The 72,089-nt window shown below is 38.8% G+C and overlaps 2 protein-coding genes across 9 annotated transcripts in view; both read left to right on the top strand.

Moving 5' to 3' along the window:
• Window positions 1-40,516: 40,516 nt before the first annotated feature.
• On the top strand, window positions 40,517-63,226 carry STEAP2 (STEAP2 metalloreductase). Of its 2 annotated transcripts, XM_059396896.1 has the most exons (6): window positions 40,517-41,107; window positions 47,221-47,745; window positions 50,522-51,049; window positions 53,622-53,786; window positions 55,956-56,103; window positions 62,291-63,226. In XM_059396896.1, the coding sequence occupies exons 2-6, from the start codon at window positions 47,254-47,256 to the stop codon at window positions 62,341-62,343; spliced, it is 1,386 nt and encodes a 461-aa protein (XP_059252879.1). In that variant the 5' UTR covers window positions 40,517-41,107; window positions 47,221-47,253; the 3' UTR covers window positions 62,344-63,226. The 2 variants fall into 2 exon arrangements, with proteins under 2 accessions (XP_059252879.1, XP_059252878.1); XM_059396895.1 differs by lacking the exon at window positions 62,291-63,226 and having other exon boundaries at window positions 55,956-61,154.
• Window positions 63,227-67,820: 4,594 nt separating this feature from the next.
• The window catches only part of CFAP69 (cilia and flagella associated protein 69), a 52,100-nt gene continuing 47,831 nt past the window's right edge, over window positions 67,821-72,089 (top strand). For 2 of the 7 annotated variants that reach the window (XM_059396890.1, XM_059396888.1), the window contains exon 1: window positions 67,821-68,472. In XM_059396890.1, the coding sequence (XP_059252873.1) occupies window positions 68,353-68,472 (120 nt within the window). In that variant the 5' untranslated portion in view covers window positions 67,821-68,352. The other 5 variants (XM_059396892.1, XM_059396893.1, XM_059396891.1 and 2 more) reach the window with 5 other exon arrangements.

The following is a 72,089-nucleotide window of genomic DNA, read 5'->3' as shown; positions in this document are numbered from 1 at the left end:
CAATTTTTCCAGGTGTTTTCAAGAGGCCCTCGGAAGAGGTAATAAATTATTTGATCCATTTGTAGAAAATAATCCTATACTGGAAGAAATTAATGAATCACTGACTTGTGACCATGACACATGACCCAAGGCTAAAGTTCAGTCCTTTCTTCTCAGCTAATTCTACTTCTTCAGCTGGTCAGGGGGTCCTCACATTTCTCAGTAGTGAGATTCCCAGAATTATTAATGGATGCCCATTTTAACTGTGCCAAGAACAAGTTGCCAGTTCATGTAGCTGTAAAATTATTGACCTGAAAGAGACCAGTGAGATCACCTGAGCTGCTAATCCCCTGCCCAGAGGCATGACCCCCACTGAAATGAGGCTCCCTTAGCAAAATGTTAGTTATTTCTGGATAATACTAAAGAGAGAGGAGGGAAAGCAAACACGGGTACCGGTATTGTAATGTGAAGAAGCTGTTGATCTTCCCAGAACCAGCGCTCCCCTGCACCTCAGCCAGATCAAGGAGTGGCTGGTTGGGCAAGATCTGAGAGTCAGAGAACCAGGAAGCTAAACTCAGGGATTACTGATGCCTTGGCCCATAACATGGGAAATGACTTCAGACCTTCCCTGTTTTGTAACCTGAAGTTGTGACCACGAAAGATAAATAAAGGGTTTTCACAGTGTAAGAGTCGGAAGAGTAGGTTCTATTTTCATTTTTTGTAATATAACTTTTTTTTTTTAGAGAGAGAGAGAGAGAGCAAAAGAGGAGCAGAGGGAGAGGGAGAGAGAGAATCCCAAGCCAACTCCCTGCCCAGCCCAGAGACCCATGTGGGGCTCAATCTCATGACCCTGATATCACGACCCAAACCAAAATCAAGAGTCGGATGCTTAACACTACTGAGCCCCCAGATGCTTCTTTAATACAACATTTTTAAAGCAAAATCCCTCACAAAAGTCCAGCCTGTAATGGGGTCAGATTTGAAGGCGGAGAGTAGGACCAGAAACTGCTTTTTTGTTTCTTCTTCCATTAGGTTCACGAGCCTCTGTGACAAATTGGGTTCCAAGAGCACAGTTTGAAAACCACTCCCCATTTATACACATAGGGGAAGTTATCTTTTTGTGGAAGATCACTTATCTGCAAAGCACAGAAACCTACTCAAAGTCGCTCAGGTAAAGGAAGAAAATAATGCTAACATAAAGGGGACGCTGATCTATCCCACAGGTAGAGGGGACAACTGCCCTTCCGAACCCTAGAGCTGGTCCCACAAGACAAGATCTAAGTGCCTCTGCTCGCTCCATCTCTGAAGACAGATGTCTCAATATTGTGAAGTTAAAAGCAGGTTCTTTCCTTTTGTCTCAAATTCGGCAACGAGGCCCACAACTAAGAACCAAAAGGGCTAAGTGGTCCTCCTTCTCCTTTCAGTGGACAAGCAGCTGGTCAGATAGGGTTTGCCGAGACGGTTTTGCTTTTCAGCAGAACCAGCCCTTCGACCCCTCAGTAGCGTGCCACCAATAACTCTCAGGACAGAGGGAGGGGTGAGAGTCTCCTTAGGTCTGGGAAATGTGGGTTTCTAAAGGGAAACTATGCACACGTCTCACCTCACTTCACCAGAGCACAGATTAAGCTCCTCACCTACTCAGCATCCTCAACGCACTTGGACTTGGCTGGAAGAGACACACAACGGTCACACTGACTAACCCTGCTTGATGTGGATCATGATAAATATTATGTGAACTCTCAACCCTGCTCTGAGCCTATCACCTTTGTATATTTCCATAGGAAGGCTGTTTTTCCTCTTGTGAAAACTGTATCACACCATCCCTCTGCTGCAACCAATAATAACCTCTCCTCCTACATTCCACTGGTACCTTTTATTTTGGAAATAGATGTACTCAGAGAAGACAGCTGTCTCATCTTCTAAGAAATCTGTCTGCCAACGTACACACACGTGGTGCCTTTATCCTCTGCTTGTTAAAGCCTTGTTCCTGTCCCTAAGGCCAACTCCTCTGTTGTGGCGTCAAATCTCATCCGTTTTTCTACTCAAAGAGCTTATACACATCTTTCCTGTGTCATCAGTTTACCTGTCTCTGCTGTAGTACTCCTGTCAGGACACAGTATTAAAAAACAAATAAATAAAGTGGTTTGAACCAATGTCCTCCTCTAGCTCTTGACCCATCCCTCAGCAAACTTAAAACTCCTCAAAAGACTTGCCTGCTTGATAGCAGGTTATCTCTTCTTTTGATTACTATTTGTATGACATATATTTTCTCAACCTATGATTTGCACCTTTTCTGTTTTCCCATATTTTTAGTTGTGTCTTTTGAGGGCAACACATAATTGCTGTTTTTTAATCCAGTCTGGTAACCTATGGCATTCAGGCTGTATACATGTAATGTATTTATTAAAACATTTGAAGTTCTCCCATTTTACTCCCATTTCCATACCAGTTCTATGTTCTAAATTTCTTTATTATATTACTTTCCTTCAGACTGAGATTATTCATTAGTCCAGTTTTCCCCTCTATAGCAGTTGTGCCTTTTTTTTACTGCAAAATCTAACATTACTTGGCACTTTTACCTCTTCTTGTACAATGTATGAAACTTAACCCTTTTTTTTTTTTTTAAGATTTTATTTATTTATTCGACAGAGAGAGATCAGAGTAGGCAAAGAGGCAGGCGGGGAGAGAGAGGAGGAAGCAGGCTCCCTGCTGAGCAGACAGCCTGATACGGGGCTCGATTCCAGGACCCTGGGATCATGACCTGAGCCGAAGGCAGAGGATTTAACCCACTGAGCCACCCAGGCACCCGAAACTTAGAACTTTTTATCTTCATTTAACCCTCTCTTGACATTGCTGTTGTATATTTTAATTCTATATATATTTAGGCCCACCAAGAATTATAACTATTGTTTTATACAGTAATTTAGATGTATAAGCATTTACCTTTTTTAGTTGCTCTTTATTCTTTCCCGCATCTCCAGGGTTCCATTTGATTTCATTTTCCCATCACCGGAAAAAAAAAAATCTTCAGTGTTACTTCTAGTAATGCGTGCCTACAGGAAGAAAAAAAATTTTTTTATAAGTTTTGGTCTGAAAATATCTTGATTACCATCTTCATTATTGAAGGCTCTATTGTTAATGTTTAGAAATCTAGGTTGGGAATTTATTTTCTTTCAGAACTTCGTAGAATGTTCCATTGTTCTCATGACAGAAGGGAAATCTCATTCTAACTGTTGCTTTATGAGGTTCCTGTGGCTACTTTATGATTTTTTCTTTTGGTCTCAGTTTTCAGTACTTGTACTAAAATTAAGCTAAGTGTGGTATTCCTTATAGTTCTCTTTGTTGAGGTTGGTAGTGCTTCTTCAAACTGTGGTTTGATATTCGTCAGTAGATTGGAAAATTCTTAGTCATCATCTTTTCAAATATTTCTTATATCCCATTTTCTCTCTCCTCCACTTCTTCCTGGGCTCCAGTGACTCAGCCAATGTTTTCACTGTATCTCCGATTTCATAACCTTCTTGCATTCCTTTTTTTCTCTGTACTTTATTCTGGTAATCACTTTTACCTATCTCCTCGCTTACTAGTTCTCTCTTCAACTCTAACTAGTTATTAGGTCCTTCCATTGAGTTTTGGGGTTTTTAAAAATTAATTAATTAGTTATTTTGTTTGTTTGTTTGTTTGTTTGTTTAAATCACCTCTACACCCAACATGGAGCTTGAACTCCCAGCCCTGAGATCAAGAATCACATGCTTTTCTGACTGAGGCAGCAAGGCACCCCCTATCCACTGAGTTTTTCATTTCTGTCACCATGTACATTCAGTTTTAGAATTTCAATTTGGTTTGTTCTCATGGCTTACAATTTTCTGTCAAATTTCCTAATCTGTCCCAAATCCCCTTGAGGGAAGTAAGAATCCTAAAGACAAATTCATGAGGCTCCTATGAGTATGTTTTTATTTTTAGAAGTTTTTCCCCCTTGGTTTTCACTCATGTCATTTTATCTCCTCATGTGACTGGTTATTTTATTGAGTGCCAGGCACGGTATGTTAAGACATTATGGAAATAATTTGAGGCCTTAACTGATGTTATCTTATTCCAGAACAAATTTGTGTTTCCTCTTGCAACTAGTCAGAGACACAAACAATGCAAGGTTTCCTTAATTTTATTTTAATAATTGTGTTTATTTGAAGCTGGACTTTCACTCTCTGCCAGACTTGGATTATTTCTGATTCACATTTCTTCCACAGAGTCAGTTCTTTGGGATTTCAACACAAAGCCTGGTGGAGGGTGACTACCTAGCTCTCTCCCTTAGCATACTCTGGATTACCTATTTTGTTCAAATAATCTCTTGAGGCTGTTAATAATCCTGTTGAGTTTCTCAACCTCTCAGCTACCTATTCTCAAAAACAAACAAACAAGCAATAACAACTTTGGTGCTGAGATTGACTTGTTGGGCTTCTTTCTACTTCCAAAACTTATTATTCTTCAACACCTTGTTAGATACCCAATACCTTCAGGCAAAGAGTTTTTATAATGAGACTTGTTTTTCTACTGGTTCTCATGATTGGCACATATAACTTAGGCTAGCACTACGGGAAGCAGAAATTCCTAGAGAGAGTTGATTGTTTACTGTTTCTGTATCCTCTTCTTTCATTTTCTTTTATTCTGAATGGCTTTATCCCTCACTGTTCCACTGCATCCTCTCTTGTCAAGATCACCACATGACCAAGTTTCAGTCTTCATCTCATTTACTCGCCCAGTAACATTTGACAAGTTTGATGTTGGTGACTCTCTTTCTTTCTTTCTTTTTTTTTTTTTTTTAAGATTTATTTATTTATTTGACAGAGAGAGAGATCACAAGGCAGGCAGAGAGAGAGGAGGAAGCAGGCTCCCTGCTGAGCAGAGAGCCCGATGTGGGACTCGATCCCAGGACTCTGAGATCATGACCTGAGCCGAAGGCAGTGGCTTAACCCACTGAGCCACCCAGGCGCCCCTGGTGACTCTCTTTCTTGAAACATTTTCTTTACTTGGCTTCTGAGCAACCATATTCTCTCTCTTACATGCTTTCTCTGTTAATTTGGCTGGTTCCTCTTCTTTTCCCCATCATCTCAGTTAGCAAGGTTAACTCCTTGGCCCGCCTCTCTATCTACACCCACAATGTGGGCCTTCAGACTTGTGGCCTTACAATAAGACATTGAATGTATGTTGCTATGTCCCAAACTTATATTTTATTTCCAGCCTTCACCTTTTCCCTGATCCCCAACTTATTACATCTAACTACTTACTTGACAACTTTATTCATACCTCAAAAAAGCATCTCAAACATAAAATCCTAAAAGTAAAATCTTAAGTTCTTCCCCATCTCCACCCACTTACTCAAGATAGACACTCAGGAGTTATCTTTAAGACTGCTCTTTACCGGGGCGCCTGGGTGGCTCAGTGGGTTGAGGCCTCTGCCTTCAGCTCAGGTCATGGTCCCAGAGTCCTGGGATCAAGCCCCGCATTGGGCTCTCTGCTTGGCGGGGAGCCTGCTTCCTCCTCTCTCTCTCTGCCTGCTTCTCCACCTACTTGTGATTTCCATCTGTCAAATGAATAAATAAAATCTTAAAAAATAAAAAAAATAAATAAACAAAAAAAGACTGCTCTTTACCTCACATTCCACATGCAATTTTTCAGCAAATTCTACTGGCTCAACCATCAAGATATGTTCTGCATCCAGCTGTGTCTCATTACCAAATCATATCGGTCCAAGCCACTATAGTCACACTTGCTCTTTCCTCTTCCTGGAATTCTCTCCCTTTCCCGTAATTAGTTCTTTTATATCATTGCATCTATGTTGCTATGTCATCTCTTTAGAGTGACCTTCCCTGACTATCCTGCCGAATGTACTTCTCTCCCCATGCCACTCTCTCCTTTTGTTTGGCTTTATTTGTGTAGTTCTTCTCACTATCCAACATTATATCTTTTATAGAAATACTTGTGTTTGTCTGGTCATCTGGTTCCCCCACTCATGAGCACAGAGATTGTGTCTTGTTCATAACAATATTCTCATGACCTAGAACAGACCTTGGCACATACTTGCTAAACGAACTAACAAATGAATGCATGGCTAAGGAACACAGTTGTATTATCAATAAATGGTTGAGATGGTGGTGCTTAGGAAATAAAAATTATTTAGAAGAGTGGTTCTCAAAGTATGGCCCATAGGCCAATATTATCACCATCACTGGGGAGTTTATTAAGACTGCAAATTTTGGGACACCCCCTCCAACCCATAGCCCATTGAGAGAGAAACTGGAGGTGAGGAGAGCAATCCCTTCCAGGGATTCTATTGCGTGATCAGTGTGAGAACCACTAATTTCAGGGGTAGGCCAAGCCTGGCCCACTCCCTGTTCTTAAGAGTAAAGTTGTATTGAAACATAGTCTCTCCTATATGTTTACATATTGTCTAGGCTGATTTTGAACAAAAAGAGCAGTAATAAATAGTGGCAAAAGAGACCTTATTGCCCAAAATACCTATAATATTTACTATCTGGCCCTTTCCAGAAAAAGTTTGATGACCTCCAGTTTAAATCAGCACCTTAAATGTGTAATGATAGCCATGTAAACTCATTTACCTATATACCTAGCTCCTTTCCACCTAAATGTCACTGAAATTAAAGAAAAGCTACGATTAAAGGAGGATCCATAACAAAAAAAAAACAAGAAAAAGGTGGTATCAGTGAAGCAGAAATTTAAGGAATTTGCAAAATACAAGCAACATTTTGGGGAGATTATGGGGAAGCAGATAAAATCAGATTAACAGAGAAACAAGTGGGAAAAACTGTAATACAAGATTCAAATAAAAGCTATTCCAAAAGGAAGCAAAAGTTCTTAAGAGAACCCTAGATGAGTTTTATGTTCAAAGCTAACCAAACCAAATCAGTCCTGGAGAAATCACTGGATGAGTCATTGAAAGACCAATCAGAGAATCTGGCCAGTGACCCTTTCACCCAAAGATCTAAACAGCTGGCTGTAGTCCTCATTTATAAACAAAACTAAAAGACTCCTAGCTTCAGGAGACTTCCTGGGAAAGGCTCCTGGCTTCAGTGCTGGGGCCTGACAAGCAGAGTCCAGCAAGACATCCACAATCCCAGCAGAGGACAGAAAGAAAAAGACATCTTAACTTGAGCCTTTGTATCGGGATTGTCAGGCATAGAACTTCAAATTGGGATTTCTGGAATCAGAGACTCCCAGAGTAGTTTCTGGCACTGAAGAAGTAGGACTATATTCAAGGTAAAGAGGGGAAGTCCACTTTTACTAAGTGGACAAGACACATACTTATTGTTGTAGGTTAAATTGTGTGTCTCAAAAAGATACGTTGAGGTCCTAGACCCTACTAGTTCAGAATGTGACCTTACTTAGAAATAGATCATGGCAGATATAATTAGTTAAGATTCAATTGTAATGGACTATGGTGGGGCCTTTAATCCAATATGATTAGTGTCCTTAAAGAAGAGAAGAGAGACAAAGACGAGAAGGCCATGTGAAGACATAAAGATACTTGGACGTAGAGGGGAAGACCATCATGTGAAGACAGGGACAGAGACTAGAGTTATACAACTATAAGCCAAAACACTCCTGGGGTCACCAGAGACAGAAGACATAAAGACAGATTCTCCCGGAGGGGCTTTGGAAATTGCATGGCCTTGCCAACACCTTAATTTTGGATGTTTAGTCTCCAGAACTGTGGAGAAAAAAAAATCCATTTTTAAAAACCACTCAATTTGTGGTACTTTGTTAGGGGAGCCTCAGGAAACTAAATTTCCAGCCCTCTGGGCCACACATTCCACCGTGCTTCCCATTTGTCACCAAAAATGGAACCTGCATTCACAGACAAGTAAGCAGGGCGTCTCAGGCCAAGGATACAGACCCTCACCAACAATAAAAACAGACAATCATCACCAAATATTTGAGGAAAATTAATACCAGTAGAAATGATCATCTGATTTAAATAACAGAACAAATCAAACCTACAGAAAATTAATAGAGACAACAGAATATGGCTTTAAAATAAGTATAAGTAATATTTTTGGTGAGATCTAAGAAGATACTACATTTATTAGCAAAAACATGACTGCTAAACAAACAACTGATGCTCTTGGGAATCAGATCTTCATTGCAAAATTTTTTAAAAATTATATGCTGCATAGCACAATACTGTATATTTATCAGGTAAGGAAAGGAAAGCATGCAGAGAAGACAATAAAATACATTTTGGCATGCAAAAATATATGCACAGTTAAGAACATATATCAAACATCTTAAATGGAAACAGTGGTGGGGAGAGGGAAATGCAAATCAGAGAGGAATTTTGAAAAAGAAATGAAATAAGACTTCCATGAAAAAACGATAATGTTTTGCTGTGAACTAAGGTGTTATAATTAAGCCAACTCTTTACACTAGGGATTCAAAAAGGAAAAGAATTAGATGTTAATGGAAAAACGGGATTCCAAAATAGGTATGGTTGAAGATTAATTTATAGGACTAAACGACTAAACTGAAGAAATTTCTCCAGAATGCAGCTCAGAAGAAAAACTTCATGGAATGGAGAATGTTTAAGAAAAGTTAAGGGACTTGGAAAAGGGATCTAGGTGATTTCAAATACTTCTTGTGTAAGTGTCAGAAGGATGGCATGGAAACAATTCAAAAGAAAATAAATAATAAAAGAAAGTTTTCTGGAGCTACAGAAAGGCACTAGACTTCAGATCAAAGGGCTCCCTAAGTTAAGGAGAATTAGGAGGTGGGAGAGTATGGGAATGCACACCTATATGATCTTGGTGAAATTTCAAGCTACCAAGGATAAGGGGGAAAAAAATCCAAATAAATTCCATGGGGGGGGGGGGGGAAACCACACACACAGATTATTCACTTTAGAAAAAAAACATGTCTAAGTTCCAAGTAATTGAGCAGAGAGTAGGTGGTTATGTGCATTCCTAAAATTTGGCTCTAGACAAAAGCTGGATAGTAGATGGTATTACTAGAAGGGGTATCATTAATAATGAGCTAAGAATACTAAAATTATTACTTTCCTCATAAAGTCTCATGTTTTGACAGGAAAAAGACAATTATAATTCTGGTTCCTTCTATAAATGAACTGGTGCCAAAATATCAATGCACCGTCACCCCACTTTTTATATAAATTTGGCCCAACATCCATCTCACATAAGAAGTGTGTAGTTTATAAGATCACATTCTAATTTCTACATATCCACAATCCAAAATAATTTCCATAAATTCTAATAAGCAGCGTTATTTCATGTATAAATCCTCCATGAAGTTCCCCATTTTGCAGATGACATTGAGGACAGAGAGAAGAGACCCTCCCAGAGTCACATGCTTGTATAAGGCCTGCCACCCAGAGTTCCTGACGTTGTAACTGCTGGGTCATGTGAAGAGCTTAGCACTGATCCTTCTACACTCTTGTGTTTGGTCTCCTTTGGGATAAAGGATGGGCATTTGTGTCACTGGGTTGCCAAAGAGTCCAGAAACTCAAAACAAAGCAAATTTCTCCGTCTTTTGCAAAGCTTAGCAAAGCTCAGCAAAGCTCACCACTCAGAGGCAGGAAATCTGTGTTTCCCTCAGGTTACCAGATGAGCAAGTTGCATTAATAGTGCTGGGAAAATACCCACCTGAAAACCCATGTTCAGGCATTGTTCAAGGACTACTAATAAATACTTTGCAGCAAAATTCTTCTTTCTATTGAGACAGAAGGCTAGAAACAGTCTGACACCCCCATTAATCACCACCATAACTTCCTGACTCATCATGGTTTTTCAGATCCCTGGGCCTTGTAGGTAAAATTTAAACAATAACTTTGGCAATCATTCCTCCTCAAAAGTAACTAGAATAATCAATAGTAAAATTCCATGGACTAGTCACAATAGGGAGATATGCGTTTAAATTAAGAGGCACCATTTCTTCCTTTTAAAAAAGCGTTTTTGGGGTGCCTGGGTGGCTCAGTCATTAAGCGTCTGCCTTCAGCTCAAGTCATGATCCCAGGGTCCTGGGATAGAGGCCCGCATGGGACTCAGTGCTGTGCGAGCCTCCTTCTCCCTCTCCCTCTGCCTGCTGCTCCCCCTGCTGTGCTCGCTCTCTCTCCCTCTGTCAAATAAAGAAGTAAAATCTTCAATAAATAAATAAATAAATAAATAAGATCTGTTTTTTCTAATCTTCCAAAAAGCAAATCTAATATGAAATTTAGTAAATACTATTTCAAAAACCTAAAATTCAAATATAAAATAGCCTATTTATGTCTAACTTTTCAATACCTACTAGCGTTTCCTAAATCTATATTACACAGGCTATAAAATGACATCTTGTCTTTATCTAAACAAGTCTTTTGAATTTTCTTTGAGGCCAATTGTTTTAATATAGACCAGTATTTTACCTGCTCTTCCCATCTCTGTTAGTCAATCCCAAGCCATGTTCCCTTCTTCATAACAGTCCTTTGAGGGGAAAAGGCAAAACAAAACAAAAAAACAACCAACCTATCATTTTGTTCTTTTTGGAGAATAAGACAAAAACTGTGACTAATTTATAAGGAGATGTCGCTGAAAACCAAAGTTATTTCAAGTTTACACTACATTTGTGCAATATCACCAGTAGAAGAGGAATGGCTTTCCAGACAATTTTCTGGAAGGAAAATATGAGTCGGAAATACACCAACCCTGTAGAGTTAAACAATTCCAAGATAGAAATCACTTTCCTCCTTGGCAACCAAATGCCTGATTTTCATAATTCAACAAATAATTTTAAACTAGGACAACCAGATTTGCAACAGGAAAACTGGAATTTTATTATTAAATGACACCAGGAAACTGCAAATCCTACCAAAAGAAACAGCAAAATATTTTTAAAAGTCTTACAATGAATGCTCAGGAATCTTCTCCTTGAGGTAACTATAGAAAAAAAGAACATTTTGTCTGTGGAGGGCCAAGCTAAATTTGTTCCATAAAAGCTGGTGGGATCTATTTCTCACTTCTGAGGGGATAGAGAAGGAAAAATGCATCTCGTCTTTAAGAACATCCAGAACACAGCCAAAATTCTGCCTCCCAGTTTGGCATTCTGCCTTTATCCTGAAAGATAATATCTTTGTGTTATAATAGCTGATGGTAAGACAAACTGTCAACAAAAAGGAGGGAGGCTGGAGAGACAGAGGGAAGGGAAAATTATGAACCCACCTGAGTCACAATACTCTCTCGGCTGGCATTTATTAATACAAATAGAATTAAAAAGTCAAATAGCCCTGTTAGCCAGGTATGGTGTAGTTCAAAATGGCTGACTAGGAATTCCGCCCCCACTCCCTGCGCCCCCGCTTTCATTAAACAATTGATGAATGAATATTGCATTAGCTTGGTCTTTTTAATATTCCTAGATGGCATTAAAAAAAAACTTAAAATGTTAAGTGTGTTTCTAGTGACGAACAATTCTCCTGTGTGGTTTTAGAAAAATCATTGAAATTATCAATGCTTTTGCTAATCCTTCTATGCTTGCCAGAACAAATATTTTTAAAGAAAGGCTCTCTTTTTCATTCAAACATTCAACTAGATGTAGGGAAAGTACATAATAAATCTCTAGGGCCGGCCATCTACCAAATCATTCAAGCAGAAGAGATTTTTCCAGAACTGGAAGAAAAAAGGCACTCAGCGACTCCAAGGTGTGGGTGAAGGGAGACGGAAGAAGCAGGCAAGAATCTGATGGACCTGCTTTCTTTGCATTGTCCCACTTCCTTGTTTTCTGTGCTGCACAAACATTATTAAATATCAAGATTTGGCTTCTCCTGAATAAGACACTTAATAAAGAACCACATTAGCCCTTTCAAGCCCATAAATGGTTTATAAATGTTCACAGAATTTTACAACAATTTGATGAAAAAGCATGAAAAAAATGAGGCTTGCCTAAATCGTATCACTACAAATACTTCTATACTAAAGTTGCTCAGCGATCCTGCATACAAAGCCCATAGGATTTACTATTTAAATTTATAAGCTAAGAGGAATCTTAGCAATTGTCTAGTTCTAACTTCCTTGTTCTACATTCCTGTTTCATTTCCCCCAAGCCACGTATTGTATTTGCTTCAGGATTATGTTAGAGAAAAGGAGAAATGCTTTTGGAAACAAGGACTAGATGATAAATCTTTTTCAAGGGAAAAGAAAATTAAGGGAGAAGGGAATTTAAGCATATTGCATGCTACAGGAAAGATACTTACAGGGCATAAAATCATTTCTGATGGAAAGAATACATATGAGGTTGTCAGTTTGCTGGAGTACATTTTGGTTTCCTCTTTTATTATTATTATTATTATTTTGTAAGAAGGCCAATTTTATACAGCATAGAATCAAGAATAGAGCTAAATAATGTATTTTGCAAAGTTAAGAGGTGTGACCATGAGCCCCCTGATCCTGGTTCTAGCCTGTCTACTAAACTGGGTAGGTTCTCCAACAGAGATTGTAATTCACCTGAAGCAACAGTGGAAAACAAGGAGAAAATTGTTAAGCGCTCTATGGTAGAAGCTCAGTTAAGCATCATCTCTTGATTTGGGCTCAGGTTATGATCTTAGGACCGTGAGATCAAGCCCCGCCTCCAGGGAGTCTGCTGGAGAGTCTCTCCCTCTCCCTCCCTGCCTGCCTCTCCCCACTAACTCAAGTGCACGTTTGCACTCACTTGCGCTCTCTCGCTCTCTCTCTCAAAAAAAGAAAAAAAAAAAAAAAGAAGTGATTGTAGATGTTGTATTATTATAATAAGTCCAGTCTCCAACATTCTTAATAAGGAATCAAACAGTGACAGAGAACTCACTATTTTGTGAGACAGTCTACTTTGTTTTTCTAAATACCAGTGATTGTGCCTAAAACTGCTATTTGGATTTTCAACCTGACATAAGTTCCATATCTCCTCCTCTTTGTCTTGCAAAATAACAAATCCTCCTTTCAGACACTGTTACATCTGTTAATGATATAACCATTTTGTCCCACTTAAAAACTTTGTGTTCTCTTACAACTAAAAATCCAATCAATTACCAAGTCTTGTTGATTCCATTTTGGAATTGGTAGCTTTCAGCTTCAGGTATCAAATACCACCACAAAACAAACAAACAAACAAACACCATCACAGCTGCTGTATACTCACGTATCACAAAGACCAACCCCAATACAATATGGAGGAGACTGCACAAGGATATGAATATCAAGAGGGAACATTGAGAACCATCTTGGAATCCAGCTAACATATAATATGACAGGAAAAATGACCACTGACAAAAATAGGATCTCTGGGGAAGAAGGTAACTTTCCTGGAAAGTCTAGCAGAAAAAACTCCAGCAATAACACTAATTGGTTCAATTTAGATCATGTGCCCTTCCATGAACCAATAATTATGACCTGGAATAGACTCCTACTTGAGTAGATCAGGGTCATGTCCCTATCTATGGCTCTTGAGGGAAAATGGTGCCATCTCCACCTGATCCACTGAATCAGAAAGGAAGGAATGCCAAACAGAAAAACATCATTATGTCCTCTGTTCTACTTCACACCTGATGCTTCACTAAGTCTTCTAAATATTCTCATACCACCTTGCCTCTTTGCCCTCCTTTTCAAATGGCACAAGACTGACAAAACACTCTTTCTAAAACTCAACTTGGATCAAGCTTTTTCTTTTACCAAAATCTTCCCCAATAGCTCTTCACTGCTTATAAAACCAATCCTTATCCTTGATCTGGCATTCACAGTCTTCCACCATCTTATCCCAAACTCCTTTTTAGTCTAATCTATAATTTTTCACCTCTTGGTAAAACCAATGTACTCACTCTCCTCCAAAAATGGCTTTGTCTCCATGGTCTTGCTCACAGTGTTCACATCTTTTATTATCCAAGAAAGCCTTTTTCTCCCTTCTTCCATTATTCAAAGACCATTCATTCTAAAGTACAACTCAAAGCTTACTTCCATATAGTTTTCCATAGTCATCCTAGTACAGAGTAACTCCTCTATCCTTTCTCATGATAATATTTTTGTTGTATTATTGTATGACAAATGTGATGTACTGCTTTATTCTATCATGAATTCATATTTCAATAAATAACACATACTACCTACCTATATCTACCTATCTAGATCGCAAACTTCTTTAAGGCAATGATTATGATTTGTATTTCTTTTCAGTGAATGTAAGGCTTAGCTTACAATTAATAAGCTTGTATTTATTTGATTTTGATCTTATAACACTGCCTATTTGTAGATATTAAGGTCTCTAACCCAGTTTAGGAATTTGACTCTCTGATCAATGTACACATTAAGGAAAAGTGCCAAGAATCTTCAGTTACCATACACTGACACTCATTTGTATTTTTTTATATATATTCCATTCAACACATTAGCTTCAAAGTCCACACCCAGGAAAGCTGTTCAGTAATTAGGAAGGTACTGCATTCTTAAAAGATGTGTACTTTCTGCTAGATATCTACAGAAAATGAATCCCAACTTCCCCAAACAAATTGAATTACTGATGCAATAATCTAGATGATTTTAACGAACAGTCACATACTGCTATGCCAATCTAGCTATCTTCAATGATAAGATTTACTACATACTGCTACATCACTTTTCAAGGAGCCTCTTTGGACGAGAGCACAGTCAATGCATATTGCTTCCAGGAAACCATTTCTGGAGGAATTTGTCTGTTTATGTCTTGGGCCAGAATTATTTGAGTTTTGGCTTGCAGTCTCTATTTTGCTTTTCCCATAGAAACATGTACTTACAGCATCCTGGATCCAAGGATGCCTCACCAAAAGAAAACGGGCACTCCTTCATGAAAGGACAAGAGCTCTCCCAGGTAGACTTTTGGCACAAACTCTAAATGCCGTGGACCTACTCTTCATTTCATCCTTCCCAAGTAAGTGTCTAACAAGAAGACAAGACACTCTTGGGGTACCTGGGTGGTTCAGCTGGTTAAGCATCCGCCTTTGGCTCAGGTCATGATCCCAGGGTGCTGGGATTGAGCCCCGTATCGGGCTCTCTATTCCGCAGGAAGCCTGCTTCTTCCTCTCCCGCTGAGCAGAGAACCCGATGTGGGACTCTCCCACTACCCCAGCTTGTGTTCCCTCACTTGCTGTCTCTCTCTCTCTCTGTCAAATAAATAAATAAATCTTAAAGAAAAAAAAAAAAAGACAAACACTCTTCTAGGTATTACACCAAACACTGTGCTAGGTGTTTGCAGATCTACAAAGTCATCCAAAGCTCACTCCAGAAAGAGAAGCAATACCAAATAACGAGCATGGTCTACATCAGTGATAGGATAAGTGCCATACATAATTAGAGGAGAAGAGAATTTTGTGTGGGCTGGGAGAACTCAAGAGAGATTTCATAAAGGAAAGGGATCAATCTAGTGAATCATTAGTAGAGGTAGGTCATTTAGTAGAGTCTCACCAGTGGATAGAACTGCAAATGAGGCCAAGAAGATGTAAAACGAGAGCTTACACAAGGGCATAATAAGTAAAAGAAGCTAGGGAATTTGGAAGGATGCCAGAGAAGTTCTGATGGTCTATGTTTATCCTATATGGAAATTTCCTATATGGAAATTATTGAAAGTTTTGGAGCACCTGCAAAATAGTGTTTCAATATCAAAGTGAGGGGGCGCCTGGGTGGCTCAGTGGGTTAAAGCCTCTGCCTTCAGCTCAGGTCATGGTCCCAGGGTCCTGGGATAGAGCCCCGCATCGGGCTCTCTGCTTGGCGAGGAGCCTGCTTCCTCCTCTCTCTGCCTGCCTCTCTGCCTACTTGGGATCTCTGTCTGTCAAATAAATAAATAAAATCTTTAAAAATATATATATATATATATATCAAAGTGAGAAATAATTAAATCACTGAAATAATTTTAGAAGAAAAAGAAATAACTAAAAACAGAATCTTTTTAAATAAAAATCACAGAGAGGTTAGAAAAAAATAATAAATGTCAGAGTCTGCATGATAAGTAGGAAGCATAGATTCTAACATTATAGGGTTTGGACCATAAAAGTAATAATTTTATGTAACTTAAATAATTTAGCACTTTCATTCACATTTAGTGCTTTTTCCTGGTTATAAAACAATCCATATTCATGCCCTAGAAAAATTTCTTGGACATTTAAACTCTGTAATATATACCTGGAAACTTGGTAAGAATGAAAATTTAAAGGAAAAATTTAAAAGCTCTGTGATATAAAAGGGATGTATCAAAAATCTTTGCTCTAAAACGCAAATACATTGTTTTTTGGGAGAACTTCATTCAAAACCTATTTACAGATACTTTTGACATGGTTATATCAAAGTCTTATCTGTTTATAGCACTTTGGATACAGCTTAAAGGAAGTGTGCCTGGGTGGCTCAATCAGCTAAGCATCTGCCTTTAGCTCAAGTAATGATCCCAGGGTCCTAGGATCGAGACCTGTATTGGACTCTTGCCCAGATCAGAGTCTGTTTCTCCCTCTCCCTCTGCATGCCACTCCCACTGCTTGTGCTCTCTCCCTCTCTCTCTCTCCATCAAATAAATAAATTAATTAAATATTTAAAACAACAACAACAACAACAACTTAGAGGAGTTTTACTGCTGGGTGCATTAATGTATTAATAACATCAGAAAATTAAAACTCATGTTGAGAATAGAGATTAAAAAAACATGAAAAATTTACACTAACTTGATAGCATGGTCCCCTTAAGTATAAAACAAACAGCTACTTGCGTCTAAAATTATTGTAATTATAACAAAGTAATTTACATTCCTAATGACCTTGCATCATGAAGAAAATGTAAAATTACATAGCACTTAATATGTTTACTACAGTTCAAGAGATGACTATCAAGCATAATTTTTTTAAGAACTTTTGGACTTAAAAGAGAAATTTCCAATTACTGAAATAATTTCATAATTCCTTAAAATGATAAGCTGTGATGATAATAATAGCTTGGGAAAGTTGTCTATTACAACATTTTAACAATTAGAAAAAGATAAAATATTAAAGTAAATGATAAGATAACATGGAAAGTGCAATTACATTAAGAGTCACTATGATTCTAAGAATGACCTGTGGAAACGTTGGAATACAAGGACACAGGTACAGAAGTCACTATTGCAAGAAGTTTTTAACAGTACTTCTCAGTCAGAATGCCATCCCACTTAAGAGGAATGCTTCCTACTGAATCCTAATCTCTTTTCAGCCAAAAGTTAAAGCATAGGTTAGAATGTTATGGATACAAAATAATTGAGGGATTTAATAAAATCATTATGCTTCTTAATAGGTTCGTTACAGCTAGAAATTCAGGTTAGCAAAAGTCAAACAGGAAAAACAAGGATTTTAAAAGTTGGTGTAAGACGAGAAATACTAACTAAAATATTTATCACACCTATTTTATATTTTGTGGCTCTACACATTCTAATTTTTCCTGCTTAAATTTCTTTTCCAGTAATTCTTTTTGGCATTCAAACCTTTGGCATTCAACCTTTTGGCATTCAACCTTTCCCAATGGAGTCTATGTGCTCTGAAGGAAAGTGACCTCTTCCCTGGGTGGCTCAGTTGGTTAAGCGTCTGCCTTCAGCTCTATGGGTCATGATCTAGTCTTGAGATTGAGCCCTGAATCAGGGGTCCCTATTCATTGGGAAGTCTGCTTCTCCCTTTCCCCCGCCCTTCCCACCCCACCCCCACCACCAGTTGCTCATGCTCTCTCTCTCTCTCTCAAATAAATAAAAATCTTAAAAAATAATAATAATAATGATTATGAACACTCATGTGGCAGACATCCCACTTAAGAAATAAAATATTAGTGTCTCAGAAGCTCCCCGAGTGCCCTTCCTTATTATAGCTGGCTCCCCACTCCCACCCTCAGAGATAGACACTAACCTGCATTTTTTGGTTAATCATTCCCTTGTTTTCCTTTATCATTTTAGCTCCAATGTATATACCCCTATCAAAACCACTTTCAAAATAATACTAAGATATTGTTTCTTTTTTACTTTCATTCTCTCACAAGTGAACAGTGGAGTTCTCCAGAGGCTACATGATCTTTGATACTGCAACAGACTGAACACAGAAACAAGTAACAATCCAGTTGCCTATTAAGCCAGGCATCAAAGAAATTTTCAAAATATATAAAACCATGCCGCTTTTCTCATGCTTTGTTTTGGAAAATATGGTTATTTTTCAAGATCTGTTATTTATGTTAACATGTAATTTGTCTAGTATTGTTATTTTGCAACAACATGGATGGAACGAGAGCGTATTACACTAAGTGAAAGAAGTCAGTCAGAGAAAGAAAAATAACCATATGATTTCATGCCTGTGGAACTTAACAAACAAAACAGATGAACACACATGGGGAAAAAAAGAGAGGCAAACCAGAAAAGACTTTTTTTTTTCATTTCTTTTCAGCGTATCAGTATTCATTGTTTTTGCACCACACCCAGTGCTCCATGCAATACATGCCCTCCCTAATACCCACCACCTGATTCCCCCATCCTCCCACCCCCCCCGCCCCTTCAAAACCCTCAGGTGGTTTTTCAGAGTCCATAGTCTCTCATGGTTCACCTCCCCTTCCAATTGCCCTCAACTCTGTTCTCCTCTCCATTTCCCCATGTCCTCCATGTTATTTGTTATGCTCCACAAATAAGTGAAACCATATGATAATTGACTCTCTCTGCTTGACTTATTTCACACAGCATAATCTCTTCCAGTCCCGTCCATGTTGCTACAAAAGTTGGGTATTCATCCTTTCTGATGGAGGCATAATACTCCATAGTGTATATGGACCACATCTTCCTTATCCATTCATCCGTTGAAGGGCATCTTGGTTCTTTCCACAGAAAACAGACTCTTAACTATATATACAAGAGAACAAACTGAGGGTTGACAGAGGGAGGTGGGCTGGGGGTGGGTAGGGCTAAATGGGGGATAGAGATTAAGGGAGGCACTTGCTGTGATGCGCCCTGGGTGTTGTATGTAGGTGAGGAATCACTAAATTCTACCCCTGAAACCAATATTGCATTATGTGTTAACTAACTAGAATTTAAATAAAAAATTGGGGGGGGGGGAAGACATGACTTTTTGTAGCTTACTTATATTTAAAAATACATTATTTAATTTCTCAATTTTAATTTGATAAATATTGACATACATGACCCACAGAAACAAAACTTTTAGAGGTTCTTCAATAATTTTTAAGAGTACAAATAGGTTCTGAGACAAAAGTATTTGAGGGAGGTAACAGGAATAATGCTGCTAGGTTGAGTACTATGCATACATTTTTGACCATTTTTCTTTTGGATTGCTGTTGCTCTTAAAAATTTGTACAGTCTTCATTTTTGGACGCTAGTGATTTGCTTATATGTGTAGCATGTGTGTTTTTACAACGTGACTAGTAATTTTCAGTCCTTTAATGGTTCTTTTGATCAATTTTTGCATCAAAAGGATGGATCTTTTCCTCTTTTGGTTCACATTCTTGTATGTGCATTTTATTTAATTGATCTAGCCTACTGAAAGGTCACATTTTCCTGTGTTTTCTTATGTAAAGATATTTTCCTAGGTTTTCAAGTTTTCATTTTGTAGTAAGTTCTGTTTTCCTAGAACTGATTTTTTTTTTAAGATTTTATTTATTTATTTGAAAGATGGAGGTCACAGAGCAGCAGGAAGAGAGAGGGGAGGAAGCAGGCTCCCTGCTGAGCAGAGAGCCCTACCCTGGGATCATGACCTGAGCCAAAGGGAGAGGCTTTAACCCACTGAGCCACCCAGGCGTCCCCTCTAGAACTGATTTTTGTGGGCTAAAGTACAACTTCTTTTTTTTTTTCCCACAAAATGGTTTTTTATAAGTTAATAGAAACAAGAGCCCTTCCTTCCCACTGACATACAAGACCTGCTCTGTCATAAATCATGTTTTGTTTTGTTTTTTCCTCTGTGCCTGGGTCAGTTTTAATGTTGTCTTTTCTATTCCCTTGACCTGTTTATTTAACCCTGCATTAAACAATTTTCACAGCTTTATATTAGCCTTGTATCTGGAAGCGCAAACCATCTTATATTCCTCTTTTCTGGGAATTACATGACTATTCTTGATCTCTTGCTCTTCTGTAACAATTTTAAAATTAATGTGTCTAGTTCCATGAAAAACCCTGACAGGACACCCACTGGAATCACAATGACTCTATAGATAGATTTGGGCACAATTGCATTTTCACAATACTGAGTCAGTCTTTCTACCCAAGATTATGGAAGACCTTTACACTCACTTAGATATTCTTTAATATTTTCTCAATATGCCTTGTGATTTTCTCTAAAAAGAGTCTCCATATCTTTTGTTAGCTCTATCAGTAGGTCCTGCGTGGTAAGATTTCTGTGACAGAGGTATCTGCCCTAATCGCATTATTTTACCTGCTCGTTGCTGCTGTAGACATACGCACTTGCCTTTTGTATAGCAATGTTTTTATTTAACAACCTTGCTAAACTCTCGTATTAAATCTTGTAATTTATCTTTGAACTCAGGATTTCTATATAAAGTCAGTTCTTCTGTGAATAATGACAATTCTGTTTCCTCCTTTTTAATCATTATATCTTTTATTTTTTTCTTCCTTCCTTCCTACAGGATCTAGGACTATAGGTTCAACAGGATTGAACAGTGATGGTAACAGAAGACATCTATGTCTTGTTCTTCATTGAAGGACATGCTTTCCCCATTACATTCGGAAGTGCTGTAGGGTTTTTGTGCAGACTTGATGGCAGGTTAAGAAAATTCCCTTGTATTATATGTTTGCTAAGAGTTTTTTCATGAATAGAGACATGCAGGGTGTTTTCTCTGTATCCCTTGAGATATAGATTATCTCCCTTAAATTGTTACTATCATGAATTACAGAATATATTTGCTAATATTAAATCACCTAACATTCTTATAATGAACTTAACCATAATGTATTACATTTTTTAATCTGTTAGATTCAGTTTGTTAAATTTTTATTTTTGCTTTTATGTTCAAAAACAAAATTGTACTATTGTTGTCTAATTTTGCCTCCCAGGTTGTGTGTACCTCATAAAATGAATTGAGGAACACTCTTTCTCATTCTGTTTTCTGCAAGATTTAGTGTTATACTGGTTTGGTCTGTTCTTTGAATGTTTGACTAATTCATCACTAAAGCCTCCGAGGTCTGATTTTGTTTGTTTGTAGCTTATGTTTTTACTTTATTGAAAGATTTCTATTAAAGACTCAATTTCTAACTTTAAAAAAATGTGTTAAAATCTCTTACTGTGGTGGTAGTTTTTAAAAGTATACTTGTAGTTCTGTGATATTATGCTTTGAAACTATGTATTGGAGGCATGCAAATTTAGAGTTATATTCTTGGTGAACTGAATGCTTATCATGTGTAATAACCCTCTTTAAAGTCATTTTGTCTGGTAGTAATATACTTAGATTATGTCTTCCTTATTTGATATTTGCCTAGTACCTGTTTTGGATCCTTGATTTTTAATTTTTCTATGTCCTTGTGTTTTACACCTGACTCTTGCATAAATATTTGTTTCAATACAGTCTGAAAGTTCTGCTCTTTGACTGCAAAGTTTCTCCCATTCAAAGCTGTGGTGATAACTGGTAGATTCAAATTTCATTGTGCTTCTTATCCTGTATTTTCTATTTGTCCATTTTTCATGGCTTTTCCTTTTTCCTCAAATTTCTCTTCTCCCTCATTCTCATTCTCAGCAGACAATCTTGCTTCCTACTGTACTGAGAAAAATAAGCAGAGAACCTCTACAAGCCTTCCGTGGCTTCTAGTCACTTCCATGCATCTGAACCCATCTATGGGCCTTTTCTTCTACCTGGTATAAACTGTTCATTCTCTGAGCAAAGACCAGCCCCATCATGTACAGACTGAATCCCCTCCCTTCTTGCCTTCTCAGTGACTTTGCTCTGGCAATTCTCCACTCTGTCCTATATCATCCATCTTCTGCTCTTTCTAGGATCTTTCCCATAATCGTATGCACGATTTCTTTTCCCATCTTAAAATATTCCTATTTCTGGACGTTAGGTCCTCCTCCAGCTCCTACTCCACTTCTCTTCTTCATTTCACAGCAAAACTCTTAAGAGTTGTGTATCCTGGGGCACCTGGGTGGCTCAGTGGGTTAAGCCGCTGCCTTCAGTTCAGGTCATGATCTTGAGGTTCTGGGATCAAGCCCCGCATCGGGCTCTTTGCTCAGCAGGGAGCCTGCTTCTTTCTCTCTCTGCCTGCATCTCTGCCTACCTGTGATCTTTCTCTGTCAAAAAAATAAATAAAATCTTTAAAAAAAAAAAAGTTGTGCATACTTGTTGCCTCTAGATCCTGTTCTCCCATTCTCTGAACCAATTAACATGAGCTAAGTTACCTTTGACATCATGTTTTAAATCTTGTTCTCATTTCTCATCCTACTTGATTATACAAATGCATTTGACACAGCAGAGTATTCCCCCTTCCTTGAACTATTCTGTCCACTTGGCTTCCAAGACTTTCAGCTGTCCCCCTTGTTCTCTGACCTCATTAGGCATCTTAATTCCTTTGTCCTTTACTCCTTATCTTTCTCACCACCAAACATTGGAATGTGCTAAAGCTCAATCCTTGGAAGTCTTTCCCTTTTTAACAACACTTACTCCATCAGTGACTTCGTGGTTTAAATATTTTGTCTGCCAATAACTACCAAGTTAATATCTCTAGGCCAGACCTCCCTCCTGTAACACTCCCAGACTGAACTCCTGATCTTGTACCCTTCCTAATCTGATCTAGACACAGTCCCCCCACCCTTGTCACTGAATGGTGACTCTGTTGATCCTGTTGATTAGGCCTAGATCCTTGGCATTATCCTAGACATCTTTCTTCTTTCAGACCCCACATCCAATCTGCAGTCAAATTCTTTTGCTTTACCAAGAATCCTACAATTCTCCCAGCTCCTCTCCTATCACTGTCTGTACCAACAACACCTCTCACCTGGATTATGACAGTAACCCCCATCTGGTTTCCCAACTTCCATCCTTGTCTCCCTTTAGTCAATTTTCAACATGGTAGCCACAGTTAGTACGTTAAAATAGTCCAAGCTTTCTCACCTCACTCCTCATAAAAACCAAGTTTCTTTCATTAGCCTTTAAAGACCTACATGGTCTAGGTCCACCCACATCCCCACATCCCACTCTCTGTTGGAGATCTCTGACCTCACCTCCCACTGCTGATTTCATTCAGTATGCTCTAGCCTAGCAGGCCCACTCTCAGGACATGGCTCCTGTGTCAGTCCTCAGGGTCTTTCTACTTGATTTCTCCTTGTTGGGACACTTTTCCCTTGCTGGCTGGATGGCTTTCTTACTCATCTCTTTCACTATTATAATGTTGCCTTGGAGACCTTCTTGACCACAATCCATATTTCCCTTTCTTATTTTGTTTTTCCTTTGGCTCTTACTATCAGCAGACATGACTTTTTGTATCTTATTTTCCATTTTTCTCCCAGTATAATTAGGGTCTCGCTTTTAACACATTGGTGCAAATGAGAATTTTACTTACTCCCCTCCTCTGCCTTTTGTCCATTCAAGAGCTCAGCCAGGTATCCTCTTTTTTTTTTTTTTCCTAAGATTTTATTTATTTATTTGAGAGAAACAGAGAGCACAAGCAAGGGAAAGGGACAGAGGGAAAGTCACATCCCCTACTGAGCAGGGAGCCCAACTCAGTGCTCATCCCAAGACGCTGGGATCATGCCCTTTGCCAAAGGCAGTGGCTTAACCAACTGAGCCGACCAGGCATCCCTTAGCCAGGTGTCTTTGAACAGTGCATTATCACACACTGGATTGACAGCCCCAAGTACCAATGTGTTTCAGGAAAACAGAAATCTGTTTTTCTTGTCATGTCCCAGCCCCTTAGAGCGGCACACACAGAACACTCAATAAATATTTGTAGAATAAATTAACAGTTTGGAAAAAAAACACGCAAAGTAAAAGTTATTAGTTACTGTTTTAAAATAAAACACGAGCCCTCTTAACTAAGTGAATACACCTGGAATAGGATTAATTTATATAATTTATGTCTTAACTAAATGACATAATCCTGAAAAATATAGCCTCAAAACAGTAATAATACCCGAAAATGGGTATATTTCCAGCAGCAAATTTACTACACTGTATTTACTACAGTAAAACAACTTAGGAAAATAAAAAGGCCCAGTATATACATAGAAGACTAGAAAGCCTGGGAACTCCTCTATGATATAATTTCATGATAAAGATTAGAACAAAAGAAATGTTGTCCCCAGCATTTTTAAACCAATGGCCTAATTCTTACTTTTTGCCTTCACAAAGATTCCCTGCAAATTTTAAAGAGCTCTTTTAAGTGGTAAAACCTTTGGTGATTTGCTTAATACTCATCCTGCTCAAAATTAACCCACAGGAAAAGAATAAGGAGATTACAGAGAACCTGTAGATGGAATCTTTCCCACTGTCTCTGTTTATTAACAATTTTATATCTTCTTTATTAAAATGTCCATTTAATTCTTTTGCACACTTCTTGGAGCCTGAGTTTTGCTTCTCTTCCGAATTTATGTGAGCTATTTAAATATTTGATGTTAATTTTTTGTTAAGTTTACAGGAAATACTTCCCCTCAGTTTATGCTTTTAAAACACATAGACCTTTAACTTTTATTTGGTTAAAACTTTAATTCCTTACCTTTATCCTTATTTTTGTCCTTATTTTGGGATTGCTTCCATTTATTCAAACTTTAAAAGTCCTTTCCCCACTAGAAATATGACTAGAAATATTCCCCTTGGTTTTATTTGATTTTTTTTATCTTAGTCTTTATCATATGACTTAAATTTTAACCTTTTGACCTAAACAGAACTTATTTTGGAGTAGGTAAGAAATTAAGTATAAAATAATCTTTACTTATAAATGTTTTGATCAGTTTTGATAACATTTGTATAAAATTGAGTGGTAATATCTTTTTTAGAGATAGTTGGATTTAGAGTCATAAAATTTTACCATTTTGTAGAACATTTCAATTTTACTTAAATGTGTTTTAAAATAAATCAAATAGGTTAAATATAACTTTAGAAATAATAAAATTGATTAAAATAGACTCCTATTTTATATCTCTTCCTTTTCTAATTTTCTCTAATCCCTTTACAGTCATAGTGTCAAACATTATGTTTATAGAACTAGCACTCGGTGTGTTTGTTTTTTTAAATCTTATTTATTTATTTGAGAGAGAGAGTGAGAGAGAGCGTGCACAAGCGAGCAGAGGGGAGAGGCAGAAGGAGAGGAAGGAGCAGACTTCCCACTGAGCAGGGAGTTCTATTGCAGGACCCTGAGATCATGACCTGAGCCAAAGGCAGCTTAGCCACTTAACCGCTTAAGGGACTGAGCCACCCAGGCGCCCCTTGGGTTTTGTGTCTTAAAGCTGATTTCTTTCATGGGTATTAGCAACAGGATTTGTAATGTTGATGATTCATTTATTCCTGGAAACTACATCTTAAACCAGGCATTTAAAAAATGATGAAATGACATGAAATAATGTCTTTGTGACTTTTTTTTTTTAAGATATTTATTTATTTATTTATTTGACTCAGAGACAGCAAGAAAGGGAACACAAGCAGGGGGAGTGGCAGAGGGAGAAGGAGAAGCAGGGTCCCTGCTGAGCAGGGAGCCCAATTTGGAGCTCCATCCCAGGACCCTGGGATCATGACCTGAGCCACCCAGATGTCCCTCTGTGACTTTTTTTTTTTTTTTTTAATAATAAAACAAAAAAGGAAATGGTCTCCTGGAAAGAAAAATGTTAATGGCTGTATTTTTTTTTTTTAAGATTTTATTCATTTATTTGACAGACTGATCACAAGTAGGCAGAGTGGGGGGGAGGTGGGGGGGAGGGTGGTGGGGAGGAAGCAGGCTCCCTGCTGAGCAGAGAGCCCGATGCGGGGCTTGATGTGAGGCTCGGTGTTGGGCTCGATGCCAGGACCTGATGCCAGGACCTGAGATCATGACCTGAGCCGAAGGCAGAGGCTTAACCCACTGTGCCACTGAGGTGCCCCTGTTAATGGCTGTATTTTTAAAGCTCTTAGGAGAGATTCAGGAAATAGGTGTTATTAATTGAAAAAGAAAGTAAACATATTTTGGTCTATAAACAAGTTTATCCACCCCTGCATAACACATTGCCCCAATATTGATGGTTTAAAACAACAACTGACTACCTTTCACAGTTCTGTGAGTTCACTGACCTCATCTTGGTGATTGTCATTTGGAGTCTTTCAGGCTTTTGTCATCACATGGTAGCCGGGGCTGATGTCATCGGAAGGTTTATGTTGGAAATCCAAGATAGTTTCTTCACTCATATGATTTATACCTCGGGGCACCTGGGTGCCTCAGTTGGTAAAGCGTCTGCCTTCAGCTCAGGTCATGAACCCAAAGTCCTGGGATTAAGCCCAGTGTCAGGCTCTCTGCTTAGCGGGGAGCCCACTTCTCCCTCTCCTGCCGCTACTGCTCCCCCTGCTTGTGCTTTCTCTCTCTGTGTCAAATAAATTTTAAAAATCTTTAAGAAAAAATCATGATTTACATTTCAAATGGGTGGTCTGGTCAGGCATGAATCTCTGCACATGGGCTCTCTTTGAGTCTGGGTTGGGTTTCCTCATAGCATGGTGGTCTCAAGGTAAATTTCAAATGGCTACTTGATTCCCCCAGAACAAGAGTTCTAAGAGACCAGGGTGGAAGCTACAAGGCTTCTTGTGTTCTATGCTTAGAAATCACAAAGCATCACCGCTTCTGAGGTCTATTTGTTATGTGGAGCCAGCCCAGATTCAGTGTGGGGAAAGACTACGCCAAGGCATGAATACTGGAAGGTGTAATTCACTGGGAGGCCATCTTTGGAGACGAGCTACCACAAAGGCTTTCTATAACATTTTACACAGCGGCTTGTAAAGATGGTACCCAAAATGACATCAAAAGAATATGATGGGTTAAACAAGATAGAAAAATATCAGAAATGATTCTTTAATTACTGTGCAGCTAAATGTGAATTTTCCAGTTAATTTTTCAATCTTTAGATAATCCATATAGTCCCTACTTGTCACCATTTTCCCTTCTGCTACTTTGGAGAATTTACCTGTGTATTCAAACTGATACCAAAGAATGAGAATAGGGCCGAGCACCCATCAGCTCCCAACAGGGTGATACCACAAGAAAGTCAGGCACTTTGAAAGGCACATCCCTGTATTAAGTTCTAGGTGTGCATGATAATTTATCACAAAACAGTAGCTAGTACTGAAAAATGTCATAGAATTTGAGACCTTGAGGAGATTTGAGGATCAGTCTTTATTTTCAAGACACTCTACCTAACACCTAGAGTGGTTAAGCAACTTACCAAAAGTTCACATAAATCACTGAAGACATTCTAACTTCTGGTCCACAAATTTGAACTGCAACATGCTGACATTTTCACTTATCCGGTAGTATTACAATCAAAACACTAGGTTATGAACAAGGCAACTGGACGTGGGTATGGTTGATCCTTTACAAATTTTAAGACTTAAAAAGCTGTGGGGAACCTGGGTGGCTCAGTCAGTTAAGGAATGACTCTTGATTTTGGTTGAGGTCAAGATCTCAGGGTTGTGAGATTGAGCCCAATGTTGGGTTTTGTGCTCAACACAGAATCTCTGCTTGAGATTCTCTCTCTCCCTCTGTTCCTTCTCCCGCTTGTGTGCTTTAAATGAATGAAAGAATAAATAAATAAATAAAATCTTTGTTTAAAAATAAAAATAAATAAAAAGCAATAACCAAGATAGGGAAGACTAGCGGATAAAGTATGGAGAGAAAAAAATGCTAAAGTTTATCCTAGACCAGTCAGTGTTCTCCAAATTTGAAGTATGAAATCTTTTTAAAGAAAAAAGAAGGGGGAAAAGCCCTCAATAACCTTATTGTTGACTTAAGCTTTTTATTAAAAGTATAAGAATATATTCAAACATAAAACTTGGTATAAATTTCTTATGCTTAGAGGATGTACACAACGATAAAATAAAACAAATTGCAAATTGTTCAGTAATACCCAGCATTTATCCTAGTTAATAAATACTAGGCTCTTTACATATACTGACTCTTCTAATATTCACAACAACCAATATTAAGTGCACACTATTAATATACACATTACTAGATGAGCAAACTGAGGTAACAGTCAGCCGCAGACTGAGCAATGTGTCCCATGTTTCACAGCTGGTAAGTGGGAAAAGTGGGTTTCACTGAAAGCTCAAAGATAATTAAGTGAATATGAAGAACAATATTATTTGATGGGAATTAAATTACTCTTTGTAATGTGGGCATGGTACTGACAGTAACATTATAGAATTTTAGGTTTTAACATACCTGCATGAAAATAAGCTGAAAAGTGACTAATTTTTCCCATTACTTTTTTTTCTTCTGACAACTGAGAAATACACCACGGCAGTGCACAGATTAACATTATTTGGGCTTCACTTGAAGGGGGTGCTTGTTAGAAATTGTCTACATTTACTCATTCATTGAGGTTTGGGTTTTGGGGTGGTTTTTTTTGAGACAATCCCTGATTACTCTGTTTTCTTTATTATTGACATATAATTCACATACCATAAAGTCCTCTCTTTTAAAGTGTACAATCTGGGGCACCTGGGTGGCTCAGTGGCTTAAAGCCTCTGCCTTCAGCTCAGGTCATGATCTCAGGGTCCTGGGTATCGAGCCCCACATCGGGCTCTCTGCTCAGCGGGGAGCCTGCTTCCTTCTCTCTCTCTGCCTACTGCGATCTCTGTCTGTCAAATAAATAAATAAAATCTTTAAAAATAAATAAATAAAATAAAGTGTACAATCCAATGTGCCTCCTTAGTGCAGTAGGCAGCGGATCAGTCTCATAAAGTGTACAATCCAGTAGTTTTTAGTATATTCTCACAGCTGTACAACCATCACTACTATCTAATTGCAGTGTATTTTCATCACTTCAAAAAGAAGTGATGAATTACTCACTAAGCAGTAATTCCCCATCCCCACTCTGACCAAGCAGAAGTTTAGAAACTGCTAATTTACTTTCAGTTTGTATGGATTTGCCTATTCTGGACATCTTATATAATAGAATCATAAAACATTTGGGCTTCTATGTCTGGCAGCTTTCATTTAGCATACTTTTTCCAAGATTCATCCATGTTGTCTGTATCAGTACTTCATTCCTTTTTATAATAACAGTTGAATCACATTCCTTATATGGATATACTACCTTTCATTTATACATTCCTTAATTTATAGAACTAATAGACATTGTGTTGTTCCTACTTTTGAGCATTATAAATAATGCTGAAATAAATATTTGTGTGCAAGTGTTTTTTTTTTTTTTAAGATTTCATTTATTTATTTGACAGAAAGAGAGCACAAGCAGGTGGAGTGGCAGGCAGTGGAAGTGGGAGAAGCAGGCTCTCCACCGAGCGGGGAGCCCAATGCAGGACTTGATCCCAGGACTGTGGGATCATGACCTGAGCCAAAGCAGATGTTTAATGGACTGAGGGACTCAGGTACCCCTCATGCAAGTGTTTCTATAGACATGTTTTCTATACCAAAAAGTGGAGTTGTCAAACTGTTTTCCAAAATAACTGTACCATTTTACATTTCCCCCAGCAATGTAAGAGGGTTCAAAATTCTCCACTTCCTCACCAACACTTGATATTGTGATACTGACTTTTTTTATGATACCCATCCTAGTGGATGTGAAATGATATCTCTTTTGATTTGTATTTCTCTAAGGACTAGTGATGTGGAGCATCTTTCTATGGTCTTATTTGGTCATTTGCATATCTTCTTTGGAGAAATATATATTGAAATCCTTCATCCATTTTATAATTGGGGTTTTTGTCCTTTTTTCATCAGCTGTGAGAGCTCTCCCACTAAGGTTTGACAGGGTGATATTGCTAGATGCTAATGCTAATGCAATAATAAATGCAGAAAACATGGACTTGGAAATTGCATGACTATACTCAGTTATAAGGTGGTCATCCATGAGATCCAGAATCAAATCTGCTTACACTTAACTTTTTATCATTTTCTAAAAAAATACACATTTTTAGAGGAGCCTGGCTGGATCTGTCAGTAGAACATGCAACTCTTGATCTTATAAGTTCAAGCCCTATGTTGGGGGCAGAGATTACTTAAAAATAAAATCTTTGGAGCCAAGGAAGCAAGATGGGAGTAGTAGGAAACTAAAATAGCACTAGGTCGCAAGAGTTCAGCTAGATAGTTATCAAAACATTCCGAATACCTATAAACTCAACAGAGATAGAAGAGCAGCAGTTCTAGGAACAGAAAATTGACCACTTTTGGGAAGGTAGGACATTCAGAAAAGTGAATCCAAAGCCATGGGAAGATAAACTGTGCGGGGAGGGATTGGCTCCTGGCAAGCAGTGGAGCAGCAGAGCACAAAAACTGAACTTTTAGAAGTCTGCTTCACTGAGGGATGTCATTTGAGTGGGTAAGCAGGTGTGGAGCCGTCACAGGGACAGTGTCATCTCAGGACATGGGGTCACAGAAAGATCAGGGGTGCCTGAGTGCAGTAGAGCTCCCAGAGCTCTTCTTCCCAGGGGGAAAGCTGGCTACAGAGACAGAACCGAGGTGGGGGCTCTCAGCTTGGGCTTACCTTAAGCTGTGATCCAAGCCACTGCTCTTCATGCAGGGACCCCACAAGTGGCAGATCCGTAGAGACCCCCTCCTTCCTTCTCTGGAAGGAGTGGCGCAGGAGCTTGTGGCAGAAATCTCCTGGGTTTGGAGACTCCAAATGCGTCTGTGCACCAGAGATAGAAATGCTTGGTCACAGGCTGAGTGAGCTCCAAGTGCAGCTGGAGACCCGGGAGACAGGAGGGATTAACTGCTTTTCTCTGAGGGTGCACTGAGGAGTGTGGCCCCAAGTTCTTGCCTCCTCTAGGCCGGAGACTGGGAGGCCACCATTTTCATTCTAGTCCTCCAAAGATCTACAGAAAGCATTCAGGGAACAAAAGTTCTCGAGAACAAACCCAAGCAGATTACTTAGCCGGCCCCCTGTTAAGGGGGGCAATTTCACCTAGGGCAAAGACATTTGAGAATCATGGCAACAAGCCCCTCCCCCAGAAGATCAGCAAAAACATCCAGCCAAGACCAAGTTCACTGATCAACCAGAACTGTGGAACTCCAGAGCTGGGGAAAGCAACACATAGAACTCATGGCTTTCTCTCCATGACCCTTTAGTCTTGCAAAGTTAAATTTTTTTAATTTTATTTTTTTCTTATTCTATTTTTTTAACTTTTCCTCTTTCCTCTTAACATTTTTAAACTATTTTATCTTATCAATACCCTTTTCAGAATACTTTTAAATTTTCATTGTTATAGTTATATTTTATCCTTTCATTGTATTTAATCTTATTTTTTGTATACATATAGTTTTGTTTTCTTTAAAATTTTGGGATATATTTTCTTCAAATAGATCAAAATATACCCTAAATCTAGCTCCAGCCTGATCACATTCTCTCCTCTTTTTCTTCTTTTTCCAATCAACTTCTCTTATCAATTCCTTTTTTAGAATCTTTTTTAATTTCCATATTTACAGTCATATTCCAATCCTTCATCATGTTTACCCTTATTTTTTTATATATTTAAGTTTTTATTTCTTTAAAATTTTGGGAGGTAGTTTCTTCTAAGAAACCAGAATACACCCATAAGTGGGTGGCCCTGTTCTATTCACTAATCTAATATATATATATATATTTTTTTTCCCCTTTCTTCTCCCCCTGGTTTCGGGTCTCTTCTGATTTGGTTAGAGTGTATTTTTCTCAGGTCTTTGCTACCCTTTTAGTATTTTACTCTATCATTTATATATTCTTATCTGGATAAAATGACAAGGTAGAAAAACTCCTCATTAAAAAATAAAAGAACTAGAGGCAGTAGTGATGGTTAGGTACCTAATCAATATGGTCATTTGTTAAATGTCAGAACTAGAGTTCATAATGATGAGTATCGGGGTGCCTGGGTGGCTCAGTAGGTTACAGCCTCTGCCTTTGGCTCAGGTCAAGATCTCAGGGTCCTGGGATCAAGGCCCATGTCAGGCTCTCTGCTCGGCAGGGAGCCTGCTTCCCTTCCTCTCTCTCTGCCTGCCTGTCTGCCTACTTGTGATCTCTGTCTGTAAAGTGAATAAATAAAATCTTAAAAAAAAAAAAAAAAAGAATGACAATTACCAAGGTGCTAGCTGGGCTCAAAAAAGGCACGGAAGATAGTAAAGAATTCCTTTCTGGAGAAATAAAAGAACTAAACTCTAACCAAGTTGAAATCAAAAAAGCTAGTAATGAGGTGCAATAAATAATGGAGGCTCTTATTGCTAGGATAAATGAGGCAGAAGAGAGAATTAGTGATATAGAAGACCAAATAATGGAGAATGAAGAAGCTGAGCAAAAGAGAGATAAACAACTACTGGACAATGAGGGGAGAATTCAAGAGATAAGTGATACCATAAGATAAAACAATATTAGAATAATTGGGATCCCAGAACAAGAGGAAAGAGAGAGGGGGGCAGAAGGTATATTGGAGCAAATTATAATAGAGAATTTCCCAATATGGGAAAAGGAACAAGCATCAAAATCCAGGAGACACAGAGAACCACCACAAAATCAATAAAAATATGTCCACACCTGTCATATAATAGTAAAACTTACAAGTCTTGGTAACAAAGAGAAAATCCTGAAAGCAGCTCAGGACAAGAGGTCTATAACATGCAATGGTAGAAGTATTAGATTGGCATCAGTCTTATCCACAGAGACCTGGCAGTCCAGAATGGACTGACATGATATATTCAGAGCACTAAACAAGAAAAAAATGAATATTATATATGAATATGAAATGAATAAAATGAATACTATATAAAAAGAATACTATATCTAGCTAGGCTGTCATTGAAAATAGGAGAGATAAAAAGCTTCCAGGACAAACAAAAATTAAAAGAATTTGCAAATATGAAACCATCCCTACAGGAAATATTGAAAGGGGTCCTCTAAGCAAAGAGAGAGACTAAAAGTAATAGACCAGAAAGGAACAGAGACAATATACAGTAACAGTCACCTTACAGGCAATACAATGGCACTAAATTCATATCTTTCAATAGTTACCCTGAATATAAATGGGCTAAATGCCCCAATCAAAAAACACAGGGTATCAGAATGGGCAAAAAACCCAAAACCCATCAATATGCTGTCAATAAGAAAATCATTTTAGACCCAAAGACACCTCCAGATTTAAAGTGAGGAGTTGGAAAACAATTTTTCCTTGCTAATGGACATCAAAAGAAAGATGGGGTGGCAATCCTTACATCAGATTAATAAGATTTTAAGCCAAAGACCATAATAAGAGATAAGGAAGGACACTATATCATACTTAAAGGGTCTGTCCAACAGGAAGATCTAATAATTTTAAATACCTATACCCCTAACATGGGAGCAGCCAATTATATAAACCAATTAATAAAAAAATCAAAGAAACACATCAACAATAATACAATAATAGCAGGGGACTTTAACACCCCCCTCACTGAAATGGACAGATTACCTAAGCAAAAGATTAACAAGGAAATAAAGGCTTTAAATGACTCACTGGACCAGATGGACATCACAGATATATATATTCAGAACATTCCATCCCAAAGCAACAGAATACAAATTCTTCTCTAGCGCACATGGAACATTTTCCAGAATAGATCACATCCTGGGTCACAAACCAGGTCTCAACCAGTACCAAAATATTGGGTTCATTCCCTGCATATTTCCAGACCACAATGCTCTGAAACTAGAACTCGACCACAAGAGGAATGTTGAAAAGAACTCAAATATATGGAGGCTAAAGAGCATCCTACTAAAGAATGAATGGGTCAACCAGGAAATTTGAAAAATTCATGGAAGTGGATGAAAAAGAAAACATAACTATTTAGAATCTTTGGGACACAGAAAAGGTGGTCCTGAAAGGAAAGTACATAGCGATATAAGCCTTTCTCAAGGAATAAGAAAGGTCTCAAGTACACAATAACCTAACCCTACACCTAAAGGAGCTAGAGAAAGAACAGCAAAGAAAGCCTAAACCTAGCAGGAGAAGAGAAATCATAAAGATCAGAGCAGAAATCAATGAAATAGAAACAAAAAGAACAGTAGAACAAATCAATGAAACTAGGAGCTGGTTCTTTGAAAGAATTAATAAGATTGATAAACCCCTGGTCAGATTTATCAAATTTTTTGAAAGAATTAATCAAATTGATAAACCCCTGGCCCGACTTATCAAAAAGAAAAGAGAAAGGACCCAAATAAATAAAATCATGAATGAAAGAGGAGAGATCACAACCAACACCAAAGAAATACAAACAATTATAAGAACATACAATGAGCAACATTGCCAACAAATTAGGCGATCTGCCAGAAATAGATGCATTTCTAGAGATACACAAACTAACACAATTGAACCAGGAAGAAATAGAAAACCTGAACAGACCCATAACCAGTAAGGAGATTGAAGCAGTCATCAAAAATCTCCCAACAAACAAGAGCCCTGGGCCAGACAGCTTCCCAGGAAAATTCTACCAAACAGTTAAAGAAGAATTAATACCTATTCTCCTAAAACTGTTCCAAAAAATAGAAATGGAAGGAAAATTCCAAACTCATTCAATGAGGCCAGCATTACCTTGATCCCCAAACCAGACAAAGACCCCACCAAAAAGGAGAATTACAGACCAATACCCTTGATGAACATGGATGTGAAAATTCTCACCAAAATACTAGCCAATAGGATACAACAGTACCTTAAAAGGATTATTCATCACAACCAATCTGTGGGATTTATTCCCGGGCTGCAAGGTTGGTTCAACATCTGCAGATCAATCAATGTGATACAATATATTAATAAAAGAAAGTACAAGAACCATATGATACTCTCAATAGATGCTGAAAAAGCATAGCATCCTTTCATGATCAAAACTCTTCAAAGTGCAGGGACAGAGGGTACATACATCAATATCATCACGCCATCTATAAAAAAACACACAGCGAATACCATTCTCAATAGAGAAAAACTGAGAGCTTTCCCCTAAGGTCAGGAACAGAGCAGGGATGTCCACTATCACCACTGCTATTCAACATACTACTAGAAGTTCTGGCCTCAGCAATCAGAAAACAAAAAGACAAAAAAGGCATCTGAATCAGCAAAGAAGTCAAACTCTCACTCTTTGCAGATGATATGATACTTAATGTGGAAATTCCAAAAGATTCTACTCCAAAACTGTTAGAACTCATACAGAAATTCAATAAAGTGTCAGGATATAAAACCAATGCTCAGAAAGCAGTTGCACTTCTATACACAAACAGCAAGACAGAAGAAAGAGAAATTAAGGAGTTGATCCCATTTATAATTGCACCCCAAACCATAAGATACCCTAGGAATAAACCTAACCAAAGAGGCAAAGAAACTGTACTCATGAAAGAAATTGAGGAAGACACAAAGAAATGGAAAAACGTTCCATACTCATGGATTGGAAGAATAAATACTGTGAAAATTTCTATGCTACCTAAAGCAATCTACACATTTAATGCAATCCCTATCAAAATGCCATCAATGTTTTTCAAAGAAATAATACAAATAATCCTAAAATTTATATGGAACCAGAAAAGACCCAAAATAGCCAGAGGAATGTTGAAAAAGAAAGCCAAAGTTGGTGGCATCAGAATTCCAGACTTTAAGCTACATTACAAAGCTGTCATCATCAAGACAGTATGGTTCCAGCACAAAAACAGGTACATAGATCAATGGAACAGAATAGAGAGCCCAGAAATAGACCCTCAACTCTATGGTCACCTAGTCTTCGACAAAGCAAGAAAGAATATCCAATGGGAAAAAGACAGCCTCTTCAACAAATCGTGTTGGGAAAATAGACATCCACATACAGAAGAATGAAACTGGACCATTTCCTTCCACCACACACAAAAATAGACTCAAAATGTATGAAAGACCTCAATGTGAGACAGGAATCCATCAAAATCCTTGGGGAGAACACAGGCAGTGACCTCTTTGACTTCAACCACAGCAACTTCTTCCTAGAAACATCACCAAAGGCAAGGGAAGCAAGGGCAAAAATGAACTATTGGGACTGCAACAAGATCAAAAGCTTTTGCACAGCAAAGGAAACTGTCAACAAAACCAAAAGACAGGGGCGCCTGGGTGGCTCAGAGGGTTAAACCTCTGCCTTCGGCTTGGGTCATGATCCCAGGGTCCTGGGATCGAGTCCCACATCGGGTTCTCTGCTCAGCATGGAAACTGCTTCCCCCCTCCTCTCTCTGCCTGTCTCTCTGCCTACTTGTGATTTCTCTCTCTGTCAAATAAATAAATAACATTAAAAACAAACAAACAAACAAAAAAAGACAACTGACAGAATGGGAGAAGATATTTGCTAATGACATATCAGATAAAGGGCTAGTATCCAAAATCTATAAAGAACTATCAAACTCAATACCCAAAGAACAAATAATCCAATCAAAGATATGGGCAGAAGACATGAACAGACATTTCTGCAAAGAAGACATCCAGATGGCCAACAGACACATGAAAAAATGCTCCACATTACTCAGCATCAGGGAAATACAAATCAAAACCATAATGAGATACCACCTCACACCAGTCAGAATGGCTAAAATTAACAAGTCAAAAAATGACAGATGTCAGCAAGGTTGTGGAGAAAGGGGAACCCTTCTACACTGTTGGTGGAAATGCAAGCTGGGGCAGCCACTCTGGAAAACAGTATGGAAGTTCCTCAAAAAGTTGAAAATAGACTTACCTTACAACCCAGCTTTCGCACTACTGTGTATTTACCCTAACGATACAAACGTAGTGATCCAAAGGGGCACGTGCACCCAAATGTTTAGCAGCAATGTCCACAACAGCCAAACTACAGAAAGGACCTAGATGTCCATCAACAGATGAATGGATAAAGAAGATGTGGTATATGTGAGTGTACACACACACACACACACACACACACACACATATACATACACACACACACATACACACACAATGGAATATTAGGCAGCCACCAAAAGAAATGAAATCTTATCATTTGCAACGATGTGGATGGAACTAGAGGGTATTACGCTGAGCAAAATAAAGCAATCAGAGAAAGACAATTATCATATGATCTCCCTGATGTATGGAATTTGAGAGGCAGAGTGGGGGGTTGTGGGGAATAGGTAAGGAAAAAATGAAACAAGATGGTATCGGGAGGAGACAAACCATAACAGGCTCTTAAGCTCACAAAACAAACTGAGGGTTGCTGGGGCATGGAGGGGTAGAGGTAGGGTGGTTGGGTTATGGACATTGGGGAGGATATGTGCTATGGTGAGTGTTATGAAATGTGTAAGCCTGATGATTCACAGACCTGTACCCTGGGGCAGGTTTATTTAAAGTTTAAAATAATTTTAAAAATCTTTTTTAGGGGCGCCTGGGTGGCTCAGTTGGTTGATCAACTGCCTTCGGCTCAGGTCATGATCCTGGAGTCCTGGGATTGAGTCCCACATCAGACTCCCTGCTTTGCAGGGAGTCTGCTTCTCCCACTGACCTCTCTCCTCTCATTCTCTCTCTCTCTCTCTCAAATAAATAACTAAAATCATTTAAAATTTTTTTAAAATCTTTTTTAAAAATTACATATTTTAAATGTTTAATAAGGAAATCTCCCCTCCACTTATTACCCCCAAAAGTAAATCATTCAAAGAAACTAAAGCAGTGTTAGTTTTACTAGTAAAAGCATCAGAAAATGTATTTTCCTAAAGCTTAAGATAGAAAATTATTGTATATTAATATTATGGACCACAGAGTGATTAAGAATTACAAGTATCTAGATCATGTTGATATATAGAAATATGTTTATAAAACCATGTTAACTCAAAAATACCTGTTTTATACGGATGCACATTCATATACTTTAATAGATTTATAAGAATTTCTTTTTTTCAGACAATATCCATAAAAATATATTTATTCTTATAAATCTATTAAAATATATGAATATACTTGTGTTTCTATATCATTTGTCTTCAAACAAAACCTATTTCAAACACATTTATGTATATTTATTAATCTATTAAAATATATGAATCTGCATTGACAAATGTATTTTCTTTGGATCCCTTGGTTTCAAAAAAGCAGTTTCACGAAAAATGGTTCTAATTTATGAATAAGTATTCTTCACAGAATTTCATTGCTCAAAACAAATTTGAGGGTTTAGGGGAATAAATTAAGTAAATGTATTTACAGTAGAAATTCTGCGGCTCTAAACCATTAATATTAATCATAAATCTCTAAAATGAAAACATTATTATTATTTATCTCAAAGTCTTTTGTTTTCATCATGATTTATATTATTTTACTTGCATAAACAAATTTGTATAAATCTTATTTGCAATTGCTTAGTAACTTATTTTCCCAACCAAACTAAATTCTAACAGGACATATATATCTGTGTTCTTCACCATTATTTCTAGGGCCCCAGCCAGGGGATATAGTAGGAGCTCAATAAATTTTTCTGCAGTGAATGAATTACTGTAGGAACATCTTGAGGGACTAGCGCTTGGAGTTCCACACTTTGGGAGCTACGATTCTAAAGTTACTCAATTGTACAGTAACTTCAAAGAAAAAAAAATGTGTTAACACCTCTAGGCCACTAGAGATCCATTTAATGAAATTACTGCTATACTTCAGTGGAATCAATTACTACTTCAGGGAACTGTAGAGATTTCTCAGAAGCACATCATGACCTGGAAAAATTGTGCAAAAATCATTTTTTTTCCCTCTAAAACTCCAAATCAAAAGCCGCAGTAAAAATTTCAGTTACCCTGGAATAAGCTGAAAGGAATCATGCTTCCATCAATGCCAACAATTTGGGGGGACATAACTGGCAACATGAGATTTTCCATCAATGATATTTGTTCGTCTTAATACTTCAAATATGAAAAACAGATACTCCTTCTGGAAATGGCAAATTATTGACTGATTCTCTTTTAAATGATTTTGCATATAACTTGGGTGGTATTTTGTTTGGTTGATTGGCTGGTTTTCGTTTTTGTTTTTTGTTTTTTGGGTTGGAGGGGGATAGTCCACTGTTAAGATAGCTTTTAAAAATATTTAAAATATACAGTTTAAGGGCACCTGGCTGGCTTAGTCAGTAAAGTATGCAACTCTTTATCCCTGGGTCCTGAGTTGGAGCCCCAATTTGTGGGTAGATTACTTGAAACAATAAAATCTTTAAAAATAAATAAACAAATTACCATCGCAATCATTTAAAATAAAGTAAAATACATGATGTACCTACATGTTTAAGTTTTAGGATAGTTAGAAAGTGCTATATTTTTAAATAACCCTTTGGAAAGTTATATAATAGCATTTTTTTTAAATGAGAAAGCTGCGTACTTTTCATTAAATACTAAGATTCATTAATTTCCTCTACTTGCCCTCCAGAAGTGCTAAAAAAATGCTAATTTCATTATCTGAGAGAAGTACTGAAGTAAAAAAATAAAAATTGGTATAAAATTTAACTTTTTTTTCCAGTTACCAAAAAAATTTTTTTGAAAAAGAATTTCACCAGCTGTCAACATCCCAACATCACTAAAAGCTTAGCTTATGCCTAAACTTTAAACCTTAATAATATTTGGCGGTGGGGGAGGGGGTAAATGTCAAGTCAAACAATGTATTTCTAAAGCGGCATTTGCAAAGGTTAACCTGAGTGGATTACAGAGGGGAAAGTGCAGTTGTCCAGTGATCGATCCAAGACCCCCTTCTCGGCTTTTTTTCCTGGTTAATAAACCACCGGGGAGAGAGAATTTTTTAAACTTAATTTGCTGAAACGAGAATTTACTAACATAAAAAATGTTCCCCAAATTTGAGAATTTTCTTAAATTGGTTTTCATTTTAGGGCTAAAGATCTCTTGCAAAAGATAAAATCATGACTACTTTGGTAATCTGCAGGGAGAAAATTTGCAGAATCCCAAAACCAGAGAGCCCTTACAGCTCAGAGATCCCCTGGGCATTCAAGGCCATTTCGGCCCTGAGAGTGAAGTGGCTTTCCCCAGGAACACAGTTCTCCTGACTACCGATATGACCCTCCATTCCCCAACTCCAGAGCTAGCTTGGCACCCGCTACAGTGAAGGTCAAAGTCAACAGACTCATCTGCAGTCCGCAGGCTGTGAGGATCCTTCTGTCTGAGGGAGTTTTACAATATGGTTCATGAAAGGGCATTTCTGAACATTTTATTACAAGGACACAATGCAGACAAAAGATGGTTTGGGGTGGGTAGAGGTGAGGGAAAGAACACGTAGAGGGAAAAAAGCGCAGTTTCTTGGAGACTTGTCAGGACCTGAGAGTATCGAAGAGGGAAGGTGGGGTTAGTGTACGGCGTAATAAAAAGCAAAGTGTAGAGTGGAAAGGCAACTACGCAGTACAAAAGCAGTGGAGTAGAGAAGTGGGCTTGATTTTTCCAGAGCTGCTTCAAAAGGAATCATGGGGGAGCCTTGCGGAGGCTGAGGGTCGACTGATTGGGGCGGGGGGGGGGGGCACAAGCAAGAGGCGGATACTCCGCAGCTCCCAGTCTAGGGGAGACTCAAAGCTGGAGCGAAGCAGCCAAGCTGCCGGCTGCACCGATTGCCAGGGTCGGCGATCGCAGTCCTCCCCGGCTCTCTCCACGTCCTCCCGGACGTCTCCGAATTCCCGGCGCCGCACCGCTCCCCACCTCCGCCAGCCCGGCCCTCCAGTCGGCGTTCGCCGTCTGCCTGCGAGCTCGGCACCCTCCCCGCGCACAGCCCCTAGCGGCGCGTCACTGCGAGGAGGGCCTCCAGCGCGCCTCCCTCGTCCTCCTCCTGCTCCTCCTCTCCAGCAATACGGGATCCAGCTAGGGGAGGCGGGGAAGCAACCGGAGCGCGACCGCCGCGGCAGCCACCCTGCAGCCGCCGGTCGGAGGCGCGGTCCCTAGGCCCTGGTGCCCGGGCGGGCCCCTGGGGGAGTCGGCGCCGCGCCCGGAGAGCCGCCAGGCTCACCCCAGCCCGGCGTGGGGGGCGCAGAGGTGAGCGGGTCGGGTAGGAGCGCGAGACCAGGTGGCGGCGGCGGAGTTGAGGGTCAAGGTGCAGTGGTCGCCACACGCTGCATCGGTCCTTCCCGGATTCCGCGCCCTCTGCGGGTTCGGTACTGATCTCCGGGCACTGGAGGTGGGGAGTGGGAAGGGTGGGGAAGGGTGTCTGTTTCATCGATTGTTCCTTCTACTCCTCTTGGTCTTCCACAAGCTCCCCAGAAAGTCCTGAGATTGGGCCCAGGAAAAAGGAGGCCAGGAGAGACAACGTCCCAGGTCGGATGTGCCCACAGGAAAAGGACGGGCAGGTTACCTTCGCCTTCCTGATAGTCCAGCTACCACTTTGGGTTCACACAGCTCATCTCCCAGAATATCATGCAGCGCGGCTTTGCGAAAAAGTATTTCCAATAGTCATTTTGTTTATTAGCCAATTATGCGACCCAGGTGTGTTTAGGCCATTATGTGTTCGGAGGTAATTGACCTCTTCTTTGAAGTGTCCTAAATTATCTTTAAGCCCTGTGTTCAGCCTCAGCCAAAACTTGTTGAAAATTATGCCCTAAAAATCTTGCTCTTAAAATAGAGCAGAGCGATAAAGAAAATTTTGTCCAGAGATTTCCGTTTATTATCTTACCCACCCCTTCCTCAGAGAAGGATTGGTGTCAGTTTTTACTCCTCAGGCAGTTCATTTCTTAGATGGAATAACTTATTCTGAGCCATAGTTAATTATCACTCATCACTGTAATGGATGAAACTGGGAGAAGTAGGATTTGAACTCCGGCCCCTTCCCCCACTCTCAAGATTAAGACTGAGTGCTAGTAAGAGCCCCACTACTGGGAACCCTTAAAATTCTCTCCAAACCACCTCCTCCCAGCCGCCTTACCCGGCCCCACCCCCATACAGCCTTTTAACCCTTATTATTTCTTGGTTGTGTTGATCTCCTCTGTTTATTTTTTTTTTTCTTTTAGTGAGTCTGGTTTTTTGTTTGTTTGTTTGTTTGTTTGTTTTTTGTTTTTACTTTGCATCTCTCCTGTCTGTTGTTTCCAAGCTTAAAGGCTATTTACAGAAGAACAATATCCATCCCAGACATCTTGCAGTCTCTTTAGAAATGATTTGCCATTTCTTTCACTTAGCTAGTCAGTCTTTTTGGGGGGGTGGGAGAAGGTTGAAACAATATAAACAATGATAAATTGAGCTAGCTGTGCAAAAAATAAATGAAAAGCTGTATTTGAGTCACTTTTTGTTTTACTGGTGAGATGGGAAATGTACTTGTAGTGAACGAGCATAATTATATTTTAATACTGAAAACGTAGCACAGATGAAGCAAAATACATTTTTAAAGAAAGGATCATAAATGAGTAAGGAAGGTGAGAAGGAAGGTACCTCAGAAGTTGGAAAGATTAGGACTGCAGTTTCAAAAAAGGACTTAGAACATCAGGAGAGGCGTTCATTCTGTGTTCCATCGGTAACCATGACATTGACCTATTACTTACACACTTACTGCCCTGTCTTGATCAGCAAAGAGAGGGATCTTACCTATAAACCTAGTACATCTCTTTTGGACCTCACATCTTTTGATACATTCAACAACAAGGAATATTTATTCTTATTAAGAGGGCAGATTCAGTGTCTGCTGGGGACCCACTTCCTGGTTCATAGACTGTCATCTTGCTCTTCTCACGTGGCAGAAAGATAGAAAGAGCTCTCTAAGGTCTATTTTATAAGCACACTAATTCCATTTGAGAGGGTCCTAATCTCATGATCTGATCGCCTTCCAAAGTCTACACCTTCTAATACTTTCCCATTGGAAGTTAGGATTTTAGTAGAATTTGAGGTGGCAGGTTGTGGGGGAACACAAGCATTTAGTCCTGAACTAGAGTTGATCTTTTTAAGCAAGTGACCATAACCATATGCTATGGAGTCTAGGGTGGGTAAAGAGAAATCAGGAGGAGGTTGATGGAGAGTGAGAAAATAGTGGGTCAAAGCATCAGGTCTGTTCTGCTAACTTGAATCATCACTAACTTTTTGACTAAGATTATTGGAAGGCTCCGAGATAGTGTTTGGAGATGTCAGAAAGTGAATGAGTGGGGTGAGCAGAGATGAATTGTTTTTGATGAATACTGTTGGAAACAAGAGGCCATGAGGTTGAATGCCTTATCCATTTGAATGAAGACATCCTGGAGAAGGATAACTCTTGGCTGGCACAGAGAGGAACACTATGTGTGTAAAACTATGTATGTCAAAGTCACTAGTGATCAAGAGTAAGCTAGAAGTCAGTAGATGATAGCAGTGCTTAGAGGGAGGTTTTATGAGGCTTCCCCAAACCTCAAAGGAGCTGAGTGTCTGTAGGAGAGGAGAAGAAAGGTTCGGATGTGGCCTTGCAAAGTCAAAAATATACTTACCCCATCTCGTGGCCCTGGGGGATTACAGTTTCTTGACCTCTCTAAATGATCAGGTTGTAGATGTCATCTAGATCTCTGAGGACAGTCCCTTTCAGAGTTATTATCATCTAAAAATTAATGCCCTGGATGTTTGTATATGAAACAAATTAGGCTCTAGTTATATAGCATAACAGCTGCCATTCAGCCAGAGGAATGTCAACGAAACCCATCTAAACAAAATCTTAGGAGGCCATGTAGCTGAGTATAAGCCTTTGACCCTGATGGTATACTTGATTAAATGCAAACAGCAGGTCAAATGGCCATTCAAGAAAACTGGGATCTTAAAATTTCAAGGAACCCATGTGCCACTGAAATCACACTTTTAAATCAAGCTCATAAAGTTGAAGTGTCACAGTGTTAAATATAAAGTCGTGACATTATTATTATTATATAGCTTTAAAACTTGGAAACAAAGGTGTTTTAGTATTGGACTGCTGGAGTCAAGTAAAACCTCTTTGTTTTCCATGTAACAAAGGAAACAGAAAACAAGGAGATTCCCGAAGCCAAAGCCTGTCCTTTTTCCTCAATACTTCAAAAACAGAACTTTCCATAAATCCCATAGTCCTCTCAATTCTTTAGTCTGTATTACCTGGGAATAGCATCCAATGAAAAGGTAGAGAGACTCTAGGGCCTTGCTAGTCAGAGTGTGGCCCATGAACCAGTAGGACCAGGGGCATCTGCGAGCTTGGGAGGAACACAGCATCTGAAGCCTTATGCCAAACATAGAGAATCAGAATGTGCATTTTAACAAGATCTCAGGTGATCAAATTCACATGGGAGTTTGGTAGGCAGCATTCTAAAGCAAGTCAGTCCACTTGGAAACCCATTCCCTCCAATCAGCAGGGCCTCTGATGCCTGGACAGCTGGAGCCCCTTGTCAGACAGAAAGATAAGATATCATCTCTGGACCATTCTGGGATGTTATGACCATTTTGCATGTTATGAAACAACAGGAACAAAGTATCCTGTGCAGTGGGATGACACATTTTAAGGAATGGTACTGACCTTTCCCGAAAGTGGAGAAAGGGAAATTGCAAAACAGTGAGTGGTCCTTCTGATGCTGCTTCTGCCAGAGGAGGAGAAGAGGAGGGGTGGCAGGCCTTATCCTCAGCTTCCTGCATTCGTGGCAACTGTTACTCTCTGACTAGTGTTATTTTTCATTATTACAAGCAACAGTGCAAAAATGAGCATAACTGAGGATCAAAGAGCTGCATTTGTTATTTCCAAATACCAAACTAAGTATTGGCTTGAATCCTGAATCTTTTAGTAGAGTTGTTTTCAAACGTTAAAACACCCGATTATCTTAAAAAAAAAAAAAAAAAATCCTGATGCCCAAGCTGGACTCCAGACCACTTAAACAAAAATCCAGGTGGAGGTGACTAGGTATCACTGTGTTTTAAAGCTCCTCAGTCACATCAGTTTGCAGCTGGAGTTGAGAACCACTGCTCTAGAAAGCCGTTCTCCCCTTTGGGAGGAAGCAGCTCTGAGACTACAATTCTGCCTCTCCACTTGCTCAAGGGGTAGGACCTGCTGTGACGCCCAGAGCACCAGGCAGAGTGAGCAAACCTCGTGCTCTTCTTGCTGTGTGTTTGAAAGCCAATGGGGCAATTCTTCTTTTGGGGAGATGCCACAATCTCTACTCAGAGTTCCAGCTGGGGTATAGGTGGGACACTTGGGTTCCTGTGTGTGAGTCTGGTAACTCTCTCACCCCTTAGGCAACATCTACAATGAGGGGTAAGTTGGCCAGTTCACCTTGGATCGTTGAATAAAATGAGCATTGATTTAATGACTTCTGGTTCCTTTAACTCCTCTTGATTCCCAAGAGAGCCCATGATACCTCTAGGAGGATGTTGATGGTTTCTGTTACTCTGGTGCCTCTGACCTCTGCCTGGCTTTCTGAGTGCATGGGAAGCAGATAATTACCACCCCTTCTGTCTTGAAAAGTGTGAAATGAAACGTGTAATAGATTAAAAAATAGTGTGTTTTCTCCTTTCCTAGGATCTGAGTTCTTCCTTCCCTAAGATCACTAGGTAATGCTGAGGAGTGAACCACGGCCAGAGACGGAGAATATATTTACCCGAGCACAACCATCACTGTTCCAGCCCACCCCTCCCACATCTCCCCAAAGAAAAACCCCTTTCTTAAATTCTTTACCTGCACCAAAGTGACACGTGCCTTAGCTGGACTGCCTGGGTTCTAATCCCGGCTCCCTGACTTTCGCACTCATCCCCTTGAACAAATTAATTAGTCATTTCTTGCGTGTCTCAGTTTTCTCATCTTCTAAATGGGCATGACAATATTAGCATCTATCTCATAGAGTGGTTGTGGGATTTAGTTGGTTATCAAAAAAGCACAAACAGCTGGCACACAGAATGTGCTATATGAGTATTAGGTAATATTATTTTCCTGAAGATGGGTTTAACAGGTTTTTTTGGAGCCATTGTGATCCATTTGTACGGTAAAAGTTGAGTTTTTCTGTCTCTAGTCGAAATTTTAAATTTCTCTTGGGAAAAATCCCCAAAACGGGTTTTTTGAAGCATTCTACCTGTTCCTGTAAAATCCATTAAGTCCTCTGTGGTGAGCCACATCTGCTGCAAGCATAAAAGAAATTGTGCAACGGGAATGGAACGGAAGAGTATTTTTTGTTCAGATCCAACAACGACACTGATTCATGGCCATCTGATGTGGTCTTCTTGAGCAAGTTATTACAAACATCAACATTTCAGATGTTAGTCACTTAAGTAAAAGAGAATTTGACAGTTTTTTTCAGGGAACAGAAGTGCATCGTATTCTATGAAGCCCATAAATAAAGGGGGGAAGGAAAAGCCTTCATAAGTATTGTGTAATGTAAGACCATAAAAACATTGCTAACCCTTTTCACTGGAAAACTGTCTTTCCCAATAAATATAGAATATAGAGTGAATGATAGAAGTCAGTGGTATTTAATTAATCCTTGTTATATTTTGAAGCCTGTTTTTCTTAAAATATTACTTAAATGCCAGGGGGTTCATTTTTTATTAACCAATTTATCTTATTCTCATTTAATAATAAAGTCACTCCTTAGCTATTGAGGTATTTAGGACAATTTATAGAATCCACCCTGAATGAATCAAGCCAGTTTTAAATGGAGTTTTTTGGTGGCCTCTGTGTCTTCTATTGTTATACATACCCTCACACGCTAGCACTGTCCCCTCCACCTCTAGTGGCATTTCTGACTGGCCACTTCTGACCCACTTGACTTGGTAGAACTTTGTTTTTAGAAAATTTTTTTAAAATTCTAGGTGAAAACTTTAGTTTCTTGCCTTCTGTGCTCTGCTGCTCAAAGAGAGGTCAGGAGACCAGCAGCACTGGCATCACCTTGTTAGAAAGGGAGAATCATGGACCTCACTCCAGAACTACTGAATCAGGATCTGCATTTTAACAAGATTCTCGGGTGATTCATGTGTATATTAAAATTTTAGAAGCCCCACTTTAGCACATCAACTTTGTGACAGTTCATTTTTCTACTCTGACAGTCTCTTTCAGCTTACAAATTGTGTCTCACTGGGCTCTAGTTTTTAGAGCTTGCCAAAATATTTTACCTCCAGAAATGAGGGGTATTATTATGATGTCTGGAAGAGGATGAATGATTGGTCATTGGTAATTGATGAGGATTTTATTTTCTCTCTCCTAGGATATCTCTGGAGATCTTGGAAGTGCTTGTATCATGGAATCGATCTCTATGATGGGAAGCCCTAAGAACCTTAGCGAAACTTTTTTGCCGAATGGCATAAATGGTATCAAAGATGCAAGGAAGGTCACTGTGGGTGTAATTGGAAGTGGGGATTTTGCCAAATCGCTGACGATTCGACTTATTAGGTGTGGCTATCATGTAGTTATAGGAAGCAGAAATCCCAAGTTTGCTTCTGAATTTTTCCCTCATGTGGTAGATGTCACTCATCACGAAGATGCTCTCACAAAAACAAATATAATATTTGTGGCTATACATAGAGAACATTACACCTCCCTTTGGGACCTCAGACATCTGCTTGTGGGCAAAATCCTGATTGATGTGAGCAATAACATGAGGATAAACCAATACCCAGAATCCAATGCTGAATATTTGGCTTCATTATTCCCGGATTCCCTGATTGTCAAAGGCTTTAATGTTGTCTCGGCTTGGGCACTTCAGTTAGGACCCAAGGATGCCAGCCGGCAGGTATGTATTTTATTTTTAATTTTTTAAATTTTAATTTCTTTTTTTAAAATAACTGAAGTAGAGTTGACATACAGTGTTCTATTAGTTTCACCTGAAACATACCTATGTAAGATCAAACATACCTAAGTAAGATCATGGTTCGACAATTCTGTACACCACTCGGGACTCACCACGAGAAGGGCAGTCACCATCTGTCACCACACAAGATCACAGTATTATTGCCTACATTCCCAATGCCGTACTTTTCATTTCCATGACTGACTTTTTCATAACTGGAAGTTTGTACTTCTCAATCCCCAGTTTTATTGGTATTTTTCTGGTATTTTGTATTTAAGTAGTAACACAAATGTCATACATTTAAAAGCGAAATTCTCACTCTCCACTGATTATCCTTTTGAAAACCATGTTTGAGCACCTGAAAATTCATGTCCTGACCTTGTAAAGGTACCTTTCTACCCCGATAAAATAATGTGGAAGGCTGAGAAAATTACTTGGACTTTCCTGTCATAACCAGCTAATTCAGGAAAGGGCAAAGTTGGCTGACGAATAATGGGAGGCACTGTGTTGAATCTCCCCTGGCTTCCTCAAAAATAGAAATAATAACAAGCACATCTTTTTTCTATCTCTCTCTATCTCCCCAACTCACCTCCTCCCTCCTCCTTCTTCCTGGCAGCTATTTGGTAACAGTGTTCCATCTGTGTCTGAAACACTACTTAGTATGATCCCCAAGAAGAAGGCTGTAGAAGTGCCTTTTTATTTTATGAAGATTACTCGTGGAATTTAAAATAGTGCGGTTCGTTTTATTTAAAGTGTAGATTTTAATCTGTGTGGGGAGGCAGATTGGATTTCTTAGTTTCTTTTTTAGTGTATGGGTTCTATGTAGTTCAACTTGAAAATAAAGCAGATGGGGAGCTCCATCAATGCCTTTATGGAACGAGAGCTTTTAAAAGTAAACACACAAAATAGTGCACGTTAGAAATCTTTTAAAGGTGTAGTTATGCATTATAGGTAAGCATGATGATAAAATACTTTCATTATTTTTGTTCATAAAGACAGTTCATGCCTTAGATTCAATGCCTTAGAAAATGAACTCCAGTATCAGGTCATGATAACCATTCACTTTCAAGTCTTTAATTTGGAAGACCGGTAAATGATTATATACTTCCCAGCTTTTCCAGAGGCTATTTCTGAATCCTTTTTCCTTTTGGATATCCATCAAAGTTTAGGAATGGATACACACCAAACAAACTAGGGAGAAACCTAAATGTAATCCTTTGCCCATAATTGTGGTAATTTTAATTCTTTAACAACTACAAAAAATAGGGAATTGAATTCAAAATGAGCTACAGAAATAGTTTCATTTGTATTCCATAGTCTTTCTGCCTTTGTGACTAATGTTTGATTTATACTTTTAGGTTTATAAATTAAATGTATTTAAATTTAAATAAATCTTATAGTTTATAGGCTATATTTATAGTTAAATTTTATTACAGTGTTTTTTAATAAGAAATTTAAGAAAAGCTCAGCATTGTCACAGCTGTAATAAATTAGTTTAGAATGCTTTTCTTTATTTCTTTAGAACATAGGTATTCTTCCCACTCCATTTTAGAAGTTCACGAACATTTGTGTCACAATATAGACTTTGTTATTCATCTGGCTAACGTTAGGTAAGATTAATAACCCAAATAGCTCTATATTGTCAGCATAATGCAGGTTTTAGCATGCAAATATTTCAGTGTGGTCTATTCCAGAGTCCTTATATAAACATCTTCAGGGGTATATTTAGGAATTTGTTTTCCCCAAACATTACCCAGAGACTTAACGGCAATATTTTTCTAGGCCTGAGTGAGAGTAATAGTGGCTCACTTCAGCAGTGAATTTCTGTTTAACAGGTTATTTGTTGAATTCCCAGCTACAATAATATATCAAAGAGGTCTGGGTAGTTTGAAAGTCACCCTCACCCATCACTTCATTATACAGAAGTAATACCTTCGTCTTAGATAATGGCGGTTGCTTTAACATTTAAATTAACCAAGCTTTATAATACCATTTTTCCTCCACACAGGTATAGTATCCTTATTTACAGATGAAAGAATTTCATATTCTGATTCATGAAGTGATATAATAATAACTTGAAATTACTCATGGTTTCTCAGAGACCCTTGGTGGATCGGTTTTTAAGCCAAAGATAAATCTTATAAATAGTACAACATCGTGACATAAGTTAGAGATTTTTATTTGTAGATTTAACCATCCAGAGTCTATGCCCATCTACTCTCTTGCAGAATGTCTATAAAGGACAGTGCTTGTAATGCCTCTATGAGACAAACACTGCGATCCTCGAACTAGATATTGTCCTCAGAACCCCAGGGAGCCAAGTGCACTCTGATCCTGTGGGAGTGAGAGCTGGGGCGGGCAGTGAATGGCCAGCAGCCCAAACTCCATCTGGACCTTACCTTGCCACTGCTGCTGAACCACACATTCTAGAAACCTTTCTTTACTCCTCCTTCCTTCCCCTGAGGACGTCCTGATCCCAGGTTCCAGCAGGATTTTTCTGCATTTTATTTTCATGTCATCATAGGTTGCAAGGTCTTCATCATTTCTATGACACTGCTTTAACCTATTAATAAAAAGATTAACATGTTAATAAATGCTTTATCTCCTTAACTTTTTGTATCACTCAAGGTCATCACATGCTCCATAGGGGAAGTGAAGTTTGTAAACGTCACCATTTTTATAAACAACAGTAACGATGAGTCTTTTGTTTTTGCCACAGGTCTATATATGCAGCAACAACATTCAAGCTCGACAACAGGTTATTGAACTTGCCCGTCAGCTGAATTTCATTCCTGTTGACTTGGGATCATTATCATCAGCTAGGGAGATTGAAAATTTACCCCTGCGACTCTTTACTCTCTGGAGAGGGCCAGTGGTGGTTGCCATAAGCCTAGCCACGTTTTTCTTTCTTTATTCCTTTGTCAGAGATGTGATTCATCCATACGCTAGAAACCAGCAGAGTGATTTTTATAAGATTCCTATCGAGATTGTGAATAAGACCTTGCCCATAGTTGCCATCACTTTGCTGTCCCTGGTATACCTGGCAGGTCTCCTGGCAGCTGCTTATCAGCTTTATTACGGCACCAAGTATAGGAAATTTCCACCTTGGTTGGAGACCTGGCTACAGTGCAGAAAACAGCTTGGGTTACTAAGCTTTTTCTTCGCTTCAGTCCACGTTGCCTACAGCCTCTGCTTACCAATGAGAAGGTCAGAGAGATACTTGTTTCTCAACATGGCTTATCAGCAGGTATGGAACGTGCTTGTTATTCATCGGATACTAGTAAACCTCCTTACCAGTATAATCTGTAAAATGCGAGATTTAAAATACTGTCAAATTTTACAGAACTTGTAATCAAAATTTTGGCATATTTAGGGAGAGGGAAGAATTGTTCTTTATACAGTGTTTTTGTCTAAGAATTGTGTGGCCGATTCAAAATCATTTAGGATAAAAGCTGCTATTATACATCTTCCTTTAAAGAAGAAGAACAGAAATAAAGGGTTAGTAAGTTTTTTCAGTCTCTCTCTCTCTTTTTAATGTTATGACTGCAATGATTGCTTTTAGCATTAAAAAGGTATTTCAATGTTTAATTTGGCCATGTTCTGTGAAATGATAAGGCAGCTCTCAGTAAACATATGCGACAAAATTAGAACCACTGAAAATACAAAACAGGATAGGAAGCCAAGATGAGGAGATGTACATTTACAAGGCTTTTGTTATCAAAAAGAGGAAGGAAAATACTCCAGTGAAGCTTCAGGTCCTCATGTGAACCTTTATAACACTTAGATCTGTAAGAAAATCTCCCAGAAAGCTTCATGCAAGGTGTTTGGTGGTGGAGTGGAGGGTAATTTTCCTCAGTAATGCACATTCAGCAAATGTAATATAAGGGGTTTCACTGATGCTACTTGACATAGCATTTACCAGGGACAGCCGAGGACACTGCACGCAAACAAATGGGAGCTTTACTTTTCATAAGGAACCAAGACACCCTGATCCAAGTATATAGGTACTTATGGCTGTTTCAACAGTTTCAACCTAAAATAATGTGGAAAAAAAATTAGTAAATTGATAACCTTTAAGCTATTGTGTCTTTAAAAACACCTCTTCTCTGAACCTTCTCTGAATCCTTAGGCTTTGATATCTGCCTCATCAGCTCCCTCACTGGTCCTGAAGTTGTCCGTGTAGATCTCACCTCTTCACAGAGGCGGAGCCAGGACACCATTTTAAATTCTGCCACCTGCCTCTGCCTCAACCCCACCCTCCCCCGCCCCCCCAGACCCTCCTACTCTGCTCTACTCTCACTTTTTTCAATAGCATTTACCACCTCCTAATACACATGTTCCCCTTGTTTATTGTCTTTACTGTCTGCGTCCTCTCAGCAGAATGTAAGTTCATGAGAGGAGGAGCCTTTGTCTGCTTTGTTCATTGATAGATACCTAATGCCTAGAACTATGCCTGGCACACAGTAAGGCACGCACAAAGTGTATTTGTGGGATGAATGAATGAATTGGGAGGCCAGATAGGTGCAAGTTGGAAGCTCTGGGTCTACTGAGGTATGTTGCTGTTCTGTATTGTGGTATAGACATAAAACAAGATAATAAGAGCCTTTTTTCACAGAGGAGCTCTATGGCTTTTTTCAGGATGTTGGTATGATTGTTCTGGAGGCCTAATGCTCAGAACTAGCTTTTTTTTTTTTTTTTTTTTTTTTAAATTTCATTTGTTTGGTTAATTACAACTGGAGAGAGTGAAACTGTGTAAAGTTAGAATCTGTTATGCATGAATAGATATTTAAAGCTTTAGGAACACTTGGGTGGCTAAGTCAGTTAAGCATCTGCCTTCAGCTCAGGTCATGATCCCAGGGTTCTGGGATCAAGTCCCACATCAGGTTCCCTGCTCCATGGGGAGCCTGCTTCTCCCTCTGCCTCTGCCTCCCTCTCTCTCTCTGTCTCTCAAGGATAAATAAATAAAGTATTTTTAAAAAATAAATAAAGCTTTAGCCCAGGGAGTCCAACCTTTGATTTATACTCTAATTATACCATCACATGTAAATAGACAATTCTGAAAGCAGTCTCTATACAGAATGCCACACATTCGGAGTTATCAAGTCTGACTTGATTATATATGTATTATCTGTGTAAGGAAAAGACATTTGGAAAAGTACTATAGAGGAATGAGGCAATTGGACAGTTGGAAAAATTTATCAATGAGCCAATTCAAGAGAAAAAATATTTGCATTCAGTATGACTTTATCCATAGGGAAATCTCAGCTTCCTGAGGAAAAGAAAGGAGGAAAAAAAGAGGTAAAGTAAATACAAATATTGTTCAAGTGAGAGAGGAAGATAAAGACGTAATTTAGAAATTCTCTTCCGGATTCTAAGTTGATCTAAAGCCAGGATGTACCCAAAATATTCAACTGAGTTTAAACCAACTTAGAAAAGTACCTCAAAACTAAGTCTAACTGCCAGTACTTATTTCTTTTTGTCACCTTGGAACCAACCACTTGGCATTCCTGGCCTTGGGACTCCAGACTCCCTGTAACTGTGATGTAGGACAGCGTAGGTGGCAGATTTTCCCACCCCCTCGCAAGTATGTAAGGAAAGAGGGACTCTTAGACCTCCTTCTATTTAACTCTCCCTTCTCTTTTCCCCACACCCGGCACAATACCATCCGGTAATAGGTTCTCCATTCCAGGCTGTTAAATTGAAAAAATACAGCTTAAATATGTCCATATATGAGGTATTCTTATTATGCCAAGAGTGAAACTGTACTGAATCTGTGACTATTCTGCCAAATAAAGGAAATTCACATTTGCTCTCCTTAGGTTCATGCAAATATTGAAAACTCTTGGAACGAGGAAGAAGTCTGGAGAATTGAAATGTATATCTCCTTTGGCATAATGAGCCTTGGCTTACTGTCCCTCCTGGCAGTCACCTCTATCCCGTCAGTGAGCAATGCTTTAAACTGGAGGGAATTCAGTTTTATTCAGGTACGTGGGGTTTTTTGGTGAGAGGTTGGGCGGCATAGAATTTAAGTGTTAGGTACAGTTTAATTTTAAATATGCTTCTTATAAAAGAGTGCCTTTGGGGCTACATTTATGCATCTAGCTCAGGGAGTAAAAATTGCTAGAAGCCAGCCTAGGACCGTTCTGGTTTAGTAAGCAAAAGCCAGTACAGGGTTCTATTAGAAGACTTTGATAGCACTGCCTACTATGTTATGACTAAAGTTCATTTTTTTTTAAAATAAAAAATTTTTTTTCGAAAAAAATGAAGGTGGGGATAGGTAAGCTTAGATCAAGTTCAGTGCCAAAAGTCAATTTGTTACTCGACCAATGAGTAAAGAGTTACTTTATATTTTGAGTCACTTTGATCCGTCTAGAAAAATCTCATTAATTTGAATTCAAGTGGGGAGAGGTCAGTCTGAATATTGTAAAAGAAATGTGTGTGTAAACACACAGACACAAACAGTGGCAAATTAGGTGACTGGGCTAATGGATTATGACAAGCAACCAGCCTTATGATTCTTGTTCATATATGTATTTTGAGTATTAGTTGTATATATACAAAGGTCTTTCAAAACAGCACTGGTTTTTTTTGTTTTTTCTTTAATAAATATTCACCTCCTTCAGTAAGATTTATTTAATAAATAGACATATTTGTAAAATGTGTAACTCAACCCCAGACCCCACCTATATTATCAAAAAGTCAGTATTGGTTGTATCCAAATGATCTGTAGCAAAATATGTGGGTGAACTGGCATTTCACAGTACATTCAATTCTGTTTTGTTTTGTGTGTGCCTATTTACTTGAGCTTTTTTTTTTTTCTTTCAAGTCATCTAAAGAGCTTGTTCAAGTTAAGGGCATCTCCCTGCCTAAATTCATTTTTCCTTAAAACACTTTTCCTACTGTCAGTTTAACACTTGAAAAGAGACAGAAGGCCCTCTGAGAAAAGGTGTTAGATGGGGGCAAGTGATCATTAAACTGAGATGAGTGGCTGCAAAACAGAACAACTGTTTGCTGGAGGGTCGATCCTTGCCCAGTGAAGTTAGACATTACATCATTAGACCGATGTGATATTACAGAGACTATTTCTCAAAGTAAGCAATCAAGCGTAATAATTTAGGGAGCCCTTAATGCTGACCTTTTAGATTTTCACCTATGACCCGCTTAACAAAAGTACTCTTAATAATTTCATTTAATGTGGTCAATAAAGCCACATGTTTGAAATGCTATTCCTATTACATACTAACAGTATAAGATTTTTCATGTTTACCCTCAGCTAATATATATATGTGGGGAAGGATGTGGGGGAGGAGAATGCTCTCTAGCACTTAATTTTTATTATGTATGTATATTTGTATGTATATATAATATACACACACATACACATATTTTTAAATATCCACAACTGGTGGAAATGTGGATAACCTTTGTAAAGAAGTTTTGCAGTTTTCATCAGTACCCATAAGGAAAGCCCAGTAATCCCCCTTTTAGAAATAAGTTCTGGGGCGCCTAGGTGGTTCAGTTGGTTAAGGCCTCTGCCTTCAGCTCAGGTCGTGATCCCGGGGTCCTGGGAATGAGCTCCATGTTGGGCTCTCTGCTCAGCAGGGAGCCTGCTTCTTCCTCTCTCTCTCTCTCTCTGCCTGCCTCTCTGCCTACTTGTGATCTCTATCTGTCAAATAAATAAATAAAATCTTAAAAAAAAAAAAAAAAGAAGAAAGAAGTTTTAAAGAAATAAACCAAAATATAGAAAAGGGCTTATGGTAGAGGAAAGTTGGAAACAGAGTAAATGATCAACAAAAAGGATTGACTAAGTGAACTATAACACATCCTTTCAGTAAGTTATTATATAGCATTTGAGTCATGTTTTTGTATTTAATGATGAGGAAAAGATTCTTGATATAATAAAATAGGGTATTAGACTATATGCAATATGGCTTTATTTGTATAAACCAAGATGTGCAAACACATGAATAAATATATGTGAAATCTGTGGAAATATTATAATTATTTAATTCTGTAGAGAACAAAGAGTAGTTCACTAATTTAAGATATAGTTTTAGCACACTATAAATATGGTAGTGCTGGGTAGGTTAATTTATGAGTTTGAATAATTTGTTCCTTATTCTCTGTTTCCTTTTCTTCTTTCTCTACTCAAGTCTACCCTTGGATATGTCGCTCTGCTCATTAGTACTTTCCATGTTTTAATTTATGGATGGAAACGAGCTTTTGAAGAAGAATACTACCGGTTTTACACCCCACCCAACTTTGTTCTTGCTCTTGTTTTGCCCTCAATTGTAATTCTGGGTAAGATCATTTTACTTCTTCCATGTATAAGCCGAAAGCTTAAGAGAATTAAAAAAGGCTGGGAAAAGAGCCAATTTCTAGAAGAAGGTATTGGAGGAGCAGTTCCTCATCTCTCACCAGAGAGGGTTACGGTAATGTGATGATAAATGGTGCTCACTGGTACATTATAGAGTTCCACTCGTGCCATTGTTTTTATGAATTCCTTTATTTTCATTTGCAAGTGCACTGTCAAATTGATGTGGGCTGAAATCTGTCCAGTAAGATCTCAACCAAATTAGTGGTAGGAGTCTCTTGAAATTAATTTTCACAGATGTTATCTTTTGGCAATATGAATTTTTGTTGTCAGCTTGTCTGTTTTGTTCTGCACATCCATAACACTCCTATTTCAACAAACTGTATTCCATAATCAGGCAAAGATATTTCTGATTAATAATATAGATACAACATAATGTTAAAAGAAAAAACTTGCAAACCAGCAGAAATCTTAAGTTTTAATATAACTTAATGGGTATTTTTTTTTTCTGAAGCTTACCTAAGGTTTTAATTGTTAATTTAATTGCTCAAGAAATAGAAATGCATAATCACACATTAAGAAGGGTCACATTACATTAGCATCTTGGTAAGGGTAAATGGTAACATTCCTATATTTTTCTCATAAGATCAGTTTTGAAGAATGTAATTAATTGTATGAACCAGTGTAACCTGTGAACAAACACAAATTTAAAAAAATAGAATCTGAAATTATATTTGAAATGCAATGGAGACGTGAAATGCATACTGGTAATAGTTCCTCATGAAAGATTTTATTCCTTGTTACAGAGAGGTTTCATTTGCATGTTATTAGGTTGGTTAGGGAGAAGACCATGGTATTTGGCTTCCAAACGTGATTTTTCTAATATGGTACCAAGCCTAGAAATCTTACAGTTGTTTTCAGTTAGAGGGAAGGAATGAAGTCTACCCACCAATACTTGTTGGTCAGCTGATCTACGTTGTTGCACGCTGGCCAGTCCCCACTCTATCTGCTGTAAGACTTTACTGACGTTCACTGAGGGATGTTAACATGCCAGGCACTGTTCTAAGCATTTTATTTGTATTATCCCATGTTAATTTTTACAACAACCCTGTAACAGAGGTAATTATCCTCATTTTTCATATGAGAAAACTGAAGGATAGAAAAGTAATTTGCCCAACGTCATGCAGTTAGTTAAGAGGCAGAGCCAGCATTCAAGTCTAGGCAGTCCTATTTCAGAGGCTCCCATTTCCAGGCTGATTGTCTCTGCTCTGTCCCCATGTGTTACCATCATGATGCCAGTCTGGATGCTTCCTCTTTTGTCAGTAAAGGCATTAACATTCTTTACAGTGTGTTGTGGGTACCAAAAATTTATGAAAATAATACAGTCATAAATTTATGATAGCTTTGGGATAATCTACAGTTCTTTACCTTGCAAGAGGATCTTGCTTGGGACGTGATTCTGGAGCCCCATGGCAGTCCATATTATTCCCTACGCAGTGAGGGACTCCGGCAGAGATAGGACCATAGCAGTTTTAATGAATGTCTGAGGTCCTCCAGAATCTTTAAAAATCCTTGTAGAGTTGGTCATCTCTTTTATTCTTCCTGAGAAGTCCTCCTGCCTGTCCAACCATTCATTAGGGAGCAGTTTGCAAGCATGAAGGATATTAAGAAAAGTGGTTAATTATAAATCTACTCTAGAGACATACAATTATACAAATTATTCATAAAATTTTTCACTGCTGACATTCCACATTAAAATTGCATTTTGTTCAAACCTTGATTAGAATGCCCGACATTTTCCCCCTGTTTGTTCTTTCCTTATTAAACTAGAAAGGTGCAGATACAAGTATATGCATTATGTAAGTATATATCCTGAAATTATAACATTTCTAAACCTACCCACTGAGGTACTACTGAATGCAGCTGCCAAAACAGAAGGAGTTTTGTGGGGTGGGTAGACCACAGGGAAAGGGAGAGAGAGAATCAGCCTACATGCCCAGAGTCCCAGTGCTGGGCTTGATCTCACGAACCTGATCATGACCTGAACCAAGATCAAGGGTCAGACGCTTAACCAGCTGAGCCACCCAGGCTCCCCTAGAAGGAGTTTTATTTAGTAGACACTACCTTTCCCACCACTGGCTCTTTCCCTACTGCTGCACCTTGACAATTTGGTAAATCTCTCATGATTCTCTGGTGGTCTCTTCTTGGTGAGTTTAAGTATCTTGTACTTCTTAACTGAGCTTTCCATTTTCTTTAATTCTGTTCTTTCCCTCTTGATAATCGCTTACTTGCTAGTCCATAGTAGGAATTCAGTTGGGTGAGAACTTTTAAAGGAAAAGACCCATAAACTGTTGTAGCACACTAGTGAAATTAACAGCATATTTTCAGTATTTGTTCCTCAAGTTTCACTCTCTCAAGACCAGGCTTTCACCATTTAATGTGAAAATACAATGAAATATTCATAAAAGTTAGATGACTATTGAATTATATTGCTGCATGTGTATATTAAGTAGCCAATAATACAAATAACATTATCACTCCTACAGATAAATGGGGCCTTTGAAAATGTGAAAAAACAAAATTTATGAAAATGTATATAGGATGTAACTTTTGTTTCAAATGATAATATCTCCTTTTTAGTACTACAAAGATGAAATAATTTTGAAGTTCTAGAATAAATATAATATATTCATTATCATTCTAAATGTTTAAAAGCCTATCTAAAATTACAGAAATATTGACTTTCACTTATTTGACTTTTAATTGCCTTATTTTACCATTTTCTACCAGATTATTTTTCTTAGTCATTATTTCTCATAATAACTTTTTTTTTGTCATTATTCTGGCCTCAGAAGTAGGACTGAATTCTGCTCTTGCTAGCTGCGAGAAAGTGGTGGGGACTTTAAAATAGTAGGGTTTGATTCCTAATGTGTACTTTGAGAAGTGCCCCTGAGAAAACTATAAGAATGTAGAAAATATACCCAGTCTTAATCCTATGCAAAAAAACTAAGTAATTTTTTCCTGAGAGGAAAATCATCATGGGCTGAATCATACTATTTAGCTTTTGTGTGCAGATATCATATGTCTCCTTTATTAAGAATATTTAAAATCATGTTTAAATAAGATTATATTCATGCTGACATATATTTTTCAAAGCATATATGGAAATTTAGCCCAGATTGTCTACATGTAGAGATTTTTATTTAAATTTTAAAATATTTTAAAGTATGAAGAAACTATATTTATAGGCATTTATTGGAGATAATTATTTTGTGCTACATACAGGATTCACTAGTGAGCTCCAGTATCAAACTACCTGATTAATTTCTTATAAATTAGCCTAATCTTGACCTAAGGAATTTTACTTCCAAAATTAATTTGTTAATAATAATTTAAGGTATATTCATACTTACAAATTATGAAATTTATTTGTGTAAAAGGGCTTCAAGAATATATCATATCTGATTTTTGTATTGTTTATCTCTTAAATAAGATGATAAAATTTTAATTCTTTTTAACTGCCTTTTACCATTAAACTATGTCATAATAAATTCTGAACAAAGAGTTTTGCCCCCCAATAGAGGTTTATTTGTGAAATGTGTTTTCTTATATATTTTAAATAAAATTCCCAAAATGTAACTCATAACTATTTCTTTAGTAATACTATGAACATTGAACCTGTGTCAGTCTATAGAATCACTGTTTTGATGTAAGTATTCAAACAGCCTAAAATTTGGTGTTGAAATTATTTTGTGAATTCTGACTTAAAAGCATTGCTATACATAGTATAACATGCCTCAGTTCAGTGTTAAGATTTCTACTTGTGATGTGTTGTCATGAAAATGAGATGCTCTACCCTCAATTGTTCATTAATTCAGCAAAACAAATTCTGGTAAATACTCAGTATATGTAATTGCTCTAAATGAATCTGTACTGATTTTAGTGGTAACACAGTTGTTCTTATCTTTGCACAGGGGCTTTTACAGGAATGAATGGGTTCTTCAATTTTTTTAATGCAAGAAAATTATAAAGTGCTAATATTCAGAGATTCTGTCCATAGAATACCAAAACGGTATTTAGTTCAGCCTAACACGCATACATACTGAGATTTTTTTTAAACTTTCCAAACCATTGGTTTTCATGCAGTCATCCAAAATTAGGGCAGACTATACATTCTCCCGGTAGCTGGATAGACTAAATTAAATCACCAAAACAGGTGCTTTCGTTTGATTTTCAAGTTGCCATCTTCAAGGAAGTATCCTCTGAAGGTTTTCCTTGAAGGTCTTTCATGGCTTTGCAGATATCTAGCCTGCACGAGGACTGGACGTTGTCTCCAAGTGTCCACCCTACTTCTTTAAAAGCTGCTGCCCATCACATTACTCTGCTGCCCTGGTAGTTAGGTATCCCAATGGGACTGAGTGTTGGCCAGTGAGTTGGAGGGGGACGTAGGGGTGGCTTCCTAGAAGTCTCTTCAAAGAAAAGCAGCAAGTGCTTTTCGTCATATTCCTCCATTTTGCTGCCGGAACTGTGGCTACAACAGGAGGCCTGGCAAATGCCCTAGAGGACCGAGGCCACACCCTAAGGAATGCCAGTTAGAAACTAGAAAGATCTTGACTTCTTCACTATTCAACTCCCTTTCCTATATTTGACCCACTGTATATTTGGGTTTCTTTGTATGAAGTCAAAACTTATCCATTCTGGCCTTCGGTTCTTTGTTGTGATACTGTTGAACACTCTGAATGAACTAGATTGCAGTAAATCTTACCTTTAAAAGTTTTTAAAGGATAATGTGCAATTCATGTTAGAATTGACTTTCCATTGTTGATTGATTATACTCATTTTCTTGCCTTGATCTTTCATTAGATATTTTGTATCTGCTTGCAAAATATCGTCTTCTTTATAACTGTGTAATAGGTATTTGCTAAAACTCTGTAATCTCCAAAATATTGCTATCAAATTACATGCCATGTTTTTATATCATTCTCATAGATATGCCTTATGAACATCTAAATAAAAAGTATTATTTAGTGTGTTTTAACTTTTTTTTTTGAAATGTTATTTACAAATGGATTTTTCTTTCTTACTGAGTAATAATTCCAGTATTTGATGGAGACCATCTATTTCTCTATAGAAGGATTTAGAAAGCAATACATATAAGAGGTTGGGGGTTTGGGAGGGTTTTTTGTTTTGATTTGTTTTGTTTTTTGGGGTTTTTTGGTTTTTTTTTTATTTTATTTATTATTTGATAGAGATCACAAGTAGGCAGAGAGGCAGGCAGAGAGAGAGGAGGAGGAAGCAGGCTCCCTGCTGAGCAGAGAGCCCAATGTGGGGCTCGATCCCAAGAGCCTGAGATCGTGACCTGAGCCGAAGGCAGAGGCTTAACCCTCTGAGCCACCCAAGCGCCCCTGTTTGTTTGTTTTTACAAAGGTAGTCATTTAGGAAAATATCCACCTAATGAGGTGGTATTTTAAAAATTATTTCAGGGGCCCCTGGCTGGTCAGTTCGTGGAACATGCAACTCTTGATCTTGGGATTGTGAGCTTGACCCCACATTGGTTGCAGAGATTACTTAAAAATAATACCTTTAAAAAAGTTTATTTCATTTTACTAGCATTCATTAAGCATCTTTAAACCAGGGCTCAACAAAATAGTCAAGCTATGTTTTGAAGCTCCCTGATAGCTAATGTATTCCCAGTGTCTAATGCAGGATAGTTCTACAGATACTGAGATAATGAATGTTGACTCGTCTTTAGAGAAAATTCTGTTCTTATCACCCTACATTCATCAGTTGTGCCTGCATCCTCCTGCCCACACACACCCCCTTCATCATTGTCTCTACCTCTTGCCTTACCTCCTGGCCACCATCACCACCGTCGCCACACCATCTTAAGGAGAAACTAACTTTGATGCCTGGGATCTGGGGAAGCCCTGGTTTCCCCCATAGCTGCCAGGAAATGCATAGTTGTTAATGTTCTGAGAGTAGGGTTGCCAAGTAAACTACAGGACACTTGGTTAATTTGAAATGCAGACAAACAATGAATTTTTTAAGTAATTCTATTACAAATATTGCATGGGACTTTGTTTGTTTTTGCTAAATCCAGCAACCTGATCTTTGACCAAAGAGATATGGCCCAAGAGGGAGCTTGTGGATAAATTCTCCCTTCTTTTTCCCCAGATAAGCTATTCCTTACTGCGGCAATTCTTAAGGCCTTCACAAAAATATCATGAAAGACTAAGCAGTTAATTAAACTTCATTGGTTCTAAAGCTATCACCAGCTCAGTAACAGCTATATTTGCCTGCCTCAACTTCTATCTCCTCCTGACCGGCTAGAGAGAGTGCCACCCAATAAAGTGGCAGCAGGTAAGTGTTTGTCATTTGTTTATGGTAGGTGCTAGGGAAACGAGGCTGGCAAATGAACATTGGTAGTGGATTCTTCAATTAGAAAATGAAACATGACATAAATGATGATTTTGACCAAGTCAGGCCCTGCAGCTCGAAATTCAAACCGCTTAAGAGCTCAGAGGGGACCCATCTCCCAACGGCAGATTCACATTGATCAAATGTACAGTGACTGTTAAGTCAGAATAGCCATTGATCACTGTTATGAGAAATCATCAATGTCCTATAGGTAAGAATACCAGTATTGCCTTAATTAAGCATATTCTGTTCTTTCATTTGTTCTTTATAAGAATTTATAGTATAGCCCAAAGTATGTTAGGATCTGTTACGGACTGAATTATAGTTCCCTAAAATTCATATTAATGTAAAGAGCCTTTAAAGATATAATCAAGTTAAAATGTGGGTATGGGTGGACCCCAATCCAAGGATGACTGGTGTCCTTAAAAGAAGAGGAGATGAAGACACAGAGGGAAGACCATATTATGACAAAAGGAGAAAATGGCTATCTACAAGCCAAGAAGAGTAGCCTCAAGAATGAAACTAATCTTGGACACCTTAATCATGGACTTCTAGCCTCCAGATTGTGAGGAAATAAAATTTCTATTGTGTAAGACACCTAGTCTGCAGTATTTATTTTGGCAGCCCTAGCAAATTAATGTAGAGCCTATGGAATCAGAGCAAGTCAAGTCTGTTAGAGACCTTGAATAAGTAATGTCATTGTAATAAACTTATCTGATTAATCCTGCTCCACAATAAAGATGGTTCTATCCTGGGGGGTACTACCTATAACCTCCCAACATATAAATACAGTAGTTTTTAGTTTTAAAAGCTTGAGAGCATTTTCATTTCATAGAATATTCCTAGGTCATGGGACTGAAGCTTTGATCAGGTAAGAATTGCTCCATAAATTCATTTCATTTACATATTACCATTGATTTAGTTTCTCCATTAAGCATGAACAGCTCCTCCACATTCCTATTTAAAAATCATTTGCAATTTGGATTATGAGCACATTTTTTTATTAGAATCATTGACTTCAGAGGTGGCTATTCTTTCACTTTTGTTTTCTGTTCCATGTATTTCTTACCGCTAAATTTGAACTAAGGGTTCTGTTGGAAAAAAGTAATTACTTTTGTTTCTCTCTTAGGCTTTGTTTCTGTAACAATGAAACTGAAAAATTTTTTTAAATACTAAAGTAGATGAAATTCTAGCTTTATATATTTTCTTTCTGTTACATAATTCCCCTGAAGCTAACCTACTAAGACTATACTCTAATTACATTTTCTTATGTGCTATAAAAATTCCCTGTTTAAAATAGATTACACTGACTCACAAAGGAATAACATTTGCTTGAACATTTGGAACATCTGGCATTAGTTTAGAGCCTACCAAATTCATATGTAATCTAAAATACTTAATAGAAACATCCTTAAGTTGTACTAATGCATAATTATAATTTTACTAAACATTGTTAATTAGGCAGTGTGCAAACAAGCATCAGAAAAAATATCAGAAGAACAGTGTTATTTCTTAATATTACATTTATTTATGTTAAAAATACACTTATTTTAAAAGTAAAAAATCTGGAACTCACGATGTACTATACATTGGCTAACTGAATTTCAATAAAATAAAAAGTAGAAAATGTACATAGCTCAATATATCATTAAAACATTTAATCTACTGCTTTAAAGAGATTGCAATTTGTAACCTTAACAGAGATGTTAAATTCTGCAAAATTGCTATCAGAGTGAAGCATTTCTATTACTTCTCATATGTTTCTTTACTATTTTCTTTTTACCATTTCAATAGTTAGTCATTTTACTTTTACATCCTTTTGTGTTCTGGTGTCTGGAAAATGTCCTGTGCCCTTGACTTACAGCCTTCAGAAATCTGTATTAAAGAAGGTTCCATGAATAATGATTAAACTTAAATTCACTACCTAATTTAAATACTTAAGACTTTTTTTAAAAAGACTATTCATTTGAGGGGGGGGGGGAGGGAGGGAAAGAAAAGGAAGAGAGAATCTGAGAGAGGGAGAGAGAGAAGAGGAGGAAAGGAAGAGGGAGAGAAAATCTGAAGCAGATTCCCCAGTAGCACAAAGCCTGATGTGGGTCTTGATCCCACAACCACAAGATCATGACGTGAGGTGAGACCAAGAGTCACTTAACCAACTGAGCCGCCCAGGTGCCCCCACTTAAAGCGTTTTAAAAGCTTAATTGGTACACTTAACAAAAAGAAAAACAAATACAATATCATCATAAGTAAGAAAACAAAGGACATGGAAAATACACAGATGGAATATTCTGTGAAAGGCAGTTTTATGGAGATTGTTACAACTACTCCAAAATAGGAGCACCTGTGTGTCTTAGTCATTGGGCATCTGCCTTTGGTTTGGGTCATGATCTCCGGGTCCTGGGACTGAGCCCCATGAAAGGCTCCCTGCTCAGTGGGGATTCTGCTTCTCCCTCTCCCTCCCTCTAATCCCCACTCATCCTCTTTCTGTCAAATAGATAAATCTTAAAATAGATAAAAATTAAAATAGATAAAAATCTTTTAAAAAATCTACTCCAAAATAATACTAATGAAAACACACACACACACTAGAAAAGTGCTTCTCAATTTTAATGTGCATACTAGTCACCTGACAATCTAGTTTAAATGGAGATTCTGCTTCACTGGGTCCCTCCTGGGGCCAGAACTTTTGCATTCCTAGCAAGCACCTAGGTAATGCTTATGTAGATAGTTCAAAGACCCCATCTTGAGGAACAGGGACTCATGTTTACCTTACTCCAGGTAGCTTAAGAAATGCTTTAATTTGGCTTCAAATCAAATTTTAAAAATAATTTATAATTTAATGAATATTTATTGAGTACTATTCACCAGACCAGGAGCATAACATCACCCAGCAATTTGTTCCACATGCGAACCCTTGGACCCCACTCAGACTTAACTGAAGCTGACTCTGAAGGTGGGGCTGAGGAGTTGGTTTTAATTAGCTTTCCAGATGGTTCTGACACATGCTAAATTTTGAGGAACACTACTCTAGATACTTCGTTGAGGGTTTGGAGTGCAAATGTGAATAAAAGATTCTCTTTACTTTCAAAAGTCGCTGGTAGGAAGGGGCTGGGCAGCCGAGTCAATAAATACCACTATGTGGTGAGTACAAAACCGAATGACGAAGTGGCATCTAACAGAGGATATAAAGAAGGTTCCCCCCGAAAGTCACATGAGCTGAGTTTCATAATGACCTAGACATCTGCAGACAGTCCCATGTGCTACATATCCAGAGGTAAGGCAGGAAGAAACTTGGTAGTTTCATAAAAAAAATTAATTCAGTCAAGATGGCTTGAATGTGGAGTGTTGGGACTTTCATCCTGGTTGCTTCTCACCTGGTCCCTTCTCACTCTCAGAGTAAAGCAAGTACCTTTAGAGGTTAAAAAAAAAAAAAGAAGTTGGATCTTTTAACTTCCCAGGTAAGGGAGCCCATTTCTATGAAGAATTTCACTGAGAAGGAGAAGTGTTTTTAAGCGCTAGAAAGGGGAAGCTCATGGGAATTATGCTAATTAAGCATTGGAAACTGGTGCTCTGGATATAGGACAGAACGAATATATAGGTTCATAAACAATTGAAGTAAAATAAAAATCCTTGTGTTCATATGTCAGGAAAGTGTCTGCAATTAAGTCAATAAGGAGAGTGTGACTTTCCAGTCCCTGAGCTTTATGAACCCTTACCAGATTCCGCCTGTTGTGCTGAAACACAATAGTCAGTTGATAACCCCCAGATAAACTCTGCTTTAAGTGGAAATTTTTTCTTCACAGTCCCTCCTCTTCAACTTTCCTTCTCTTGAGATGCCAGGCTCAACACACAAAGGATAAACAAATCATCCAGTTGTCAGCTCTCTACTACTATCTTGGTTTTGGGTGCCATTCTCACAGAATTCCAGTGTGTTTATTCAAGTGACTTGTCTCCTTTTGATGTGGAATACGCAACAGCAATTTAGCTGATGTTAATACACTTTACACTCCCCTGGAGTAAGAGCAACCATAGACATACTGAACCCACCTCTAGGTGTAAGGTCTGAGAGGAGCTCTAAAAACATCAATGAGTAGCTGTGAAGATAAAAGAAAAAAAAAAAAAGAATGCTCAAGTTGAGAAGAGAGTGGTCAACAGGGTAAAATACTAAAGATAAGTACAGCAAGATGAGGACAGGAAAGTGTTCAGACTTTGACAAGTGTTGGTGACCTCAGGGCAGTTTCAGGGAACCAGAGATGAGAAAGTGGAATGATGAAGGTAAGTGAGGAAACAGTTACTAGAAACACTTAATTCTTTCCAAAAAGGTTGGTTTCTTTGGCTATGATTTACATCAAGTACTGCCATGCCCAATCTAGTTTTTCTGTTTCTTTTTTTATAGATTTTATTTATCTATTTGACAGGGAGAGAGACAGCGAGAGAGAGAACACAAGCAGGGGAGGCAGAAGAGGGAGAAGCAGGCTTCCCGCTGAGCAGGGAGCCCACAGCAGGCCTCCACCCCAGGACGCTAAGATCGTGACCTGAGCCAAAGGCAGAGGCTTAACTGACTGAGGCACCCAGACACCCCTTTCTGTTTCTTTTTATTTGTATTCCCAGAAATGTCATTCAGTCAAATGTCAAATGTTTGAACTGGTTAAGGAACCTTAGAAATCATTCATCAACCAGCTCATTCTACAAATGAGAGAAATGCTGGGAGGTGACGTGAAATTTATTTTCATGTAGTTTGTTATATGTAATTTTTAAGGTCATACACTTTCTAGACAATATAAAAACGCACGTTTAAATCTTGAAGAGATTCTGAAGGCTAAAAAAAAAAAAAGATTAAAAGGTTTAAAGTATTTTAAGATCCGTTTTCATAGCCTCAGTTTGGGGGCTGATTAAGTTATACGGATTATTATCATGAGCAGCTTTCCGTTAAGATCTCTATCCTTCTTGTGTCATAACTCAGGGTACATGGATAGGTATGATAATAATAAAGATAATGATAATCCTGACCCTTTTACTGGGGGATTATTTTACGCCAAACACGACTTTCTAAGACTACCATTATCATTCTATCCTCTCACAACAATCCTATTGGTAAGAAAAGAGAAAAACTGACGAGGAAAGATGGGAAGAGTGGGGCTTCCGTGGGTTAAGGTGCTCTAGAGTCCATGATTTAGCTCAAAAGCCTGTAACACTGGGTACAGTGCCTTGTTCGTTATTTGACTGTCTGGGAGAGCCACTAAAGTACAGAAGAGGTAAAAGGCAGGGAACGTCGGTGAGACACTGGTCGCTTCTCTGCGATGAGAAAAACTGCTCCAACACTCTCGTGTCCGACATCCACCTCTCATCTCTCCATCCATCATTACTGATTTAAGAAGGACCCGCGCAAACTAGCAAGACTGAGACACAGAACGCCAAGGCAACGCGGCACACGGCTACGTACCTACGCGCCTCCTTCCCCAACGCGAGCAAACCCAGCTACTGCGAGCGTAGAGACACAGTGGGGTTTGGGGTAGTTTGGCTCTCCCGGCTTCCATAAGAGCCGGCGCTTCTGCAGCCCCGGCCCCGCCCCTAGCAACGCGTTGGCTTGTTAACAACCGGCCAGCCCGCTGGAGCCCAGGTCTGCAGGTGGGCTGCGGCGGCGAATCGCTTCGCGGTGGCCGGGGCCACTGTCGGACCACCGGGGCTTTCCGCGCCTCTAGCGGCTCTCAGGCGGCCTTCCCTTTTCGGTGGCGGGGCTTCTTTGGGTCCTGCAGCTAAAGGAAACAGTGTAGCACCGAAGGACCCTCCCTCCTATCCCTCACTCCGCCGCTGCAGCGATGTCGATGCCCGAGGCCGCCGCGACGGCGGAGGGCCAGGAACCCGACGGCAAGATCAGGTCCAGCAGCCCTCGTCACATCCGGGTGGTAGGGGTGTTGACGGAAGACGAGGAAGCGCAGGTAGGGGCGGGTGTCTGTGCTTTGGAAGTGAGATCTGGGGGCGGGGACGAGGACTGGGGGCAGCTAGAGCAGAAATGGGGGCCGCAGTGGAAACGATCGAGGCTCGCGGGACCGAGGTTCCAAGAGCGGAGCTGATTCCTCCGAGAACTGCACCGCCTAAAGGAGGGGTTGGCTGTCGTCAGCCAACCTGTCTGGGGACTTGTGGCGCGAGCCTCTCCCGGAGCGTCTGTCTAAACAGAGTAAGCGAGGTTTTGCCGCTCTTCTTCGGAAAAGTGTGACCGCGAATGTCCTGGGAGGCAAGGAAACGTTTTTAGTTGGGGGGGAGGGGATGGATTTGATGACCATTTTGTTTGTTTGCTTATATGTAGATAGATACCTGTTACCAAGTGATGTTCTTAATATAGGCATACATTTTCTGGTGTTTAAATTTGCTGCTACTTTAAAACCTGCACCTAGAGAGGAGGAAAACACTGTAAAAATTAGAAATTAGCCTCGTTTTCATTTGAAATAGCAAGCTAGTGATGGAATCGGAGCGAGTCGAGAGAGAGCAGAATTTACATATTTTTATACATTTTACTGTATTTGTATTTGGTTTTGAGTTTACTTTTATTATGAATACAAGATTAATTCTTCCTAGTTGGTCTTTTGAGATATTTCACTTGGGAACCTAAGGCTGGATCTCCACTGGTGACAGAGGTGTTTTATAAAGTAAAACAAGTAAACCTGTGTGTATGTGTATTTTCTCCCTTCCCTTTCTTTTTCCCCTCTGCTTTCAAACACCCAAGTCGTTAACATAGTAGGGTCCCATTGTTCCTCCCTAAAGAGTATTGATCAAACCCTAAAACGTGAATACTGTGGAGGAATCCTGCCCAGCCTCCTCACACCTGATGGCGTAGGGTCACTATGGGAATTCCTTTTGAGGTGTTGCTAGTCTCAGGCTACGTCAGGAACCCTGTCTCCTACGTCCATATCCTGGAACCTTGGAGAGTTCTTTGGGAGTGGCAAGTTGATTGGGGACCTTTTCTTTGGGATTAAGTTTGAGCTGAGTACTGTCTGATATTTACACTGATATTTACCGGAGCAACAGCACTTTTGATGAGGAGGAGAGGGTGCTAGGGGAATTTACCTAATCAGTTTTGTGGAAATATTCCAGTCGGGCGGGAAGAAGGACTTTCAGGAACAGCAACTCTCCACTTCCAAGGCTGCAGGGGGTCTCAACTCTACCACCAGTCTCCTAGACACAGCACAACTGAGAAGTAGGTGAATTTGGTATCTGATGGCTCTCCTTGTTCCTTCACCTAAGAAAGGTGGTGGGGGGCAGGGTGGGGAGAGCACAAGGGCAGGGGAGGTGGCAAGGTTATATGAGGTAGGTTAGTATGGGTTAAAAAGAAAAAATGGAAAATAGTTTTTAACAAGCCATTGCCAAAAGAGCCCACAATATAAAGTAAAACAAGTAAACCTGTGTGTATGTGTATTTTCTCCCTTTCCTTTCTTTTTCCCTCTGCTTTCATTATTACCACTCCTTCCAGAGCCTTGGATTGTCATCCCGAAGAAATCGATTTCTATTAGAGTTGCTAGCTTGTTGATAACTATTTGTAGAAGCATTAACATTTTTTTAAATTACTGGAGCAGAAGAAGGCAGTTTCTCTCAAAAGAAATGAAATAAATTAAAACTTTTTAGAGCTGGGAGAAATAATCATTCAGCTTTTTTGGGTTTTGTTTGTGGTTATTTTTACAAATGAGGACCCTAAGGCCCTGAGAAGTTAACAGAGTTACTCAGTTTCTTTACTCAGGTAGGGTCTAGCAGTCTTTGTCATCATTAAAATGATAAACTTTTAGACTTTTGCCTCAGACCAGTGGAGCAAAGACTCTTAGAACTCTTGGAACACTTGAGAGACAGTATATCCTGGTAGCTAAAAGTGGCTTTGGAGAGTATACCCCAGTTCATTAAGCCAGCTCCATCCTATGCTTGAAATCACAAATTGTTTACTTTTATCTATTTCCTATTTATTTTTTTATAGATTTTATTTATTTATTTGGCAGACAGAGATCACAAGTAGGCAGAGAGGCAGGCAGAGAGAGAGGAGGAAGCAGGCTCCCCTCGGAGCAGAGAGCCTGATACAGGGCTCGATCCCAGGACCCTGGGATCATGACCAGAGCCAAAGGCAGAGGCTTTAACCCACTGAGCCACCCAGGCGCCCCTATTTCCTATTTATTTTAATGTTTCTCTCATTCTAAAGAATTGGAAACCCTTTAGAGCAGTGCTTCTCAAACTTTAATGTGCATTTGGAACGCCTGAGGATGTTATTAAAATGCAGGTTATGATTCTGTGGGGCTGGGGAGGAACCCCGAATTCTGCCTTTCTTTTTCTTTTTTTCCTCAGCATAGCACATACCCTCCCCAGTGTCCCTCACCCAGCCACCCCACCCCTCCCACGCCCTCCACCCGCTCCCTCCAACAACCTCAGTTTGTTTCCTGAGAAGATTCTGCTTGCTTTTCTAACAGGTTTCCAAATTATGATGCCATTGCAAGTGGTTGGAAGACACCATTTCCCACTCTAAGTAACAATGCTTAGTGTATTATAGCTGCAGTAGGGTATGACTAGTGCTACAGAACTTCACAGTTAACACCTGGAAAGATGCAGGAGGTAGTTTCATACGGATTCACATTATAAAACAAAATAACAATAAAACGAAATTCCCACCCTCTTCTGCGGGTCAGACTATGCGGTAAAACACAAGGGACACGAAGTGGAGTCTAAAAGAGCTACCTGATCTGTTTTCCTATCACCACAAGGTTTCAGTCAATCTTGGATTAATGTCACATCTTAGCACCACTCCCTCTCTTCCCTCTCTTCTGTTTCCCACAAATAACACTTGATTGTCCTCCTTCCTCCCTCTGAGCCCCACCCCTCTTTACGATTCCACAGTAGCTTCTTATTGCTTACCTCACCGACTATAATTACACTGACCAAACCACTTAATTCTCTAGGCTTTGTTACCTTTTCTATAAAACAAGCCCGTGGTAGATGAGTATTCCCCAAACCTGAGTGACCATCACAGTTGTCTGAGGAGTTCAAAAAACTGTACATAGCTGGGCCCTAATTCATATCTACTGAATCATAATCCCTAATGTGGAGTCTGGGACTTTTTAAAAAACCTCTCTCTAGTGACTTTTAGCCTCAAAAACCACTGAACTAGATGATCTCCAAGGTCTCTGTCATCCTAAAGTGCCTCAAGTCTACTCTGTTGTGTTTTCAGGGATTCCCGATGCAAAATCTGAACGGATCTGTACTGATCTGTACTGCACAAGGTCAGAATTCTTGCTTGTTTGTTTCTATAGTGTATCCCATAATCTCCCAGGATTCCCCAGTAACACCCAGCACAGTACCTGGTACTCAAGAGGTGATATTATTTACTTAATGAATGCCCTCTCCTTTTTTCTGAATTTAAATCTAACCCTACCTCCAGATCCTGCCTCTCAACATAAAGTACTCTCCTAACAGAAAGCGCTTCCCATTAATCTTCACTCTCACAGATCCTCTCATAAATGAATATAGTCTTAGGTCTGAGTCACACCATTTCTCCCCTAATTATCACTTGTGTTATGTTGGCAAC

Source organism: Mustela nigripes, chromosome 4, assembly GCF_022355385.1.
Source record: "Mustela nigripes isolate SB6536 chromosome 4, MUSNIG.SB6536, whole genome shotgun sequence".
Lineage (NCBI taxonomy): Eukaryota > Metazoa > Chordata > Mammalia > Carnivora > Mustelidae > Mustela > Mustela nigripes.
This window is presented reverse-complemented; position numbering and strand designations above follow the sequence as displayed.

Coding starts and splice junctions, on each gene's coding strand:
- STEAP2 (XM_059396895.1), top strand. CDS start 47,254: ATGGAATCGATCTCTATGATGGGAAGCCCTAAGAACCTTAGCGAAACT. Junction 47,746..50,521: donor CCAAGGATGCCAGCCGGCAG/GTATGTATTTTA, acceptor TTTTTGCCACAG/GTCTATATATGCAGCAACAA. Junction 53,787..55,955: donor GGGAATTCAGTTTTATTCAG/GTACGTGGGGTT, acceptor TCTCTACTCAAG/TCTACCCTTGGATATGTCGC.